The sequence below is a fragment of the Archocentrus centrarchus genome, unplaced genomic scaffold, assembly GCF_007364275.1.
Source record: "Archocentrus centrarchus isolate MPI-CPG fArcCen1 unplaced genomic scaffold, fArcCen1 scaffold_24_ctg1, whole genome shotgun sequence".
Taxonomy (NCBI): domain Eukaryota; kingdom Metazoa; phylum Chordata; class Actinopteri; order Cichliformes; family Cichlidae; genus Archocentrus; species Archocentrus centrarchus.
The window spans coordinates 928,312-1,000,400 of record NW_022060254.1 but is presented as its reverse complement, the minus strand read 5'-3'; the positions used below and the strand labels follow the sequence as shown (position 1 = coordinate 1,000,400).

The following is a 72,089-nucleotide window of genomic DNA, read 5'->3' as shown; positions in this document are numbered from 1 at the left end:
ACAATACTGTCCCAAAAAACACACACAGACATTGCATGTTCCGTTTCAAGATTTCCTAAGACCATCATTTTCCTCGATTTGACCGACAGCTCTAAAAATCCATCTGACCAGACACAGGTCAAATTTGACCCAGAACAGCTTCAGTGTACAAGAACTTGTAGCACCTGTACAACAGTATACATTTTAGAATATTTTCATTTTTGTGCGTTTTGGGATACAATGCAAATTCCAGGTTAAAAGAATGACATTTGGGGTAGTTTTGCTGCTGTCAAATGTCAAAACAGGTCAAATTTGACCCAAACAGTAAGTAAGAATTAAATGTCCTGACCTTTAAGGGCATAAAAACGTGGGTATTTGAAGGGTAGGTGATATTATTAGTGATATTCTTCTGGCCACACTGCTTGCTGTTTGATAAACCGTAAGTACAGAGGACGCTGTGTACCTTTTATCATGTATAGATTATGTTTAAAATGCAAAGCTTGAGAAGTGCACGGGCAAACCTGCATGTAGCAGGTTAATAATACAGGAGTGAAAGAGTAACACCGACTCTCCTGTTAAATAAACCCCACTACGATCGTACAGCGCTTGTGTGGCTCACCTCGGGAGGTCACTCCTCCACACATATAAGCTGCCAACATAAGAACAAGCCAGCATCAGACAGGATAACACTGACACCCAGCACAGCCCGTCCGGAGGCACCAGCTCTCCGCTGCCGCGCTTCATCTTCTCTGTCAAAAAGTTGGCTGGTAAATCCTCGTCCTCTGTCATAACGACGGCCAGCCCGGACTAAACCAAACAATCGCTGGACACCGGAGTTGCTGTTGGATCATCTAACAAAATAAATCATTCGCCGACACGAGCTGCCAAATCTCCTTTCAAATCGCGAGCTAACGGAGCTAACTGGTGTGCTAGCGTCTCCGGCGCTTTCTAATTGCGTCATCGTGTCTTTCTTCTTCTTCCCGATATTTACTGCCGCTACCTTGAGCAGCTTCTTTTTCTTCTTCTTCTTCTCAATATGAGTACTGAGGTGCGTTCCAATAGTAAAGGAGATTCCTAAGAGAAGTGGCCTTACCATACTAAGAGCTGTACCAATTCTCCAGAAACTAAGGAAAGGAGCTTCAGTGCTTCCTTTATTACTTCCTTTAGCATAGGATACACAGGGACCATCCTTTATGCAAAGGGAAGAGAAAATGCGACCCCATAATTCATAACAATGGACCATCTGACTATTCATGAAAACAAAAATGGCAAAGTGGCGCATATCATGTAAATGTTAACTAAATATGCATTACTATTACGATTGGCGCCTTTAGGATTATCATGATTCACTGATGTATTTGTTTTCAGCTGGGATAAGTAATGGACAGAGGGAATTTTTATTCAGTCACAGTCATCCTAAACAAGGAGCTGGAGAGTCGTTACACTGGATCATATTTGCAGCAGAAACATAAAAAATATAAGATGTATTTAATTTTATATGCTATAGTGTAGAATTAGTAAGAGGTGGAAACAAATTGCGATGCTGCAGTCACAGAGTGATCTGCTAGAAGTGTGATATAATTTATATACAAACACCAAGTCAGTTAACTTCAGTAATAACCAGCATTCAATTAGCAGCTCAAAAAACAGCACATATTTCTTTGCTTGTCAGACATGTAAGACTTACAGTAAAATGGGCTGATTGAATTTTGACTGATATCTGGCTGCTTTATATATATATATATATATATATATATATATATATATATATATATATATATATATATATATATATATATATATATATATATATATATATATGAAAATCTTTCTGTTATGTTAGAGTTTCCTGCATACAAAAGATACACTATACTGCCACAAGCATTCGCTCATCTGCCTTTGCACACATATGAACTTGAGTAAAATCCCATTCTTAATTCATAGGGTTTAATATGATGTGGGCCCACTCTTTGCAGCTATAACAGCTTCAACCCTTCTGGAAAGGCTTTCCACAGGTTAAGGAATGTTTATGGGAATTTCTGACCATTCTTCCAGAAGCACATCTGTGAGGTCAGACACTGATGTTGGATAAGGCCCGCCTCACAGCCTCCACTCTAATTCATCCCAAAGGTGTTCTATCAGGTTGAGGTCAGGACTCTGTGCAGGCCAGTCAAGTTCTTCCACACCAAACTCACTCATCCATGTCCTTATGGAGCTGCTTTGTGCACTGGTGTGCAGTCATGTTGGAACAGGAAGGGGCCATCCCCAAACTGTTCCCACAAAGTTGGGAGTATGAAATTGTCCAAAATGTCTTGGTATGCTGAAGCATTAAGAGTTCCTTTCACTGGAACTAAGGGGCCAAAAAACACCCCCACATCATAATCCCCCCTCCACCAAACTTTACACTTGGCACAGTACAGTCAGACAAGTACCATTCACTGAGCTCCTGAGAGTGACCCATTCTTTCAGAAATGTTTGTAGAAGCAGTCTGCATGCCTTGGTGCTTGATTGATGATTGAACACTTGCTCAATGATTTGGATGGGGATTGAATATTTTTTGCACTGTAGTGTATCTCTATAAACACAGACCTATAACTATAGACAGACCAATGATGCTTCGGTCATGCAGGAAAAACCATGTGTGACTTGAGGCTGATTAGTTAGCAAACCAGCAAGAACACCTCTAAACTTAAAAGATTAATTCAAAAAAGAGAAGGTGAACCCTGTAGCTCAAACAAACCTGCTATTAAACCTCATCTTCCTTTTTCCTTCTGGCTCTTCCATGCTCATCCACCTGCATGTGCACAATATCAAAATCTCTTAAGTTATGACTTAGTTAAGTCATAATTCATATTTTGCAAGTGGAAAAAGAGACCCAGTGCTGAAGAAAGAAAACCTAACTGGTGGTGTTGTAGTTGATTAATCACTGAGATGGGCTCAAGATTCCAAATGTTATGCAGTGTCATGATTGGCAGTATGTTAGGCAGGTTGTGGCCCATAACATAAACTTAAAAAGCTTTATTACTGGAACTTGTGAAGCTAATCAAACTAATGAGGCAGAGGGGAAGCAAAACTAAGCATGATACACATGAGACAATACTGTCATAGTCCAGCTCAAGGGCCGTGACAAATGATGGGAGAGACACCAGTTAAATTCAAGAACAGCAGTTTATTTTTGTCACAAACAATAAGGTAACCCACTATAAACCCAAATGAACAGAAAAATATGTTAAAGAGAAGTAAGGAAAGAAAAAAAAAACCCTCCAAAGCTCTTAAATGCTCCAGGGAGACTGGCCAGGTGCACTGATTAACTCCGCCCACCAGGAACCTGCAAGACAGATAAACAAGCAACAGCAGGAACAGCAGGCCTTGGCCAAGGCAGAGGGCAGAGCACCGACCCCAGAAATATCAAAGGATTGTGATCTGTGTAGACCACCACAGGGGCCACACCAGAACTCAGATAAATGTCAAAATACCTTAGGGCCCATAACAGGGCCACTGCTTCTTTTTCAATGATCGAATAATTTAACTGGTAAGAGTTAAAAATTTTTTAAGAAGCATACCGGTCTACTGCTAGCATCCACCTGAAGTGAGAAAGGCCGGTCAAAGTTTGGGGCTGCCAACGCTGGAGCACTGCACAACAATGTTTTCACACTTTCAAAAGCTTGGTGACAGACAGGAAACCAAACAAAGGTCACTTTTCCTTTCAGCAAGTCAGTCAGTGGGGCTACCACAGCAGAAAAGTTCCTGCAGAAACTCCTGTAGTATCCTACTAACACCAGAAAACGCATCAGCTCCTTTTTCGTGGTGGGCGTAGGATACTGTTCCACAGCTTTCACCTTGTCTCGCACTGGGTGAATTGTACCTTGTCCAACCACCCTCCCCAGGTAAGTCACGGTCGCCTTAGCAAACTCACATTTGACTAGGTTGATTGTGAGATCGGCATCTACCAAACGGTAGAAGAGAGCCCGGTATCATCTAGGTAGATCGTACATCCTTCCAGATCCCCCAATACTTTAGTCATGAGTCTCTGAAACGCCGCTGGGGCATTATGCAGTCCGAAAGGTATGACTTTGTATAAATAAGCCATTTGGCTTAATGAATACAGAGATTTCCTGTGCATGTGCAGACAATGGGACCTGCCAATCAATACCCCTTCAGTAAATCAGATTTACTAACATACTTGGCATGGCCTACCTGGTCAATACAATCTTCCATACGTGGCAATGGGAAGGAATCTGGCTTAGTAACTGCATTCACCTTGTGGAAGTCAGTACAAAACCTAGGGGTACTGTCTGACTTTGGGACTAAAAGGCAAGGTGACGCCCAGCTTGACGATGGCTCAGCAATTCTATTGCTTAACATGTACATCACCTCAGCCTCCAGATGTTTGTTTCAGGACTGACACGGTAGAACCTTTGTCTAATTGGCTGTGTTTCACTAATGTCAATGACATGCTCTATAATATGGGTGTGAGTGGGAGTATCACCAAAGCGTGGGAATTCCTTAATCAGTTTGGACAAATCCGCCTGCTTTGACTCAGGCAGATGTCCCAACAAAACCTGTAACTTACAAAGTGGCTCTGAATTCCTCAAACGTCCCTCCACCACAGCAGAGTCAGGGCACGGTAAACTGTCCTCCAGCTCGGGTGCCACAGTCTGAGGAACCGAGACTACCGACACCCTCCCCCTGAACATGCTGGAACCACACAACCTGACTGATCTTCAGCATCAGAAGAACCAGGCAGCTGGGAATAATAAGGTTTTATCAAGTTCACATGGCATAACTGGGTTGATTTCCTACGCTTAGGGGTGACTATGATGTAATTTTGTTCAGATACATGTTCAAGAACCTCATGGGGAGCCGTAAACTTTGCCTGCAAGGGCAAGCTTTCCAAAGGCAACAGGCCCAAGACCTGGTCCCCAGCCATGAATTGTCAGTGCTCAGCACCTTAATCAAACAGCCTCTTCATTTTACTTTGAGCCAAGGCCCAGATTTTCCTTTGCCACCTCCCCCTGCTGCAAACAGTCTATTCCTAAAACCATTGACATAGTCAATAACACAGTTGAGACAGCCAGCTCTTAAAATGCTCCAGGGAGAGTGGCCAGGTGCTCCCAGTTGCACTGATTAACTCCGCACACCAGGAACCTGCAAGACAAACAGACAGACAGACAAACAAGCAACAGCAGGCCCTGGCCAAGGCAGAGGGCTGTCACAATACTATCAAAATAAAACAGGAAATGACTAAACACAATAGACAGAAACACAGACTTTACACACAGGGAGGCAGGCACACTGAGGTTAAACCCCAAACACTGCAATAGAAAACTAAATACTTAAAATTGAAACCACTAAGGGAAAATACCAAACTGCAAAACCTTCAAAAGGCCCAGGACCACGATGGAGCTGGGTGGAACATCCTTAGAAACTGCTCCAGGATGATCAGTTCAGAAATGTCTTCCCCAGTGGATTTTTTAGCTTTCACCTACTTTTAAAACAGATCGTTTAGTCATGCATAAACTTCTCTCACAGTCTCACCTGGATGAATATACAAAGCTTGAAATCTTCCTTTGTAAGTGTTGGCAGTTATCTCATACTTGGCAGGAATGCTTGCCAAGTGCTTGCTCATAGGGGGTCATCTGATTATTGGAGTTTTCTCTGTATTACTGTACAGTCTTTTCCTCACAATATAGGTGACTGTTGTGATTTGGCACTATATAAATTGAACTGAACTGTGTCTTTTACTTTGCTGATTCTGAAGTGTATGCCGATGGTTAAGAGCACATAAGCACTGCTCGCTCCTCTCTAGGCCAACACCAGTCTTGAATCATCCTCTCAAATGTGATGAGGAAATGTCTTCATCTGGACTGAGCGGGTTCTCTGTGAGTAGATGGTTCATGTCTCAGCAGAGACCACATCTGACCCAGACCAGCCAAACTGGGTCCCTCATCAGATTCACCTCCATCCTCACTTTGCCTGTCATTATCCCTCCAGAAATCCTCTTGGTCCTGTTGCTCATCTCTCGTTTCTTTCACTTGAGTTTGAATCTGCTGAAACTGGTGTTGCATGCTTCTCCATCTTTGTTCTTGCTGGGTTCATTCCATTCTCGCTGCTTTGAGACAAAATCTACGAGTTCATCCAATCTAGAAAGAGAGAGCATATTTCTCCCATATTGGCTTCTCTTCATTGGCTCCCTGTTAAATCCAGAATTAAATTTAAAATCCTTCTTCTCACATACAAGGTCTTGAATAATCAGGCAACACTTTATCTCAAAGACCTTATAGTACCGTATCACCCCAATAGAGCACTTTGCTCTCAGACTGCTGGCTTACTTGTGGTTCCTCGGATACTTAAGAGCAGAATGGGAGGCAGAGCCTTCAGCTCTCAGGCGCCTCTTCTGTGGAACCAGCTCCCAGCTTGGATTCAGGAGGCAGACACCCTCTCTATTTTTAAGATTAGACCTAAAACTCAGAACTTTTGATAAAGCTTATAGTTAGAACTTGATCAGGTGACCCTGAACCCTCCCTTAGTTATCCCTTTTCCTTTGTTACATCATTATCATTGGTTTTCCTTGCACTGTGTGCTCTCTTGTCTGCCTATTAGCTAGTTAGTTAAAGTGAGTTTCCTATTTATTGTATGCTGCTGGACCTGTCCAGCTCTGCTTATCCAGTGTTCCAGCAGTAAAGCTGAAGTAAAATTAAGTTCTGTCCACCTTGCCCTCCTTCCAGCAAGGACAGAAAGCATGGAAACAAGGTGGTGTGTCAGGAACATTTGAAAGCTATGCTTCTCTGCTGGTTGTCACTGGAACCCACTTATCAGTGGATCATGCATGTGGCTCCACAACTCACTGCCCAGCTTCCACGGCATCCCTCGCCCCGTCTATGCAGAGGTGGAATGAAAGGTGGTCATGCATCTCACCTGTAGTGACTCTGTTTTAGCCAGGCTGGCTCTGCTTAATGCTAGCTCACTAGCAAATAAGACTTTGATTCTGAAACCATAAAAACAGTTAACAGCTGATGTTTCCTCCAGCTCTGAAATGCAGTTGTTTGAAATCAAGCTGTCCACTCCAGTGCTGTGCGCACTAGTTTACCGAGCACCGAAATACAACAAGGACTTTATTCAAGACTTATGTGAATTCTTGGCAGGAATTATGCTGAGATAAGACCGTGTTTAAATCCTAGGGGATTTTAATATTCACATTTGCTGCTTAAATACACAGCTGACTAATGAGTTTTTAAATCGTATTGATTCTTTTAATCTTGTTCAGTCAGTTAAAGCCCAACACACGAGCGTGGACATACTTTGGATCTTGTGCTGTCTGGCGGTCGACCTCGTGAAATCTGTGAATGTTCATTTTTCCGATCACATGCCTGCAACATTTGAGATTTCACTTTCATGTCAGTCTGATGTGTCTGAACACCGATCTCACATGGTCACCTCAGTTACTGCTGATCATTTTGCTTGCTCTTATCCAAACAGTAATCGTGCCTTATTTTTTATATTTGAGCACAGATCACTGCTGCCTGCTCAGAAATCCTTGATTCCACTGCTCCTCTCAGAGCTACGAGTCTAAAACCTAAAACCTTAGTTTGAATCGTGCCAGAGAACTCAGACAGGTCAGACAGATTGCATCTAATAACTGTCACAGACCTCATATTTTATTCAGTATCATAGACTGTTCTTAATCCGCCCAGTGCTGCTCCTCTTGTAGCATCTAAACCCATGTGTGAGAGTGTACTGAAATTCATTGTTGATAAGATTTCTAATCTCATGTCTCATATTATCCCTCCCATCACTGACTCGTCTGCTCACACATCAACCTCTGTTGCTTTTGACCACTTTGAGTCACCCACTTAAAACCAATGAGCTCTCCCTTGGATATTATCCCATCTCACCTACTGAAAGATGTTTTTCATACTGTGGGAATGAGTGTGCTGTCTATTATCAAGAGCAGTCTTACAATAATTCTGGGTGTGTCCCTGCTGGTTTTAATAATGCTGTGGTGGAGCCTATTCTTATAAAACAAAACTATGATCCAACAGTTTCATCCACCTTCATCTCCAGACCTTATTAGATCATAATGGCATTACTGAAGTATCTCAGTCTGGATTTAAAGCACACCGTAGCACTGAAAGTGCACTTTTAAGTTTTAAATGACCTTTTAACTATTACTGACTTGGGTGATTCTGCCATTTTAGTATTATTAGACCTTAGTATTGCCTTTGATACCCTAGCTCATGGTATCCTTATCTGGAGCTGGAGCACTTTGTTGGACTCAAAGGGGCCGCACTGGAATGCTTTAAATCTTATTTATCCAACAGAAGTTTCACAGTTTGTCTGGTGGATATGTCTTATTCAAAAAGTCTGCTCTCATGTGAGTTCCCCTAGGGGTCCATTCTTGGCCCAGTTCTTTTTTCAATTTATTTACTCCCCCTAGGCTCAATTTTAAAAAACAAAAAAACTTGTTTCATTGTTATGCAGATGACTCACCTGTCACTGAAACGTAAATCAGTGAGTCCTCTGAAGGCCTTATTGGACTGTTTGGAGGACATTAAGACATGGTTGGCTTTAAATTTTCTTAACTTAAATGAACAGAAAACAGAGGTCATTGTGTTTGGAGCTCCTGACCTCTACATTCTCTGACCTTTAAAGACTTATAAAAAAAACCTTTGCGAGGAACTTGGGAGCTATCTTTGGCAGTAGTCTAACTTTCTGACAAACACATTAATACTGTCATTAAAACTAGCTTCTTCTTTTTTTTATTAATCTGTGGCTACTCAGAAAAGTGAAGCCATTCCTCTGTTTCAGAGACTTTGAGACAGCCGTCCATGCCTTCATTTCATCTCGATCTGACTATTGTAATAGTTTTTATTCAGTCGTCAGTCTGTCACTACTTAGCCAACTGCAGCTGATCCAAAAGGCAGCAGCGAGACCACATAGCTCCCACATTAGCTTGCCCACACTGGCTGCCAGTCAGTTTTTGAACTGACCTCAAGGTTTATTTGTTTTAAAGGCACTGCATGTGTTGGTGCCTTCTTACCTCTGTGATCTTTAAAAGATCCCTCTGGACTGAGGTCTGCTGAGCAAACGTTCCTAACTGTCCCGAGGTCCAGATTAAAGCACAGAGGGCATCAGATCTTTGGAGTTGTTACTCCAAAGCTGTGGAACAAACTGCTCCTTCACATCAGGAATTCTCCAACATTAGACACTCCTCTGGCTTGTTTTTACTCAGGTTCTCTTATTTTAGCTTTCCTTTCTTATCTTTGCCATTTTATCTTATCTATTATGTTATTTGGTTATTTTAGATGTACAGCACTTTGACTTGACTTGTGAAATACTGAAACTTTTAAAGCGTTGTGTGAGAATTGTATCAAGGTTTCGAAACAATCTGACACCCTTCTCCTCAGTAACAGCTATTGGCCACTTTAACTATCATCGCATCTTGATGATGATATTCTGTGAAACAATGACACAGACAGGCCCTAAACAAGGCTACTTGTTATACCAGACCATCAATAATTATAATATTACAATAATTAACAAATGCTCTGGAGAAATACCCGTACAAACAAGGGCAGAAAAAATGAGACGGTTACAAACAGTAAGCTGTGACTAAAGAACAGCGTGCTTCAAAAAATATTATTTTCTCCCTCTGTTATTAGAGTCTGAGTCTGTTTCAGTTGCTTATTAATTCATTGCAATGCATTGCAATTCTTGGTTTTTAAACTTTTTTTTTAAACAACACGACTTCTCCTTCAGTTTCTGGCTGCACAGAATGCCGATAACGCCAGCATCATTTTGAAGCTGCCAACTGGCTGCTTATTCAGAGCCCTCAGCGTCATGATCCTGGGTCTGCTGACCCAGCATTTTTGGTTGGACCTCTTGAACTGTAGATTTGAGTTTGGTTTTACTTTGAGAGATTCCTTTGTTGTTACTTTCTCTGGGTTTTCTTGTGTTGTGGGTTATGCTCTTGGGTTTTATGCTCAGGCCTCCTTAGTTTAGCTATCTGAGTTTTATCTGAGTTAGTTATGTTTTGTTTGCTTCAGTGTCCTTGTTTCCCATTTTATTTTCCTAGTCTCCTGTTCCCTGTGCATTGTCTTCAGTTTTGCTTCCCCTTGTCTCGTTAGTATCATATGTATAGTATCGTTACCCATCTGTATTGCCTGCAGTTTGCTTTTGTCCCTCGTCGTGTCGTCAGTCTCATCCCACTGTTCACCTTTACCTTCAGTTGGGTTCAAGTGTGTTTGGTTTTGTTGTGCTCAAGCTAATAAAGCTGAAGACCAAGTTTAGTCTCTGCCTCTGGAGTCCTGCTTTGGGGTCCACTGCTTGCCTGCCACAGTGGTTACATGATACTGAGCACTTTTTTAGAGTATTTGCTGCCATGTTGAAGTTTCCTGAAGCTATCATGGTTATACCAAGTTAGATATGGCTCATACTGTGTTCAGTGACCTGGTTATTTATAGTGAACTGGTATTGAGATCTGGGGCATTTTTGAGAAATTATGATATCAGGTTTTGTTTTTTTTAAATTTCCACATGTTCTGCCACTGCCCAGTTTGGACAGTACTATGCCCAGCTGTTGCTGTAGTCTCTTTGGTAGGATGCAGTAGAACAACTTCATCAGCATTAAACAGAGATTTCACCTCACTATCTAGGAGACAGGAGCAGCACATTGATCAAGCTGAACAGCAAGTTTATTTATATACATATACAAACAGATTGAATTCTTCAATCTGTTTGAAATCGAAGACAGACCTGCTCCATACACCTTAAAGACCTGCTCAGGAAAAGCACAGACAGCAGGAAGGAGAGCTGTCAACTTCTTTATAGAGTCCATGGATGGCAAACTGAACATCCAGCTACCTCCCTTGATTGAATGTGACTCTGTGCCAGATGACAGAACAGAGATACCCTCTCCTGACATTGTTCACCATCATCCGCATCTCCTCCCACTGGCAGACAAAATCCAACCTGTAGACATCACGCTCCTATCCTTTTATTCCTGGGAAGGGACATCCTCAGGGTGCATAAGGTACGTGAGCAAATTAACGGGCCAAACAATGCACCTGCAAACAATGAGAACAGCTGGGTTGCACCACTACCTTTTCGTTCCCCAAGAAAAGGACTTCCGAACAATAGACAGCAAGCCCTGAAACGCCTCTGCTCACTCAGAAAGAATCTGGAGAAGAAACCAGAAATGAAAGATCATTACATCCAGTTCATGCAGAAAATGCTGGATAACGATCAAGCTGAGCTCGCTCCACCTCTACCCGAAGGTAAAGAACACTGGTATTTGCCAACCTTTGGTGTATATCATCCACAGAAGCCGGACCAAATACGGGTCGTGTTTGATTCTAGTGCAGAGTGTGATGGAATGTCCAAGTGCTCCTTAGCGGACCTGACCTCAACAACTCGTTGCTAGGGGTACTGTTAAGGTTTCGAAAAGAGCCCATAGCCGTAACAGCTGACATACAGCAAATGTTTTATTGCTTCCTTGTATGCGAAGACCACAGGGACTATCTTCGCTATCTCTGGTATGAGAGCAATGACATCACAAAAAATGTGGTCGAGTATAGAATGAAAGTTCATGTTTTTGGGAACAGCCCGTCACCTGCTGTAGCCATTTACTACATGAGACGAGCTGCTCAAGAGGGTGAACAAGAACATGGCTCAGATGTAAGACAGTTTGTAGAGCGACAGTTTTATGTTGATGATGGGCTCACATCAGTCGCCACACCAGAGGAGGCCATTGACCTGCTTGTGAGAACCAAGAATATGTTGGCAGAGTCCAATCTGCATCTCCACAAGGTGGCATCAAACTGCAGTCAGGTGATGGAAGCTTTCCCTGTTGAGGACCACGCAAAGGATTTCAAAGACTTGGACCTCAGAGTAGATCCCCTCCCTGTTCAGAGGAGCCTAGGATTGTGTTGGAACCTGCAGAATGACAGCTTCACTTTCTCTGTATCCAATGAAGTCAAACCATTCACACGAAGGGGAGTATTGTCTACAGTCAACAGTCTTTATGACCCTTTGGGCTTCGTGGCTCCCATAATAATGCAGGGTAAAGCGCTGCTTAGAGAGTTGTCGTCTGATGAGAGAGACTGGGATGCACCCCTACCCGCAGAAAAGGAAGGGATGTGGCTCTCATGGAGAAGCTCTTTGAAAGCTCTAGAACACCTCCAGGTACCAAGGTGCTACAGTCCAGGTTCATTGAGTTCAATGATAAAGAAAGAGCTGTGTATTTTTTCTGATGCCTCTACTGTAGCAATAGGAGCTGTGGCTTACCTGTGTACTGTTGACAGTGAAGGACAGAACAACGTGGGTTTTGTTATGGGGAAGTCAAATCTTGCACCCCGCCCTGCACACACAGTACCACGCCTTGAGCTTTGTGCTGCCGTGCTTGCTGTTGACATGTTTGAGCTGATCAGAGACGAGTTGGACATAAAAGTGGACAATGTGAAATTCTTCACTGACAGCAGGATTGTGCTAGGGTATATACACAACTCCTCAAGAAGGTTCTACATGTATGTTGCCAACAGGGTCACGCGCATTAGAGCATCCACACACCCTAGCCAATGGCATTATGTCCCAACTGCTCTAAATCCAGCTGACCAAGCCACGAGGTCTATTCCAGCAGCTGAGCTGCAACACAGCAACTGGTTCCCAGGCCCAGCTTTTCTGTATTCAGACAAATCTGCAGAGTTACATGAGACCAACCCTTTCCCACTCATTGAACCCAAAACTGATAAAGAGATACGACCAGAAGTCAAGGCATTGATAACTGTAACATCAGAGTCATGCCTAGGCTCTCAACGCTTTGAGAGATACTCAAGCTGGACCACACTCTGTAAAAGCATAGCTAGGCTTATTCATGTTGTTTCATTCTTCAAACAGAAGACGAATGAACAAACAAGCAGAAGCTGTTGTCATCAGAGCTGTCCAACATGACGCTTTCAAAAGGACACTGAAAAACACCAAGGAAGGAAAACAGACAAACACAAAACATGACAGTCTTAAAAAGCTCAATCCAGTGGTGGACAAAGATGGCCTCTTACGTGTTGGTGGCCGTCTCTCCTCTGCTGAACTTGAGGAAAATGAAAAGCATCCTGTGATTATTCCATCTGCCAGTCACATTGCTACACTACTTGTGAGACACTTCCACAAACAAGTGGCTCATCAGGGACGACACATTACCGAAGGAGCTGTCCGTGGTGCTGGCTACTGGATAGTTGGAGGTAAGCGTCTTGTGTCTTCAGTCATTCATAGGTGCATCACATGCCGTAAACTGAGAGGTAAGATGGAGGCCCAGAAAATGGCGGACCTACCTGCAGACCGGGTAACCCCCGAACCTCCCTTCACCACTGTAGGCTTAGATGTTTTCGGGCCATGGACAGTTGTAACACGACGCACAAGAGGTGGTAGTGCCCAGAGCAAACGATGGGCGGTGCTCTTCACGTGCATGTCAACTAGGGCTGTACACATCGAACTCATTGAGACCATGTCTACAGACAGTCTCATAAATGCCTTAAGAAGGTTCTTTTCTATTCGTGGACCAGCCAAACTTCTGCGCTCAGACAGAGGCACCAATTTTGTAGGAGCATGTAAGGAATTGGGCTTAGACACAGACAACACAGCAGTGGGAAACTACCTCCAGGCAAGAGGATGCTCCTGGGTTTTCAACCCGCCTCATGCGTCGCATATGGGAGGATCCTGGGAACGGCTTATCGGGGTTGCAAGGCGCATTCTGGATGCAATGCTGTTACAGAAAGGACCAACAAGTCTCAATCATGAAGTCTTGAGTACCTTTATGGCAGAGGTGATGGCGATTATTAATGCAAGACCTCTTGTCCCAATATCCACTGACCCAGACTGTCCTGCAATACTCACCCCAGCGATGCTACTCACACAGAAGATGGATACGGTTTCTGCCCCTTCTGGGAACTCCTCTTCAGGACAATTGTATGGGAAGCAATGGAAACGGGTGCAACACCTTGCCGACACTTTTTGGAAAAGGTGGAAAGGAGAATATTTGTCCACCTTACAGAGTCGTGCAAAATGGACTGAAAACAGGCCAAATGTGAAAGAAGGAGACGTAGTCCTGTTAAAGGATGCCCAAGTTAACAGGAACGAATGGCCTATGGGACTAGTTACAAAAGCCTTTCACAGCAACGACATGAAGGTCCGCAAAGTAGAAGTACGGATTGTGAAAGAAGGGACTCCCAAGGTTTACCTAAGACCAATCTCAGAGATTGTGGTTCTGCTTTCAGAGACTCAATGAGTATGCTTGAAGCAAGAGCAAAAAAGTGTTTAAATATGTTGTATTGATGTTTGTTGTGATATAATGTGATTATATCAAGCGGGGAGTGTGATGTCTTTAATGTAAAGACATTATTAAGTTAAGAAATCAGTTCATAGTTAATTAATAAATAGGTTTAATTCATTGTAAATCAGTTTTAAGAAGTGTTCTGAGAAATTATCAGAGTGAGATATCTGTATGTTGCTTTTTCTTTGTGGTGACTGTTGGAGTAGGAGTGGTGCTCTCATTACAATAGTACATCTTAAACGTCTTTTCTCCAACGGTAAAAAGTCACGCCAGCTTTCTTGGCTGAGAAACAGCAAATCTCCGACTTTGTGTTAAATGTGCTCTTTACGCTTGTTCCTTGGAAAACGTTTGTCTTTGTGAGTATTCGTGAATGTTCTAGCACATCAATTTAAGTTTATATGCAGAAATAATTATAAAATAGAATTTATATATGTGTGTTTTTAGTTTCCAAAGTGTTTCCGAATGTAGCACAGTATATATTTCTAACAGTTTGTAATTCATTGTTCTTCTTATTTCTGTATTTTTAGTTACAAAACATGAAGAAAGAAAGAAAAAAGAAAGATATTAAAAGAGAACCTCCATTAGTTACAAGAAAAGCAAGCCTTGTGTGGAGCTATCTTCATTTTGTTCGCTGGCTGTCTAGCAGCATACTGGCTCACATGTTGTGAGGACAGCACATATATATTAAATAAATTCAGACTTAAATTGCAGCTATGATGAAGTCCTTGTTTCTGAGTGAAGAAATCAGTTTTAACAGCACAGCAGTTTTCCAAATACACCTATTTCATCACACCATATTGTTTCCCTCCAAACCACATCGTATCATTCTGTAATAGAGACCTTTGTGTCAAATGGAGTTTATTTTTAAATCAATTAATCATGCAATTAAAACATTCAGTAGTATTATAAACAAAATACTAGATTTTCTTGATGAACACTCCATCACTACTGACTATATATTTATATACAGCAATCAAACATAAGATTATGGCCACCTGCCTAATATTGTACTGGTCCTCTGTTGGCTGCCAAAACAGCCCTGACCCATCAGGCGTCGACTCCCCTAGATCCCTGAAGGTGTGCTGTGGCATGTGACACCAAGATATTAGCGACAGATCCTTGCAGTCCTGTAAGTTGTGAGGTGAAGACTCCATGGATCGGACTTGTTTGTCCAGCACATTTCGTGCTCAATTGATTTGAGATTTGGGGGATTTGGAGGCCAAGTCAACACCCCAAAGTCATTGCTGTGCTCTTGAAACCTTTTTTGCTTTGTGGCGGGGCGCATTATCCTCCTGAAAGAGGCCACAGCCATCAGGAAATACTGTTTCCATGAAAGGGTGCACATGGTCTGAACAATTCTTAGGCAGGTGATACATGTCATCCACAGGGATGGCAGGACCCATGGTTTCCCAGCAGAACATTACCCAAAGCATCACTCTGCCTCTGCTGGCTTCTGGCTTGCCTTCTTCCTATACTGCATCCTGCTGCCAGGTAAGCAAAGCTCACACACCTGGTTGTCCATGTGATTTAAAAGAAAACCAGGCCACCTTCTTCCATTGCTCCGTGGTCTAGTTCTGATTGCTCACGTGCCCATTGTTGGTGCTTTTGGCAGTGGACAGGGGTCACCATGGGCACCTGACTGGTCTGTGGCTACCCAACACATTCTGAAGTCTTTCTGTCAGACCCAGCATGAACCTTTTCAGCTATTTGAGCTACAGTAGCTCATCTGTTGGATCAGACTACTACACGGGCCAGCCTTTGTCGTATGCATCAGCCGCCCATCACCCTGCAGCTGCTTCCTTGGACCACTTTTGATAGATACTGGCCGCTGCAGACTGGGAACACCCCACAAGAGCTGCAGTTTTGGAGATGCTCTGACCCAGTCATCTATCCATCACAATTCGGCCCTCGTCAAACTCTCAGATCCTTATGCTGCCCATTCTTCCTGCTTCTAACATCAACTTTGAGGACAAAACATTTGCTTGCTTCCTGATAAATCCCATCCACTAACAGGTGCCACGATGAAGAGGCAATCAGTGTTATCCACTCCACCAGTCAGTCATCATAATATTATGCTTGATCATTGTACCCTTCATAATTTAATTAACAAACACATACACCATATAAAAAAAATAGTAAGATATTGTGTAGGGAGATACCAACTCATAATTAACATGAAAAAGAGAGCACTCAAACTTTTTAATTCAGTTCAGTTCAGTTGTATTTATATAGCACCAAATCACAACAACAGCCACCTCAAGGTGCTTTATATTGTAAGGTAAAGACCCTACAAACCCTTCCAAAAACCCCAACAATCAGATGACCCCCCCTACGAGCAACCACTTGGTGACCGTGGGAAGGAAAAAAAAACCTCAGGCAGAATCAGGCTCAGGGAGGGGCAGCCATCTGCTGTGTCTGGTTGGGGCTGAGGGGAAGTAGACAGGAGAAAAGACACACTGTGGAAATCACCTTAAATCTCTGCATTCCAAAGACATCCAAACCCAAGAGATGAGCCCAGAAAGGCGCCCCCTGGTGATGAGATTAACTGCCCCCCCCCCCCCCCCCCCCCCCCCATCAAACACTGCTTTCCAAACACCATTCAGGATAAAAATCGAATAAAATTACAACATGATGCAAAGAAGCCTATCTTAAAGACTGGGGGTGCTAAAAGCCAAACCAGATCAAAATGTTATGATTATAAACTGGCACAATATCTCCTAACTGTCAAAGACAGATCCTAACCAAATACAGGCTCTAGCAACTGAACAAGGGAGACTTAAAAAAATCATGGCAGCTGACAGAAAAAAAGAACATGGATATGTTTCCACCTAAAATGGAAATCGTTCAGTAAACTTTAACCCGTTCAGTTCTGTTCATTCTAAATTTCAATGAGCTACATGACATCTCAAAATGAAAAAATAACCCAGGGAGACAGGACACATATGTCAACACATAAGTCAAGACACACACACACACACACACACACACACACACAAAGTAGAGTTTTAAAATGAGCATGCTGGAATTGAGCTGAAATTAATATTGAATGCTGAAATGAATTTAATTGAAAAACTGACATGTATCGACCTTTGTGTTATTATATTCTTTTTTTCTATTATCGTTCTTTCATTCTATTATAAATGATATTTTGGTGCTTTGGCAGAAACTGCCATGCCAACTGAACTGAGAGAGAGAGAGACAGAGAGAGAGAGACGTAGGCGTGACAGCTGGCTGTTTACTGCTATATCTGGGAGGAATCGACGTGACTCAGGCTCCGGTGTAACGTGAACGGAAGAGAGGCGATGCTGCCGCTCTCGATGCTCTGCGCTTCCTGTTCTTCTCCTTCACACCTCTTTACGCTTCCCAGGCCGTGCGGCGACTGACAAAGCCCGCGCGAAGACTCCCATCAACAGGAGGAATTACGCACAGATCCGAGCCGGTACCGGACCTCCGTTGGCAAACATCAGCGGGTACGGGCCTGTTTATCCCAATGTTCCCATCACCTGTCCTTCTTACAGCTTTCTTCTTACAGCAGCTTCCTCTACAAAGGAGCAGATGGCAGGAGACGCCAGCTGGCCTCTTTTATGCTTTATTGCTCTTCTGGGGAGGTGATGGAGATTGAAGTCACCTTTTAATTCGTGGATTGTTGACTTTATCGCCCTTTTTAAGCCTGACGTGAGTCTCTATGAGGTAAATAGATTTATGTGATGTCCGACTAACGGGAGTGATTCAGAGCGGGTTTTAGTTTGGCTGTTATTATATAGGCTACCTCTACATCCCCGCTGCTGCTGTGTATGTGTGTGTGTAGTAGGTAATGTGTGCTTCTGCGTAAGGAGGGTGTGAGCTCGCAGTATGTAGCTTGTGTTGTGCGGAGGAATCCCCTGTGTGCAGACGCTTGCGCTTGTGTGTCAGAAATTGCACGATAGGTTGTTAAGCCCCGAGAGGGAGAGATGATGCATTCTGCGTGGATGTCTTATTTTCTTGCGTGGGGCCTGTTTATATGGTCATATTCGATCAGGTTACAACCATGATGTCTTGACAGAAGTCCTGCACATCCATCCACAGAGCAGCGTGGCCTGAAAAAGATGCAAACCACTGCAATCCGCACAAACACAGAAGGCATCAGAAGAGGAGATAGAGGCCATGTTTGAATCATCTTGTAGCGCAAATCAAGCCTTTCTGGCGCATTAACAGTTCCATGTGACACTTCCCAGCTTCCAGACGTTTCCAGGGTGCTTGCAGGAGGAGAGGATTTGGTGGGATGGTTCAAAATGGCCCGCAGCTTTAAAAGTAGCAGTGCTTCCATGTTATTCATGATGCAACATTATTACATTTGCTGAGTAATGAGTAATTTGTAGCTTGCTGGGAAGTGACAGTACACACACACACACACACACACACAGGTCTGTGTATTCCCAGTCCTGGTGAGCCTGAGTGCTGTGATTAGGAGGAGGCTGCTGGTGGTTGCAGATGTGAAGCCAAACTATTTCAAAGCACATCTTACTGGCACTGACATCCACTACTGCACGAAAGCACATGATGTAGTCATGAAAGTTATTTATTCTAAAAAGTACAATTATGTAGAAATGACAGAAATTTAGTCTCACTTTAAAGAACGATGGGTTAAAGTGGGATTTGGAATGTGGGGGAACCTTGAGATCGGATGTAGGTAGTGTACTGTGGGGGGGAAAGAATCACTTAGACAAGAGTCACATAATAATTTGCATTGTGAGCGCCACTAGATTTTTCTCAGTGTTTAGGCTATGATTAGCTGATTTGTGCTGCTGCTCTGAGACTTACTGCTCTTCGTTGATCTTTGTGACCAGCTGGATTCCACGGGATGTAAGCAGATGCTATATGAGCTCTCATGGCTGATTTCCAGCTTCTAAAAGATGTAAACCAGTATAAACAGTACAATTAAGTGAGTGAATCTAATAATATTAAATTTATCGGTGACTACGATTCTTGATGCAACCATTAAAATGACAAAGAGCACCAGAGTCTGCTCGGCACCAGCCCACTTTACCATAGTACTGTAAACTAACCAGTTTGGCCTGCTCTAAACTGTATCAGACATTTCACACAAAGATAACTTCAACAACACATGTATGATGCATTGATCCGGTCATAATTTAGAATAGTAAATGTAAGAATCAGATTTCCAGTTTGTCAGGTGACTCTAGCTGAGCAGTCTTTACCTTTTGAAGATAACCTCTCATATTTTATTCCTGTCTTCTTATATTTTACTTGCTTTCTCAGAGTAAACTCATAACACATTAATTTATTTCTCTCTGGGAACACACAGCAGCTGTACGTTTAGGTAGAAAGACACATCGTGGTTCAAACTATATAGAAACAGTTTATATTTAGTAATATTTGTTACATTGTTTGAAAAATTTCATTTGGAATTACCGTACCACTTTAAAAAAAAATGCTTGTAGCGCTAGCTAGACGCTGACGTACCGTGACCACAACTTTATTGACTTCTGTAACATGAATCCTGTTCGGAAGCTTATTTTAAATCTTTGCTACAGGTGCCGGATAATACAAGAGACATTGCCATCATATTACAAATAAGTTAGATTTATTTGCAATAAAACACACTTCTGTTTAGTTTAATACACTCATGGGTTACATTTCTGCTTTTACTGCCGTTAGAGCAGAAAATCTGCTGTACTGAAACTAAAGGGGGCACCGGCCGCTATGTTAATGCTATTAGCAGTACAGCATTACGTTTCTGAGACTGACACTGGGTTTGATTCCTATGCGGGATATTTATTTATTTTGCATAGAGTTTTCTAATGTTTAATTTAGTTTGCAGTTTTCACTGGTTTTGTTTTTGCGTTGTTCACAGGATAGGTCTAGATGGCAAAACTGCCTAAATCTATTTAGCTTTAGAACTTTTCATGACTTTTATCACATTAGAAGCTTCTGAATTTTCTGGGTTACCCATGTGAAAAGTCCTGCTTTGTCTAACATGTGACTGGTTACCTGAAAAATCCCTGGCTGCTCCAGATGCATGCCAAAGTATCCTTGGGCAAAGATGCCGAACCCCAAGCTGCTCTCCGATGCAACGTCACAGTATGAATGTGTGTGAGTGTTAGATAGCTCTTAACTGTAGAAAGAAGTGCTTGTGTGAATGGGTGAATGAGGCAGGTTGTATAAAGCGCTTTGAGTGCTCAACGTAGAGGAGAAAGGTGCTAAATAAGAACCAGTCCATTTACCATATTTTGGAAGTGGTTTTGAATTCTTCTCAGGAGCTTGAAAAAAGGCGACTGGACTTCTTTTTTTTTATTTTCTTGAAGATATTTCACCTCTCATCCGAAAGACTTCTTCAGTTCTCAACCAAATGGTGGAGAGACCCCTGTGGGTGTAGTCCCCTGGAGGTGGATGTGACCCTCTATTGTTCATGTGTTTGTTTTATTCACTGGATGAACAATAGAGGGTCACATCCACCTCCAGGGGACTACACCCACAGGGGTTTAAATACCTGGGTCTCTCCACCTTTTGGTTTGAGAACTCAAGAAGCGTTTTGGATGAGAGGTGAAACGTCTTCAAGAAACAAAAAGAAGTCCAGTCGCCTTTTTTCAAGCCCCATAGACTACTATGACCTGGATGACTGAGAACCTACAGAGATTTTGAATTCTTGCTTAATCTCAGCAGCTAGAATGCGTTTGTTAGTCAAAACTGCATTTTTAGAAACAATTTTTAACTATTACTGTTTGATTAATAGTTAAAATGCAGAACCAGTGTCTGCATTGCCTCAAAACTGTCATCTTTTAATATTGATAAAACATTGATGACCCTGATTGATTGGGCCTTTATTGAATTGTTTTATCCTTTTTGCTTGGTGGCCTGGTTTGATAATCTGTCTCTTTAAAAATAAGAATTACCTGAACCGAATAGTGAAGTGGTCCAGTAAGCAGTTAAATCCAGAGTCTCTGTACTCCAGACAGGTACAGAGGATATCTGGATCAATCTTTAAAGGACACTACAGGACTCAGGACACAAATGCCCACGTGTAAAACCAACGTTATAAAAGCAGTTTTGTTCCTATCATGTAACATTTTTATGAGCTGGCTCCCTGCACTGCAAAACAAATTTACTCTCGGGTACAAATAAAGTTACTTGCCAACAGTACCCTGACTGCTGTTAGGGACCAGAATGAAATCCTCAGACCTAATGTGAGGTCTTAAGCTGGTGCAGTGGGCCCTGGGTTCTTCTTGGTGCAGAACAATTCTAGGTTTTATGTGGCTAGAGTGTTTAGGCAGTTCCTGGATGACAAAGAGATTGATGACATTGACTGGCCCTCACATTTCCTCAGCCTGAATCCAACTGACAGCCACTGGAACATTATGTACTGGTGCATCCAGTGCACCAGTACATAGTGGCTCACAGCTTTATCCAAATCTGGGAGATCCTCAGGATGCAGTCCACCATCTCATCAGGAGCATGCCTTGGCCTTGAAAACATGGGAAGCTTTTTGAAAGGGAAACTGATCACATTTGTGAAGTTGAACTTAAAAATTTGTGCGTAAAACAAGCAAAATAAAAAGCAGTCTAAGTGGTGACTTTTGTACTTCCCCATGCTGCAGCACTCACTTTTATGGTTAAAAAAAAAACAAGGTCATACTGTCCACTTTTATTCTGGGTCTTAAGCAATAAGTGGTTCTTCTCTGATGGCTAGCTGCATTGAAATGGGAAAATCCACCTGCTAGCCATAATGTTTGGGTTTGTAGAGCACCTTATAAATAGAGACTGTGTGGAGGAGAGCCTGTTTGAGTCAGGTGCACTGGTTCACTGGACCGACAAGCTGAAGTCAGACGCTAATTCTTCCTTGTAGGGTCGGGTGTACCAAGCGGTGCAATCAGCCGGTAAAGCAGATGTCCACAAGTTGTGATCAGCTCTATTTTAAGCAATAAAATAGTCTGTTTCTCAAGCACATCCAACCAGCTTGTAACATAACAGGTCACTACATGTGCATCACAAACACAACTTTTCTCACCGAAGCTGATATCCATCAGCATGTTCATAGGAAAAAAAAAATCTTGTATCCATAATAATCACGCTCATTCACTTGCATTCGCTTTTCCTCACTACTGCTATGAAGTAATTCACTCAGTGAGATAATGTGAGATAAGATTTTGACCAATCAGTTCTCATTGAATGGTCAGTAGGCGTCACCATACCCGGAAAACCCCTCAGAACTCTGCAGGAGAGTAGGAAGGTGTGACGTTTTTCAATAGCATCTAAAGCAGGGGTGCCCACACTTGCGGCCCGCGGGCCGCTTCCGGCCCCACCCCCTTCTGGTCCGCAAATTGATTTGGCCCTTTAAGTTACTTTTTTGACATTTTGCTTAACCCTCTTAATTGGAGGGAACTGTCAAAATGTCAAAAAAGTAACTTAAAGGGACAAATTGTATGTTATGTTATTTTTGACATCAATTCGCAGATCAGGAGTTTGGGCACCCCTGATCTAAAGTCTGTGTTTCTGAGATGCAACTTTCTATTTCTACAAAAAAAAATTGTTACATTTATTTATTTATTGGCTGCAGACTATTCGACAACAGTTTTATTGTTCAATAAGCATTAATATATGATCCTAAACAGCTTGTTAAGCTGAACCTTACTAAAACCACTGAACTAAGCTTACAATGTATGCTGCAATTGTCATAGGAATGCCCATATATTAATATGATGATTTATGAAATGTATAAAATGTTATTAAACTTGATCCTAATCTGCTGGTAAGTCTCTTACACTGCTGGAATTGCAGCTATTAGAACACAGAACACAAAGAATACCTGTTCAATCAATCAGATTGATTTCACGTTGATCTGCTGAGAAGCTATAACCATTTCCTCATCTCCTTTATCAGGCTGTGGGACAGTAACCTTAAATATTTAAATATATCCAGTTTAACATTTCTGAGCTCTAATATGCAACCATCAACTTAGAAATGAACAGCAGCACTGAGAACACACTCAGCAATAAAATAATTAACTGGAATTAAAATTTTACCGCTCTGTGCGATAAATCTGCAGGATAACTTTTTGCTGCAGCATTCATCTTTTGTCCTTTTTGCAAGTGTTGCATTTTACCCGTATTTTTTTAATGTTTTTTTTTATAGACTTTAAACCAAATTCCAACCAAACAAGCTACACCTACACTCACAGCTCTATCCATTGCTGAGAAAACTATAGTTGTTAACTGCAAAGCTAAATAATCACTTAATAATAACCATTGGCTGATTCTCCTGATTGAACACACGCATATAAAGGGAAAGCGTATCTGACTGAAAAACAGAAGGACTTGCTTTATTGAAATGTGGTCTTCATTCATTAACTCATTAAATATAACTCTAGAATCCTGATTTTTGCTTGTCAGCGAATATGATGCTATTATAAAATGCTATTAATTTTGCTATCTAAGCATATTATTACTATTGATTTGATTTACATGTGCGATCAACATTATCGCCACTGCTATTATGAATACAAATTGAGTGCTCTGTATGAACTCTTCTAATCTTTGTTGCAGGTTCACTCAGCGTTTTTCTTTGCAGGTAGCAACTGGTCACTCCAGGAGCTCCAGCATGACTTAATTGGGGTTTCTATTCCTTTTGATCCTGGAGGGACCTCTATGCTTCAATGGGGGCTATATGGCCATGGTGGATGCATATTGGCGGTGGATTCATTTGCACTGTGGCAGGTCCTGGGGCCTTGTTCCTGTCAGGGTGTTGTTGGGCGGCCCTAGGGCTGTGCTGCTTGGTCTCACATGTGGAGGTTTAGGGGAGATTGGGATGGGTTGAACATGGATGCTTTTTGCCTGACAGAGGCTGGCATCTGTGCAGTTTGCATGCATGGGGCCAAGTTGTGGTGTCTGGCATGCTTGATTCCACCCCCTCCCTTGTTCGTCTGGTCTTTTGCATTCATCACACTCTGGTGACTGGACCTGATTGTGGATGTTTTAGTGACCTGTCACCATGGTTTCTGCCTCTCGGTGGATCTTTGGGTTGGTCCTCTGAGCCTGCTGTGGGCTATGACCTCCTTGGGGTGTGGGGGTGGGATGGTGTTGTGTGGGGGGTTGGGGAGGTTGTTGGCTTTTTTCCCTTGCCCACCTGGTCTCCCGTAGAGTGGAACTGTACCTCACCTGTCTCGCTTCTTTCAATGCACAGCACTTGCCTGGCACACATTTACACATAGGATTTATAATGACTATATTTACATAGAGCAACACAGGACTCACTATAGGTTCTGGGGGTGGTCTGGGTTGGTGTTGGGGAGTCATATCCCAGGTTGGGCTACCTGGAAATAGCATCATTGCCCACGGTGTGAACCACTACATTTTCTGTTGTTGTTTCTGCTTGTTGCTCTGTCCTTGCTTGAGTGCTTGAATTCTGGATTTCATTGTGGTGCATTTTGCCCACTTTGAATAGGTGGTAGTTGGTGGTGGGACGTTGGTGAGAATCACATATTAACGGGAGGAGGTGGGATGGAGGAGGGGAGGGCCAGTAATGTATAGAAGAATACAAAGTGACAGATGTCTCAATCATATATGCTTTGATTGCTTAAGTAGAGTAGAAAAGTTCTATATGAGGACCAGTCCATTTACCATATGACTTTTAGTTCACACAGTTTTTTGTTTTGTTTTTTTAACCCACTGAGAGGCAGGGCTTCATGTCCATATTCCATTGTCACTTTGTGCTGGACTGGTTTAAAGACGCTCACTCTTAACTAGCTTATTAGTTGCATACACATTTGATTTAGAGCTGCAAGGGCAGCAGGAGGAAATGTTAAGTTAAGCTAAGTCATGTTTGCTAGTTGACTTTCCTGCGATGCTCTTACGCCCCCTCCCCCATTAGTCACTGCTGCTGCACAAGGCTTCATAAGCATGCTGACGCGAAATATTCAGCAGCCAGACATCACAGGACACCAAAGTCCAAATTCATGACCCAAGCATTGTTTTAGCTCACAGCAAAGAGGAGAGATTCCCCACACATAATGGTGAGCCATATAACTTGATAACAGATTATGCTGTATATAAATATGAAGCACATCTGACCTAGTTTGTCTCAGTGGCAGCTTATAGAGCTGACTCAGTGTGAAGTTTGTTCAGGTTCCTTCATTCTCTAGATTGGGGTCTGTTCTCATTAGCCATTTGTAACCAATTTAAATTAAAAATAGCATCATTGACTTAATTCATTCAGATTTTAGTATATTTGTTATTATGTAAAGTATTTTATTCACATAAACTGTGAAAGATGGGCACAGATAATTGTGAATTATGTAAGTAATAATGTGCAATATGTTGCTGCTTATAAGCACATTTGACTGGGGGAGCAGTTAATGGAGGGAATGCTCAGATAAGAATGAATTCATTTACAATCTGATCTGAAAAGTTTTTATGAGTGTTGGTATATTGTCCTGTTGAATTTCCAGCTTTGTCGTGTATATGGTGGAATTCAAAGACTGATAACACCAGCACACTCTGCTGGAGCTTTTTGAAATGCTTTCTGAATAATCACCAATTTCACATAATCCTAAACAAAACGAAGACTTTGCCTGGAATTGGTGTCCTAAACTCATGAATCCTCAGCCCTGCAACGGGACAAACGTCTTCCTCATTTAGAATAATGTAAACAAATATATCCAAAGAAAGATAAGTGAAGAAATTGCTCACATTTGCAATTTTTTTAATAAATGGGTAGAAATGCACCTTATTTTTTTTATTTTTCTAATAATTTACAAGCATAATGTTTTTTGTTCTGGTTGCCATAATGAAATCATTTAAAAACCATCAAATGCAACATAAGGCGCAAAAGAAATTAAACCCCAAACCCATTGTGCTACATGAGCTACAGTAACAACAGCTGATGTTACTGGTCTGATTTTATTTTACAGCACATGTAGTGCATGCAGTAAACTCTGTGCGTTATAGATGAAAGAATCTTTGGCTAATCAAAACTGCTCACACTGACGAGGAGATACTTGTTTTTATAAACTTATTAAGAAAACACGAACGTCTCCTCTCTGTGACAAAGGTTGAATTGTGTAAGACAGTAAAAGCTAATTTTCTTTACACATATAACTGATTATGAGACATTGCAATGTCTGTAACTATCAGATAACTAATCCACATCACCTGAAACACCTTTTTCAGTTATTTCAGCTACCAACCAGACAGCGTGTTGTGCTGATATGTTTATGAGTGGATTGTTGCGTAGTTAGCCTCACCTCTTTAAAGGGCTCTGTGATTGCTCTGAGTGGGAGTCAGAGGATTGACAGCTTCCTTCAGCCAGGCATTAGCATATGGCTCCAGTGGGCAGTAGTACCCCGGCCACTCAAGATGTCATGATCTTGCATGTCCTGGAAACAGCATCGAATTCTGTTTTTCAAACTTTCACTGAACAATGAATATAAAGTTGTACTGTTATTTGTTTCTTCCTGATTTATTTCATAAATACAATCTTTGTAAATCTAGCATTCATTTTATAATGCTTTTTATGATTTAACGGACTAAAGAAGGAAACATGAAAAGCAGAGCTGCAACACTCTCAGTCAAAGGTGCATAAAAGGAGCAGCATATTGCACATTTTTCTTATTTAATGACACAGTTATCTGTGCTGCATATTTATATATTGTAGATTTGAGCAAGATAAAAGAAAAGTCTTTTTTTTTTATTGTATCAAAAAACAAACAAAGAAAAATTGCCAGCAAATGAGTATAACAGATGTATATTTTTAGGTCTTTTAAATCTCCAACACTTGTGCCCTCTATGGCAGAGTGTTGCCTTCAAGAAACAAACAACTACTTTGTCCCTTAACAATTTTTTTTAAGTAAATCTGAAGTTTACAAAGTCTGAGAAGTGTGGCCAATGAATTTTAGGTGAACAGTCCTTTTTGGACACTGCTAGCAGGCTTGAATACATGCATGAATATGTAAAGAAGCATATTTGATTGAGTACACATGCTTTTTGTCCTTACTTGTATATTAAAATGGTAGTTTTTCATTCATTGCCACAGGCCAGCATTGTGCATTTAACCCACATTTGTTTGAGCAATAACATTCTTATGGATGGGGATGTGCAAGGATGCAGAGTTATTATTAATATAACTTTTTTCCTGTACTATCCACTATGGAAATGGATGCACAAACATTTTATGGGTGTAAAGAACATGATTGAGCAGTTAGGCTCACTCCTCCCCACAGTAAGGACAGTGAACTTGAGGAGAGTGACAGTGAGGAAAAGTGGACCAAGGATTCAGGTTTGAGGGGGAGTTAAGAGACCAGGGCCCAGTCTGTAGAGAAACATACTGTATGTAACGGATGTGTGCGTATGAGGTATATGACCTAATTTTATGCTTCCTGGTTTCTTTTGAAAACCGCCTGTCTGATGACAGTGAGTCTTTGGAGATGCAGATGGCTGCCCCTCCCTGAGCCTGGTTCTGCTGGAGGTTTCTTCCTGTTAAAAGGGAGTTTTTCCTTCTCACTGTCATCAAGTGCTGCTCATAGGGGGGTCGTCTAATTTTTGGGTTTTTTCTGTATTATTGTAGGGTCTTAACCTTACAAAATAAAGTGCCTTGAGATGACTGTTGTTGTGATTTGGCGCTGTATACTGTAAATAAATTGAATTGAACTGGATGAAGGTGAAGATGGAGGTCAAGGTTTCTGGTGGTTAGCTGGCGGGCCACTGGCCCGGGGCAGGGTGTAGGTCCCCAGGACCTGCTGGAGGTCAGGTGGAGCCAACTTCGCAAAGTGACAGTGAGCCAGAATCTCGAGCCAGGGCCACAGTATGGTCCGTTTTCACCCCATCAGTGCAGCCCATTAAGGGGTTAGGCCAGACCAATTCGTGGCCTCCAGCTTCTTTGGGAGACTGCTGTCTGGAAAGATGGGCCTCGGAACTCGGTAGACACCCATTGCAGGCCTTAGACAACACATGTAAGGAGAGGCTACGGCCTCCTCTCTGGCCTGACTGCCTTCACTCTTCAGCCGACAAACATGGTCTGCCATCGGAGGACCGCCACCGGGACTGGCCCCCGTCTCAGCAATTTCAGGAGGCCTGCAGGCTTGCCTCTGGCCTCTTGCTTTTCCAGACTTTCATTGCCCCATTCCAACTTTTTTTAATATGTATTCCTGCCATCAAATTTAAAATGAGCTAAAAATGAAAGTCATGAAATGAAATAAAATCTCATTTTAAACATATGATATATTTTTTGTTCTATTGTGAATAAAATGTGGCTTTGTGACATTTGCAAGTCACTGCATTCTGTTTTCATTAATAATTTGCTCTTGCACACTGCAATACACAAACACAGAGTGCACAACGCCACAGTCAAATTATCTGTGATATCTTTGACTACATTGACATGACATGAGCTCTTACAGGCTCACCCGGTAATACTGTTCGCTCCCAATCTTCCCTTTGCTTCAAAACTAAAAATATTTACTATCATCTGCCGTTATGTCAGGCGCCTCGTTTCTCACCATCAACTTAATTTGTCACATCTCTTGGTTTAATTACATCAAGTGGAAGGTGGTTGCAATCTCAAGTAGATCAAATTAAGCCCTGTGCAAATGCTGCAGTGTCTTCTTCCAGGTTTCTGTGGCAACAATGTCTCTGTCTCCCTTATTTCTTTTGGGAGTAATGCAAGGCTTGTCATCAGATGCTAAATGAAATCTTAACGCTGGAAATCACTCCTTTTAGGCAGGTTAAGTGGTTTGACTGTTAAATTTCCACTGAGAAGTAACTAATTGTGTGTGTGTGAGAGAGAGAGAATGTGAGACGGGGACAGCAACTTTTAGCATCACTGGCTAGTGAACGAGGCATGTATCTTTTTCTATCTTGTGATATTTCTGAAGATACCATAAGTAAATGTTTCAGGATAGCATCATGTCATCAATACAAATCAACACTCTACTATCAAAACAAAGCCTTACCAAGCCTTCAGCCTGTGCTTATACATTTCCTGCTAATGTACTTATGCACTGCACTTTCCTCTTAAACTGCATGGTCATACTGACACTTAAATCAATGCATTCCTTAAAGGGATTCTTAAAGCAGTAATCTACTGCTGCTCACTGCCCCACTTCACCTGCTTAACGCTCCCAAAACTGCTAACTTTGTTGTTTAGCAATGTTGTTTAGCAGCCCAGGAAGGGATAGGACACCTGACTGTGTTGTGGTTGGACCTGGCAAAAGCATGTGGTTCCATCCCTCACGAGCTTGTCGAGCTCGCCTTGCAACGACATCATGTTCCAGGCAAAACATAGTATAATAACTTAATATGAATACAATCTTACAGACATGTGATCAAGGCTACATATCAGGGAGGAGAACAATCAAGCAACACACTCTGCTTTCTGTTCGTGCTGAGGCATTCCCGCCTTGCATGCTAGATGGTCAACATGAGATTTGTGTGTGTTAGTATACATATAAATTATTTCTCAATCATTTAGATTAAGTCCAGGTTATATTTGCTGCTGTATTAACGAAAAGCTAATATAAAAATAAAAAATAAATGATAGCCAATGCAAGCAGAAAGAGACAAGTGAAAAAATGCAGAGTGGAGGCTGGATTTGTTAGCGGGGGAGGGTAATCGTTCATAACACTGGCTTGTAGGATTTGTACAGTATAAGCTGTTACATAATGCACAGTAGACATGCTCTGTGGCTCCCTGCCGCGCTCTCAGAAAACAAAACCTTACATGTTTGAATTGATGTTTAATACAGGTACATGATTAAAATTATATCTGCTCTTATTTTGACAGCTTAATTGGATTTAAGGTGACAATAACGGATCTATTAGCCTCAACTCTGGTGACTAAGAACGCGTGCGAGGACGCAGGTAGAATATCTTTATTAAATGGATTTGAGAGGAGAAATTATGAGATGAGTTTTGTCATGAGGCCATAATTCAATGCAGAGTTCATTTGTCACTGGAGTATATTTAGCTCTCTGTTCATTTGTTTCTGGAAGAGCCAAATTTGGCTCTTCCTTTTCTGTCTCTAGTTACTTTTTTTTCCCTCTCCCACACACACACACTCGCCCTGCCTCTGCAGTGAGGAGTCACAGAAAGCGATTGCTTGGAGTGGAGAATAAAACAAGAAACGAGGACCACAGACATCCAAGAAAAACACAAGTCAGCGTCTATATTCTTAACTTGATAGTTTTTTAATTGTGTTTTCTTAATCATTTATAATATTTAAATGAAGTGAAAAATGGCCTTGAAATGTGTCCATCTTGATATTGCCTATTTGTTAAGCTGTCAAAAAGCCTAAATATAATCAATATTTAGTGATGTTGTAGAGAAACAGTGGTAACTTGTACATGGATGAATTGATGGAATACTTGCCTGTGAAGAGAACAAGCTGGAAGAAATTTTTGCCTTACAAAATATGCTTTCCCATATTTCATAAGACTGTTACACAACTGAAAAAATGTACTGTGGCCTTTAAGGACGAAGCACAAGCACAAACGTTAAGGGGAATGCAGAGCTTATCAATCTGGAAATGCTGTAAATATAAAATCATATAACAAAGGTCCTCAAGAGTTCAAAAAAATCTTTCAGAGTAGTTTATGTTAATTATTCTCACCTTAGGAGGAGAAACTGATCATTTGTATCTACTTTTTTGTGCAATCATGAACTATAGATTTAAACAAAACAAACCTTTCAATTATAAAATATATATAATTCAAAACATAAAAATCAATGCTCAGTGTTTTCTTACACACCTCCCCTTTTGTAACTTTTGCTACAATTTTGTTGTTGACAGTTTGGCAGTAAAGTTACTGTGACTGAGCACTGCTAGTTACAGTAGTTTACCAAGTAGCATCATCAGCTTTTTAATGTCTTTTAACATATTCCTGTGTCTTGCACATCATGCACCGCTGCTTTGTACCAGAGCATCCGTGAATCCCCGAGTTGCAGCTTCAGATTTTGCTGTCCTCTTTCATTTGCAGCTATGACCTTTCATTGGCCAGCTCCGGTTTCCTGTATGTGAGGATGTTTCAGCTCTCATCCAGCTGGCGTCTTCTTCAGTTCTTCTTAGGTTTTGAAGCGCTCTGCGTTCTCCAGCTGGTACGCTGCCGAATATTTCTTTAAACTCTGGTTTTCTTGTCGTAGCTCAACAAACATTTAGGTTCTCAAAGGTCACCGTGACCTCGCATCACAAATCAAAGAGGATAAAATTTTTCTTTATATTATTTTTTTCAGTTTTCTTGCTATTTTTTTTTTTTTTTTTACCTCTTATCTTTTAATGGGTGGAGTTTTCATTATTGATGAGTTACATAGTAACTTGATGACAATAATGAAGCAGAAAACAATGAACCTGAATTATTCTTTGAGATGTGGATGTATGTTATGTTATGTGCAGATGATTTTGGATGCTTTATTCATTGCTTTATGTACTACATTAAGAATTGTATAGTTAGATATTTGTTGTGGGCACAGTGCTGCTATGTCAAAATACTGTCATAAAGAGTATTATACGTCTGCAGTATGCAGTTTTTATTTTGTAAAACTGTGTTTGCACCCATTTCTACCTGAGACCCTCCAGACGCTGCACTCTGCTCTGGACTGCATCCCCTTTCTCTATTAATTTCTCCTTCCTTTGTCTTCCTTTGTCTTCCTTTGTCAGACCTTTTCTTTGTTTCTTCTTGTGCGCTCTCTTCACCCACAGGATGTGACTGTGGGTTGATTAGAAAATGTGTGGCACAGAACAGGCAATCAATCATCCTGCCAAAGCCTGACACTTCTGCGCATGCACTCGCTCACACATGTAACCCCCCCCCACACACACACACACACACACACCCTGCTCCTCTCTCTCCTCCCTGTATCATCCACAGAGCATCATTTAAGGTTTGTTGTGTCTTTGTTTTCACTCCCTTCGTTTCCCACGCCTCTCCCTGTTCTTCTCCTCCTCCTCTATTTCCTCCTCTGAATTACCACCTCCCACACTCCATCTCCTCCTCCTTATAGTCTACATTCATTCATCCGGCCATGCCAGTCATTTCTCTTTTACATTTATAGATTATCTTCCTGGTAATTCTGCTCACTTAGATCATTTACAGTGCAGGGAGTGAGAGAATTACAAAGGACCTTTGATGCTTTTAAACACATTAAACTATCTTTAAATTAAAAGGCCCTCCCTCTTCTACTTTTAATTATTTCATACATCTTGGTTCAACAGTTTTGTTACACATACACAGACAGAATATTCTTACCTGATATTGTGAATGGCTGTCTCATGCTACTGAAACACCTCTGACCTGTCAAGGCATGAATACTGGACTCTGAGACTTTGGCAGTAGATCCTTTGGGTGCAGCGCAGCATTGTAATGTAACAGTCATCTAAGGACGAGGCAGCCCTGACACCGTTTTTCCACACTGTCTTTTTGAGCTCATCCGTAGGAAATATAAGTCTTTCCCCTTGCGTTAAATTAACGTGGTGTAATTCGCACTTACGCTGTCCAATTCAGCGCAAACGTCTTATGTTTGATAAAGTCTGAACCCATCTGCATGACAGTTTTTAACAACAGTTATAACGCCACCTTGTGGCAACAGGAAATGGCATTTTATACTTGGATTAACCATTCCAAGCTGCTTTGTGTTGCTTTGTTTGAAAACTGAGTTTTCCCCGTGGTACTCTGGTATGTCAGTTTTCTATGTGTTGCACACAATTGCGGTATCTCAAATATGATGCCCAGGCTGGCCCAAACTTCACATCTGATGCATACCTGTATGTCAGTATTCTGTGCCAGCTAGTGGGAATTATAATGTCCTGTTTTATAGCTTGATGTACAGTCATGTGTAAACAAAACAAAAAAAAAAAGTTCAAATTCAAATTTTTGATGTATCAGGACATGTTAAAGAGGTCTGAAAAGTCTGATCTTTAGGGGGAAGCAGTTTGTGGAAAAACTAAAACACCCTTACTGCTTTCATGAGCATTAAGAGGTGAGTAGAAGCCAGGTGCTGGTCTGTAGCGTTCAGAGGAAGGACTGTAAGGTTTCCAAATGCTTTGAAGTCTCTCGTGCTACAGTGAGAGAGATTATTTACAACCGTGTGGCAGCTGACAAGATTTAAGGAGGTGTTTGGTGATACTGCACAGTGGCATGTTTATCAAAAACCAAATATCTCAGACTAATTGTCAAGCATGCTGGTGGAGGCCTGACAATTTAAGCTTTGCTTTGCAGCCATGGGGACCTACAGACATTGAGTCTACCATGAAACTCCTCTGTGAACCAAAGTATTCTAGTGTTGAAGGTGAGACCATCGGTCTATTAGCTAAACCTTTGCTGAAACTGGGTAATGCAACAGAACGGCTGAAAATAAAAGAATCGAGGTGCTGCAGTGGCCCAGCCAGAGTCTAGACCTCAGCCGAGAGCTGTGCGTGAATGAATGCTTGCAAACCTCAAAGAAATGAAGCAATGTTGTAAGGAAAAGTGGACCAAAATTCCTCCACGATGATTTGAGAAAACGAAAAGGTCACACAGAAAATGATTACTTCAAGTTATTTGTGCTAAAGGTGGTTCTACAAGCCACCCAATCGTGGGGTTACACCTTGTCAGGAAAATTAAAAATACTGTTAGCGGATCAGGAGAAACTTGCAGACTGAAAACTGAAATGGTTTTGGGATGATCAGATTAGGTGGTTAAACTATATATAAACACACAAAAAAACAATATTGCTCACAAATTTCAATCTGAAGGCCGAGAGTCTCTTGGAAATGCCCCATAGCCAAGACAGCATTTCAACAACCCGGATGAAGGCCTCCATTTCTTCTTCTTCCTTTTTCTCACTCTGGAAACAAATGAGGGAGCAGAGTGAGAGAGGGCTCAATATCCAGCCAGGTCTGCCTGGGTAATGAAATGCCCACTGACTGCCTAAATCTGCCTGGTGCCATCATTCATCTGATTATGATGAGGTATTCTCCTCACTGGGCACATCACATGCACAAGATTCAATCAAACCTAATAACGACCATGCAGTTCACTCCCTGATGGAGTGGTCCGTGTGGGTTAGTTGATGTGAATGATTATTTTCAAGGGCATTCCTCAATGCTGACACAGAATATTCAAACAGGAAGAGGAGAGTGTCCAAACATGGGTTAGGTTTTTTTTTTTTTTTTTTATTATTATTATTTTTAGTAACATTACGTTCCCAGAGTGATTATCTAATCTGCTCAAAGAGAGAACAAAGCTTGTGGGTTGCTCTCGCACTACTCACATTTCACCGTGTAGGTGGTCCTGCCCACTTTTGATTAACAATAGGATTCAGCATTAAGAGCTGCTTTTGAACCTTTTTTGCAGAAACAGGGACTGAACTTTGACTTCTTCAAAGCAAAAATGATCCCACTCTTTTTAGCACATTTTCATACATCTTGGAATTACTTGCCAGTTAATTAAATAGTTGTCACTGGACATTTTGTTGGCATATTGTGGACTTTTGTCATGGGAAAATTGCGTGTTTGTATTAGTCCAATATGTTTTAATGCCAGTTAAAAGCTTTGGAATGCCACTGTAATACAGAGCTCATGGAGGTAGTAATGTTGAACAGTTGGGTGGCTTCAGCACAAAGAAAGGTTACGTGCCCTAGCATAACATGCATGTAATTCCCCCCCAGTGACTGTGCCTTGCTCTCTCCTGCCTTGGGTGCCACCCTTTCTACTCAGCGAGTAGGCCAGAGTACTTAAGGTAGAGGGGAGCTTCAGTGCCAGAGAGCCTTTGCTTTGCAGCTGGTCAGCTGTGTGTGTACATGCTCCTATTCAGTGGAAGGGAGGGGGGGGACTTAAGGTTTTTTTTTTTTTTTTAGTCACTTAAGCTTTGTTTTGACCAACTTCCTGGTTCTGTTGTGTTTTTCTTCTTTTAGTGGTGATGGCAGCTTGTCCGTCTCTTTTAGTTTAATTATTCAAATTATTCATAAAAGCCTCCTTTAAAAAAAAAAAATGGATACAATGTTTCAACTTGTGTTCAAAGTGCGGACTTCAAACTGCGCTCCAGTTTTTAAATTGTTGATAGGCCAAGTGTAGCCAGAGTTATGATCAGTAATTTAAGCCATGCTTTTTCCGGTATGTTGTCGTCATGTTTGATGCAGGAAGAAACAGTAAAAACAGAATATTCACTAGCAGGTTGTGCTCAGTGGAAGAAGACCAACCAATCAAAAAAATTATATGGCAATGCGTGGCATTCGGTGGTTGAGGGACAGGTGACAGTTGGTGGCGATATAGACAGACAGCGATATAGATGGTGAATTTTGAAATTTGAGAGATTTGTGACATTTAGCATGTTTGGAGTGTGTAGTTGGTGTGTTGTGTAGTCGTGGATGAGGCAGATGCTGACAAAAAGCCACCAAAGACAGACTCAAATGTAAACGCTGTCTCTGTAAACTGTTAACAGTTTTTTTTTGTAGCAACACAAATAATTTGTGTGGAATCTTATTGTGACACCTCATTGTTCTGTAAATAATTGTACAAAAAAATGCCTGAGGCACGGCCTGCATTTTAGAGTTTTATTATTATAGTTTATAAATAGTTGTGTGTAACTTTGTTTGCTAAATTTGTCTGTAAGTTTTTGAAATTTACAACTTATATTTGTATTGTAAGTTTTTTGGATGTATTTAACTTTGATACAAAGGAGCTAGCACTGCTGTTGCATCATATTTACAATGTAAGAATATGATCATGAGCACATGATGCATAAATAAAATTGAGGAAAGAATAAATGTAGTACTATAGGTACTAGTATGGTTAGCTGACTCAGTATTTTAAATGCTGAAAACAACAATGGAGGTCTGTGTGTCAGTACACAGTAGCTTGCATACCTGCTCGGGTTCGAGGACGTGAGCGTTGAGTCCTATTTAACTCAGTGTTTGAGTATCAATTATTAGCAATAAACACAACCTGAGGCTTAAGAAGGTCTGGCCATTAAATTGTTTTTCCACATTTATAGTCTGTAATTATGCACAGATTTTTTTTTTTTTAGATTGGTTACTTAGTCCTCTGCTCAGGGGACATAAGTGCATCAGCACAATATCTCAGGAAGTAATTGTTAATTGTTTCATTTCAGGTAATTTTCAAAATAATAAGTTTTTGATTACCTTCTTTTTTTGTCTTTCTTTTAAAAACAGACCTCTAATTTAAACCCTGTATCTGGGTGCAGCTGAATATACTGGGCTGATGATGAGCCCAGGAGAGAGTGCTTTCATACTTGTTTGTATTTAATACAATTTCAGTGACTGTACTGAACATGCTTTTAAATGTTCTTGTTTCTATCACTGTGTGTCACTGTTATGTACTGCTGTTGTTTTTCAACCAGACCTTACTTTGAGATAATTCCTTTAAATCTGGCAAACAAAAATTTGGGCATAAAACTCGAGGATTATTTGATTAGAATTAGGGCTGCAACCATTCACTGAGTAACTCGAATTACTTGATTATTAAAAAAAATCCTTTGTGCAAATTTTTTTGCTTCAATGCTGTGTTTAAACTCTGCAGCACTCAGGCGTCACCATGTAAAGCCCGAGCGTTTCACCCATATTTGTGACTAAAAATAGACCTGCAACAGAAATGCATAAAGGAGCACGCGTGTGAATAAAAAGTATCACAACATTAAGCATGTGGATGAAAGAAAATGTTTTCTAGCATCCAAAACAGCAGCGCTTGCTCTTGTAATCACCATTAAAACCTTTACTGTCGGGAGCTCATCATCAAACCACCTGATCAACAACGTGAAGCAAAGAGAACTTTGTAGCTGCTCCATCCACCGCCGTCTGTTTCACACAGAGAAAATCTGCAGTAAAGATACAGAACTTAAATAAAATGTGCAGATGAAATGTGAACTTGATTGCTGAAAGCATACATTGAGCGAATCAGAACCAATTAACAAACCCATACAAATGTGATAATAATGTTGGATGATGATGAGCATGTCCTCACAATTAGCATGTGAGAGATGGGACAGGATGGGGACGCTGTGGCTCAGTAGGTAGAGCAGGCCATCAACTAATCAGAAGGTTGTTGGTTTGATCCTTGTCCCCTCCAGGCTGCATGTCAAAGAGTCTGTGGGAAAGATCCTGAGCCCCATTGAAAAAATAGGGAGAGACGGTTATCTGAGAACGAGGTTAGCAATATTTATCATAGGCACCAGCCCACGATGGTTTAGGCAATTTGCTTTTGTAGTCTTATTGACCACTCAAACACTCGACACTACGAGCCCCATTTAACCACACAATGAAAAAAAGGCAATCAGATATATACTTTATATATCCAGGATGACTAATTAAAATTTCTCATTTAAACATAATTTAGTCTTGTACTTGTCACATTCTTTAAGGATATTTGATCTCTTAGATCGGGTGGATGCTGAAATGACAGAGATGTTATTTCCTGAAGCTCCGCCCCCTGGAAAGGTGCTCTGAAGGGGAAGAGGACAGTGCATTTTCTTTTTTTTTCTCCCCTTTGGAAACTTTACTGTAGGTCTGGAGTTCTACACTTTAAAGGGAAATAAAAAATTAAAACTAAAACAGCAGTGACACAGATTGTAGACCGTTCATAAATCAGAATTTTTACTGGTTTTTTTGCTTTCTTTTTTGGGTCAGTATGTAGGCTGGTTATCGAGTAACATGAAGGGCAAACATAAGGCTCCAGTTAACATTAACTGCTATCAGATGTGATAATCAAACCAACAGTAATCAAATATGATCTGGATTGAGATATTTTTGTTTTTAGCATTTTTTCTGCGTATGCTAACAAACTCACAAATTAGCATCCGAGTCTTGTAGTAGGCGGTGGTACCATTACGCCGTTTCCCCATTAAACCTCCTAATGCAGAGTGGGGGATTCAGCTGGCTTCTTGAAACATTTCTGCTGCCACAAAATGAGGAAATTCACTCTCAACTAAAACCATATTTTTAAGATGTTTGCTTTTAGGTTTAGACTTTTCTACTAAAGACTCTTTACTGTTAATATGGCTGCTCTGTTGGAAGTGTGGGAGTGGTATTATTACCAGCACATATCCATAGTTACTGTAAAAGTACCTGCTGACAAGGTGATGTAGCTGCTGTAGTCAGTAACTTGGGCCACCTAGATGGAGATTCATTGTAACAGTTATCCAGATGCTGTGTATCATGTTTGCTCTCCCAGAAAAAGAAATGAGAGCTTTGAGCTCCTGGCCCTTTCATGGCTAGCTCCAGGCTAAATATTTCTAGAAAATTATACTTAAGTATAAATTGTAAATAATTGTAATTATAAATAATATTCTAAAGCCTAATATAGCCTATATGCAATAATGCATTTATGTCTTTGCTTTTGAGGGCTGCTTTGATCGATCTGCTCAGCAGTATTTGGTGAGTGTTACCCAAAAGCCTTCTTCAGGCTTCCCTCATTCGTGTAAAAAAATTACCATTTGTTTCATGTTTCAGCAACAGATTGGATCTTCATTTATTTTGACAGGACTGAATTGTGCTGAATGCGATACCTCTCTGCGGTGAAAATGAAATGGCTTTAATAAAACCGATGCATAATTGTGATATTTTACAGATATCTGATTGAAATGCAGTAATTGGTTTCCATTTTGCTTTGTCATTGCAAAGGCTCTTTAGTATTGGTTAGTGTTCAAACTGGGTTTACTTTAGATGTTTATACAACTTTTTGTTACTTTAAAAATGCTCTGTATCATTTTTTTATAATTTTTCTTTCCCCCCTCTTCTGTAAGTGTAGATGAAAATACAGTAAAAAAGAAAATCGCTGTGCTAAAGCAATATGATGTATATGCATTAGTCTTTTTAAGACTAATCTTTTTCATTCTTCTAAACAGACTGAGACATGCACTGATGTGTACACAAATCCTGGGCGGCATTAGCTCTCAAAGGTTGGCTGTATACTTCCTGGATCCCAGGAAGCCTGTGCAGCCTTAACACAAACTTCTAGCTTCGGAGTGTGAATGCAGTTTGGAAACTACTGAACCTCTCTGCCATGGATGAAGTACAGGACGAAGGGACACCGGCTCAACCCCACAGTGTGCTGGGATCACTTCCACTTCAGCTACTGCTGTGTGCGGTCGTTTGCTGGATGACTCCAGTGTTGATGCTGACATGCAGAGTATCCTAGACTCTGAGAGATTCAGCTCATCCAGCTAAATGACATTTAAAATGACAGCCAAATGAAACAGATCCTGGTTACAAACCAGAGGACATCAGGACTGTCCTTCAGCCTCGTGGAGTCAGATAACTCTTTGTACTTCTGGATACTCTCCTGAGTTTCAGTATACCTCTGAGGAACTACAGCTGCCATCTAGTTTGTCTCAGGGCTTGAAAGAAGATTCTTTCAAATAAAACAGTAAAGAATCTGATTGGGCCAAGTCCTGCATTGGGTATTAGACAATTTTACTTCCTGTTGCCACAGCGCCTTATTTTGCTAATAGCTCTTAAAATCACAAAAATTCAGTTTCTGTTTCTGCTTTGTTTTGTTTTTTGAAACAACCTCAAGGACTCCAGAGGTGTCTGTCACATGGTTATTATGTTAAACTGAAGTCCAGTTTTGTAATGTGAAATACTGACAAAAATACAGATACTTGGTTAAAGAAGCATGTTGTTCTTGTTGCCTTACTGTTTTTAGTGTTTAGAATTAATGCTGTAGGAGGTATCAATTAATCAGTTTTTTTTATATTAAGTTTAGGTTGATGTCAATAACACTAATTCATATATTGTAAATAAGTTCCATATTGGTTTATAATAGGGTTAATAATTATTAAAATGAAATCTGTGGGTTGTGATGGCAGGTCTGCTTCTTTGTTGAAATGCTGTGCAGATGAATTCGCTGATGCTTGGTGCCCTATTTTCCAAAAGACCCACTACAGTTTGCATAAAGGGAGGGGCGCAGCACTGATGATACTGTGATAAGTGTCACTCATTTAATTAGAAAGCACTTAGAAGATCCAAAAGCCTGTTTGCTGATTTTAGTTCTGCATTTGATACGGCTTGTCCACATCTGCTGGATCAGAAGCTTTTAAATTTCAAAATGAATCCCTTAATTATTAAATGGTTTTTATCTCTTTTGACAAACAGACAGACACACTCTCTATTTTTAAGATTAGGCTTAAAACTTTCCTTTATGATTAAGCTTATAGTTAGGGCTGGATCAGGTGACCCTGAACCATCCCTTAGTTATGCTGCTATAGGCCTAGGCTGCTGGGGGCTTCTTTTTCATTCATCTCTTTTTACTCTGTTTATACTTCACTCTGCATTTAATCATTAGTTATTATTAATCTCTGGCTCTCTTCCACAGCATGTCTTTTGTCCTGTCTCTCTCCCCTCACCCCCAACTGATCACAGCAGATGACTGCCCCTCCCTGAGCCTGGTTCTGCTGGAGGTTTCTTCCTGTTAAAAGGGAGTTTTTCCTTCCCACTGTCGCCAAGTGCTGCTCATAGGGGGTCATTTTTACTGTTGGGTTTTCTCTGTATTATTGTAGGGTCTTTACCCACAATACAAAGCGCCTTGAGGTGACTGTTGTGATTTGGCACTGTACAAATAAAATTGAATTCGATGTGATGGTAGCCTTGTCTTGCTCGCTTACAGTAAAGTCAAAATCGAGTGTCGGGAAACTAGTAAAAAATAGTCATGAAAATCATAGGAAACAGAGTACCAGTTGTTCCAATCAAAATATGAGACAATTGTTCCACATCAGGCTCATAAATTTGTTAAGGATCCATCCTTTTTCCAGAGTACGAGTTATCTTCTGGGAGACGTTATCGAGCAAGTAGCTGCAAAACAAACCACTACAAGCTCTTATTTCTCCCAATATCTATTGCACTATTAATTAAGGACTCAGTGCAGTTTAAAATGGCCGGAGCCACGATGCCGTGCATTTGAATATTTGCCGGAGATGAATGTTTATTGGAGTGTATGTGGGAAACTATTTTATTTTATTTTATTTCGCTTTGTGTGGGTCGATTTTTATTATGTGAATGTAGCTTTGTAGCAGTGTTTATCCAGGACAAATTTCCCATGTGGGACAATAAAGTTAATTTCCCATGTGGGACAATAAAGTTAATTCAATTTAATTAAAAATATATTTGTTTTAACATAAAGTAACCAAATAAACCTAACATAAAAAAGTTTAAACGTAAGCGTAACAATTTAAAATTAACATGAGATAACTATAAAGACTTGACATAAATGAAAAACTATATATATATATATATATATATATATATATATATATATATATATATATATATATATATATATATATATATATATATATATATATATATATATATATATATATATATATATATATATCATGGTGATCTAATAAAATAAAATTGTGCAATAGTAATAAAATACTTATGATGACTAAACACAGACACAGGGAAAACATGCAAACTCCATTCAAACAGGGCCACTGCCATCCAGAAGATTTGAACCAGAAATCTTCTTTCTGCGAGGCAAACACTGCACCACTGTGCTGAGAAGGCTGTAGAGCTGGAGGAAGATTTATGAATGCTTTCATGCTGCAGCTTCTGTGCTCATGTTGACCTACAAATCATGCATCAAATTGTTTGCCAACTCACATATAGGCTGCTGACAAATTATAGGAAAAGTGACATAGTGTCCCAGTAAGGTTTTAACTCACCAGAGCAGTTTCAGTGTGACTTCACTTTCATTCTTAGTTTCTGGAATGCTACTTGAGTACCATTCTTTCCAGAGATATTCATGATGGCAGTGATGAAGACCACTGTCTAACATGCTGGGCCAAACAAAGTAATTATTTTGAGCAGACATCCAGAGGCTATAGCTTATTATAGATCATTTCCATCCTCATCAGACCATTACCATGCACAGCAAAACAGAGTTAACACTGTAGAGATCAAGGCTTTCATATTTTCTTATTTGTCACTCAATTGTATGTGATACCTTCACATATTAAAAACATGGTATACTACCTCTTAATGGATCCTGTCTTATCTTTTAATGTATCCTATCCTATCTCATTCAAAGAAAGCTTTTTCACAAGTAGCATTTTTAATGTTTTTATCTTCTTTATTAAGCACACTGAGGTTACATGTAATAAAATATGCTATATAAATTAAATTACCAGTGCCATTGCCATAAGAAATATGACTCTTTCTTTCTCTGATCCTCTGACCTCTTCTCCCCAGCAGTGAGCCCCAGCTGTGGCCGGTGGGCATGGTTTTGGAGGGTAGCTCAGAGGCGCTGTGTCCCCCCCCATCTCTGGAGCTGCGCCCATCCTGCAACAAGAGCCAGCCCTCGCCTCTTCTTGGCTCAAGCTCACAACCCCATGACGGAGTCTTTCCTGAGGACAAGGATCCCGTAAAGTATGGCGAGCTCATCGTCTTGGGGTATGATACTGAAGTGACGTCTCTCCTAATGTACACTGTCTTCATAAATCTGCTTATGGTTAGGTATAATGGTGCTGTTTAAAGTCGGAATTCCGAATTTCCAAGTTCCCAGTTATCAACTGGAATGGTCAATCAAGTTGGACTTTCAACTCGGAAAGTCAGAGCAGCCCCACCAACCTCAAGTTAACAACCCAAGATGGTATTAATGCACATAAACATTAGGAAAACTATAAAACTTTAAATCTGTACTTCCACTGTTGAATACCTGACTTTCTACATCAGCCATACACAGAGCAATGACTAGGTTCTGTCTGAACATGCTCAACTTCGGAATGACGTCACTCCCAGCTCTGATTTCCGAGGTAAATGGAACACAGCATTAGATATGAGTACATCCATTAAACTGATCAGCATAGCTCAAAGTAGCATGAAGGTTTCTGCTAAACCAAAGCAACCAACTCAACTCAGCTCAGCTCAACTTTTACTGTCAATTGCTGCCGAGTGTACAAGACAGGCGGAGAACCAAAATTACGTTTCCCACGACCCACAGTGTGCAAAGAAGGTGTTCAATATAAAATAGGAAATATACAATATATACTCAAAATGTACACAATATATACACAGTAGCACACTATATACACAGTAACTCTACACAGTAATAGTAACTGACAGCAGCAACACATTGGCTGTAAAATAAATAAAAATAAGTAACAATGAGTAATAAAGTAAGGTGGCTGGTGCTGGAGGATATGTTGAAAGTGTCTGTGTGTGTGTGTGTGTGTGTGTGTGTGTGTGTGTGTGTGTGTGTGTGTGTGTGTGTGTGTGTGTGTGTGTGTGTGTGTGTTCGTGTTTGTGCAGCAGATTACAATCTAGTGTCCTGGGTAGCAGAGGGCAGAGAGTTCAGTTCAGCCTGGTGGGAGAAGCTGTTGCTCAGTCTAGTGGAGGAGGCCCGGAGGCTCCTGAACCTCCTCCCTGATGCAAGGAGACTGAAGAGGCTGCGTGAGGGGTGGGTGGGGTCGCCCACAATGCTGGCTGCCCTGTGGGAAGAGCGGGTGTTGTATATGTCTTGGAGGGAGCAGAGTGGGGCACCAATGATCTTTCTAGCAGCCTTCACTATGCGCTGCAGGGTCTTCCGTTCGGAGGCTGTGCAGCTTCCGAACCACACAGTAATGCAGCTGGTTAGGACGCTCTCAGCAATGTCCCTGTAAAAAGTGACCATGATGGATGCTGGAGTTCTCATTCTCCTCAGTTTGCAGAGGAAGTAGAGGCGTTGTTGGCCAGCGCAGTAAAGTTGGTGGTCCAGGAGAGATCATCTGAGATGTGCACACCCAAAAATTTGGTGCTGCTCACCCTCGCTACTGTAGAGCCATTGATAGTTAGAGGGGCTGCTGGGTGTGTGATCTTCTAAAATCAATGACCATCTCCTTTGTGTTACCCACATTTAGGGATAGGTTCTTGTCTCTGCACCATATGGCCAGTCTGCTCACCTCGCTCCTGTACTGGGTCTTGTCGTTGTTGTTGGTGAGACCCACAGCTATTGTATCAGCCGCAAACTTGATGAAGAGGTTGGTATTGTGGATGGGAGTGCAGTCATGAGTCAGCAAAGTAGAAAGCAGGGGGCTGAGCACATATCCCTGAGGGGCTCCTGTGCTCAGCAAGATGGTGCTTGAGGTGTTGCTGCCTGTGGTCTCCCAGTGAGAAAGTCCAGCAGCCTTTTGCATAGTGAAGCGCTGAGGCCAGACAGTCCAGTTTGTGAACAAGTTGCTGAGGGATGATGGTGAGCTGAAATCTATGAACAGCATTCTGACATGGGAATCTTTTCTGTCCAGGTGCTGTAAAGATGTTGATGCACCATGTGTTTTATTGATAATCAAGAAAACACATGATGATGATGATGATGCATGTCTGGAGAAGCAATGATTTCAAAAGTTCAGGGAACAGGCCCATAACAATCAAAAAACATATCTGATTCAAGTTTGGCATTGAGGACAAGGATATCTTCTTGTGTGCTTCTGAACCTCTTTCTGTCATGTAACACTGTGAACACAAACATGGCGAAACCAGAGAGAAAATTCCAACAAGGAAATAAACTCAAAATACTGTAACCCCACAAAACTCAAAACTCTGGGTCCAAGCCCCCGGGGACCGTGACACTTTCAGTGTGGCTATGGTTTTTTAGCGTGCTCTTAAAAGTCCAGTTGTCCACTTAAAATGACCACTTGCATTTGCACATCTGGAAATTTGTCAGTCAGGCAAAATTAGAATTGCCTGACCGGGTTCCAGTGATTGGTGGAGGTTGATGGCAGTTGCTGGGAAAATGATTGCTAAAGCTCCAGTCAGCAACCCTCTGGAAAAACGTGTATTTCCCAAACGGTTGGCAAAAACCTCTTTGTTATTGCTTTGTATTATTAATGACCAAATTGCTTTGGTCGCTGGCATATTTCTGTGGTCATAGTTTCAATAGAAGTGGCAGTCTTGTCTACAAACATTGTCCAGCTACTTTGAGCTGTAGTGAAACTGTGAGAAGTACAACACAAACTGGAAACTGAGAACTTTCACCTTCCATGTAAAAGTTGGGCTTTTGAAAACATGCTGGCTACAGTACTGAGATTTAGCTTTTAAGGCAGACTTACTCCACTTCCTGTTGCAGCCATGGCTATCTGCTAGCAACCAATATAATCACTAAGAGGTTTTTGGTGCAGTACCTTCTTTTCAATTGATGTCACCCAGCAAGAGCCAGCAACTTCCAGGAGCCACTGCCAACCTAGTAGCCGGTGGTCGTATCATGTCTAACATAGTTGACAACTCTGATCCAAAGACATTTTTAGAAACCTGGGCATTATCTGTTATCTTTGATCAACATCTGTTTCTCAACCGGCTTGTCAGAAGTCTTGAAATTGTCTTCTAACCACGGCAATATGTCCATAGATTAGAAATATTTCCGAGGTCAGACCAGAGACAAGAGATTAAGGGAGCCTGAGCAACTGTGACCTCACAAAAAGCAGAGGTGACCAAAACTAGTGTCCGCCATATTTGTTTGTCTGTTCAGAGCTGTCAAGTGCTGGTGTTTATAATTATTGCAAGCATACACACATGAGAGATCGCACTCTCAACAACGTAAATGATTCTTTCGGGTCATATTTATTCTGCTCTATGGTGAATTTAAATAAAGGGAGGATCATAACATTGTGAATTACATGTTGAGTTTTTTGTCCTTGTTTAATTCTGCTCCCCGCTTGCTTTTTTTTCTTTTTAATTGTCCTGTTAAATCCCTTCACATGGTGGAAAATTTTAATGTTTGCATAAAATGTCAAAAACACATGAATGAGCTTGTTCTCATGGATGCCACATGGCAAGAGATCTACAACACAGGATTTCAAGAATGCAGATAAAATGCGGCAGTCCTAGGTTGAGGGGTGACAAATTGAATCTGACACTTTCAAAGTTCTTGCCAAGGGTGACATGAAGAAGAGCTCCAGGCTGAAACTCTTTCAGGACTGTAAACAGGGCCTGTGGGGAATCTCTACTGGTGAGGGATGTGATGCACATCTCACACAGCTTGTATCTCTGAGGACTGGATAAACTCTTCCGAATGACAGCTCCAGCAATTTATGTACATGCTTGGGTCTTCATACTGTTCATGGATGAGCACAGGGTCTCCTCCCAGGTGGGGTTCTCTCTCTCAGGTGCACTAGATCCCTCCAGGTTTTCTTGTGAAAGAGCTTTTGTTGCAACGGGAGCAGGGACATATGATGCTACAGTATGAGTTTGGGATTTTCTTCAATCTCCCAGGATGATGCTTCACAGTTTACTCTGGGTGAAATGGAATCCAGCAGCTCTGATGTTGATGCTGCCGATGCCAGTCATCTCAGGGCTACCAAGTAGCCATGCAGGGTAGGATGATCATTAAAACTATTCTCAAATGATGCAATGCAGGTTCTCTAATGGATAAATGTGTAAAGCTTTCAAAGGCACAGGAAGGACATGACCTTTTGCCAAACCAGCTCCTCACGCAGGTAACAGAAACCACTCAGACACAAGTGCCAGCCCTCGTGCAAAGAGAGACTCCTGCAGATCCTCTGTTTTTCAGTTGGATGAAAATTTCCAGGATGCCACAAAGTCAGAAAAGGATGAGAATATTGCCACTGCATCTACAAAGTTTCTCCTGGTCACTGCATGCTTGGGAGGATGACAACTGACTGCACTGGAAGTAGCAAAGTCCCAAATAGCATCAGCAGTTTCCAGGAAGATAGCCATGTCCCTGACTTCAGCCATGTACCAAGAATTCATTGGTGCAGCCACCGAGTGAGAGAACACTTGTGCAGCAAGCAAAACCTTCTTCTTTCCTTTGGAAGGGTGGTAATGTTCTGAGGTCCACTTGGGGAGCAGGAGCGTTGTGTTTTGGCTGTCCAGTGCCCACACATGGAGTAAATGAGACCATTTGGCCGTCCGAGCCACACCATCCAGAGTGAACTGAATGTCTTTCGTCATGAAATGGTTCATCAAGTTTTTGAGGAGGTGGGGAGGGTTGGGGATGATGTAACAGTTTTGGCCACTGATGGAAGCAGAGGGTGAATCAGGACTCACCCCCAGGCTGTCCACATACTTCCACTGGGAGCTCTGCTGGTCCATCACTATGGCAAAAACAGTTAGTCCAGCAGAGGACAGGAGATGGACAGCTTCACAGATAATCTTGTGGATCTCAGATCCCCCAGCACCTGCTTACAACACAGGGTAACTCCTTGCACCATCAGGACAACAGCTTCAGCAATCGTCATACTCTGCACAAAAGGACCCAGATCTTCAAAGCCAGAGATGACATCCTGCTTCTTGTAGCTGCGATGGACTCAGTTTCATCCCATTAAGGAACAGGCTGACATACTTTTCATGCTTGTCCAGAGCTTGAGCACGGAGGTGAAGCATCTCCAGCAGTCATGGGCAGAATCCCACAGAACGAATCATGTCACAATACCACAATACTATCGTACTGTCCCCCAAAAAGGAGAAAGCTTGCTCGTGGACTACATGTAAGCCAGGGGATTTGGACATATTAAATCAACTTGTCGCTATTCACACTCACTGACCCACTGACTCACAGCATTGGGCACTTATTTATCTTTGTCATTTGGAAATCAATGGAGTCTGTACTTCTGATCCATCCTGGGGTCAATGGAAGTTTCGCTGTTATTGCTGCAGTTGATGGTACAGCAAAATCAGTTACCTTTGGTGTTCATTCCTGCAGAAATTCAGAAATCTTGTAGACAAATAAAATTTCAGATGCAAAACACACTGAGCAAGAATTCACTTAAATAGAACGTGTTTGACAAACTAGGTTAAAAGATCTTAAAAAGCACCACATCATGCCATGATCTCAAGAACAGATGAGAAATAAAGTCTTTGACATCTAAGGCTTTTAAGGCTTTGGGACTCCAGTAAATCATGGTGAGAGTCATTATTGACAAACGAAGAAAAACTCATCCAGGAGTTCACAAATGAACCCAGAAAAACATTTAAAGAACTGCAGGCCTCACCTGTCTCAGTTAAGGTCAGTGTTTGTGATTCAACAGTAAGAGAGAGACTGGGCAATAGTGGCAGAGCTCCAAGGCAAAAGCCACTGCTGACCAAAGTGAACACAAAGGCTCATCTCACATTTGCCACAAAACGACTCAATGATCCCGAAGACATTATCGCTTTTACAACAGTTATCGCAAACACTTGATTGCAGGTCTTGGTGCCAAGGGTGGCACAACCAGTTAGCAGCTGCCTTCCTTGCTTTGTCACCTGAATTTCATACATACCATATCAAAAGGATTGGTGTCACACTCCAATGAACACATCGGGAGCACGTCGGTGTCTTGCCCAAGGATACTTTGGCATGCAAACTGGAGCAGCACTTCGTCAGGAAGTAGACAAAAATAGGTGTCGCTTCAGCAGCCATGCAGGGCATTTCCAGCTTCTCTCATCAACAAATGGATTGCTGGTTAGTGTTAACCTATTCTTCAAACCTGAATGCCAACATCATCCTCTCAGTTCAAAAACCCATCACTGATAAAGAGCTGGTAAGATGACATATAGCTTGTGGTGGTATCCTTGTGTTTTCCCTCACTATTGAGGTTTCTTTCCCCTGTTATTTCAGCTGTTGCTCTTCCTAAGTTCCTAAGTTTTCTGCCCTTTGAGAGCCCTCAAGCCTTTATTGCAGGCTTTCTCTTCTCTCTCCTGGCCTTCAAGCCTTTATCACAAACTTCTTCTTCTCGCTCCTGGTCCTCAATGGCCCTCGAGCCTTTATTGTAGGCTTTCTCTTCTATCTCCTGGCCTATGTAGCCCTGAAGCCTTTTCACAAACCTCCTGTCCTTCCTCCTGGCTTTCACTGACCCTCAAGAATTATCACAGGCTTATTTCTCTGTTCTGCTTTTATTTATTTGACCATTTGAATCCAAAGCCTTCTCTCAGTTGCCTTTCTTCACCATACTTATTTAAGCCAGTGTTATGGCAATAATCTGTGCCTTTAAAATTATGTTGCAGCTAACCTATGATATGATTTATTTTCCCTAGAACTTCCCTGCCATTCTAAAACTACTCTAATGTCTTTTCTGGGGCACTTCCTGCCATTGTTGGACTCTGCTTCAGAGTCTGATCAATCATCCTCTGTTCCACGTGCTTTAAATCTCAGTGCTCTTCTGTCATTCTGCCTTTCAGACTGTCATTCGTGTGACCCCCCCCATCCTCGCCATCTCCACCTCATCCTGGCCTGTTAGAGATTCTCATCCAAGGGTCCACCTGCTTCATCTCTGCCACCGCCAGTGTCTAGACTCCTCGGGTCGGTCCTGTCCTGCTTCCTACCATTACTGGACTCCACTTTGCTATGTAGCTTCATCAGAGTCTAGTGGCCAAACAATTTATTCTTCAATAAATCATGTTCAATTTTTTTCAAATCATCTCTCCTTGTTGAGTTTATAAATCACTACACCATATACTTCTACATCAGTCTTGTGGAATATTTTCTTTCTGCCAAACAGATTTGAACAGATCTGTCAATATTCTGGTTGTTGTGTCTAAGTCAAGTTCAGGGAGCTCGTCAGTGCCTATTGCCTTGCTGTTCTCCAGACTTTTAACCTCCTGAGATCCTGCGTCCACATATGGGGACATTACATTTTGGCTTTACTGCACCTAATACTTCATTGTGCTCAATAGTATTTTATACTTTGTTAAGTCATGTTGTTTTTGTTGTGTTATGCTATAAAATAACCCCAGTGTCCACATCTGAGGACATCTTTTTTTTTCTTACAAAAGTATGAAACAACCATGTAACAAAATACAACTTCCTGTTCAAAGAGGAAGCTTAGTATATATACATTTCAGGTCCATCTAATCACAAATATCTAGGTGAAATTGAAAATGCATCGCAAACAGGAGCTCGGGTCTCAGGAGGTTAATGTTGTTTCTTTTTTCATTTTCTGTTGGCAGGATGATTACTAGGTCTTCAGGGCTGGATCAGAGTGGTTCAGTACCTTCTGACAGTATTTTGTCCATCTTTTGGATGTTCCCTGCTTTATTGATATTCTTTTACACTCTCTGTCCTTTATTGGAGTTGATCTGTTTGGATTTTCTCCACTCAGTTGTGTGATCTTGTACACTGTGCTTCGTTACTACTGCTTCTCCTGCATTTCTGACATAATCATGCTTACAGTATCTTGCATTTTTCTTTATAACCTTTCTTTCTGTGTACAAGATTTACACAGAAAGAAAGGTTATACACATTGAGTTTGAGTATAATGAAATGTGCTATATAAATAAAATTGCCATTATGATAGCATATGAGGGTAGGTCCCTGTGAGAGGACAGGTCTCCCAGATCCCATCTGAGGATGTCCAGGTCAGCACTGAATTAGACGGCTCTTGGTGTCTCATACATGGCGTTCCATGTTTCTTCACAGACTTTGTTTATTTTTCAGAAAACTTTCCATCACTCTTCTGGTGTGCTGGAGTGGAGTTTGTTCAGAAGACATCATCTTGCTATTATTGCTAAGGTTTCTTGAGGATCCCTAGTAGGTTTTATGGTCATTAGAGGTTATGTAAAATAGTGTTGTTTTACTGCACCAGGCTTGTTCAACCCCAAGTCTGGTGGACCAGGGTCTGCCTTCTTGACTTCGACCTGTCCAGCATAGCTAAACCTGTCAGGAGCTGAATCCCTGGCAGATGTAGCTCTTAGGATCATCAAAGCACACAAGTGAGCCTGTCATGGCAAGGTGACAGGCCATGGTCTGTTTGTGGTGGCAGTGGTGCAATAAGGTTACACATATGTTTTCTTAATTTTCAACCACAATGGCTCCTGTAACAGCTGCTTATATATTTTAGAGGATGGTTGGCTAAATCCACAGAGCACTGAACTAAATAACCAGAACCAGCATGGTTCAGATGACCATAGCCTGTCCACAAAGAAAATAAATCTACTAAATCTCACAGCAGAAATGTGACTTAGTTGCTCCACCTGCCAGATCCCACTTTAACCCCTATGCCCAAGTAGTACACATGTGGAATATATAGTGTATAATATGGGGTTTCAGAGACAGCAATTTTCTCCTCATCCCAGGCTGACAATGTTAAGTTTGTAAATGCTGCCTCTTTTTGATTCTGATTCTTTGGTAGAACACTGACCAACCCAGCACTCATGCTGTTTTCAACTGAGAGCACTATTAATTCAGCCAAAAAAAAAAAAAAGTTATAGCTAAAGGCTTTTTTTTTTTATTGTTGAGGAATTTTTTAATCTAGTTTCTATAACCATTACAGTGAAGTACATTTTGTGTTTATGCTTCACAGGCACAACGGGTCACTGGCCAATGGGGACAAAGGTCGCAGAAGAAGTCGTCTGGCCCTTTACAAGAGACCCAAAGCCAATGGGGTCAAACCTGATGTTATCCACAATGTCTCAACTCCTTTGGTCTCAAAGGTAAGAAGTCAGTGTGTTATAGTTTTAAAGACGTCTTTTGTTTTCCTCTTACTTCCTAAAGCACTAAAATGACAGAGATCTTAGCAAAAGGTGATGTTACATCAAAACATTATTTTAAAAATTATAAAGATATTAATTTTACACTTGGTTTGAAAATTAATAACTTCGCAGTATAAATGTTGTGCATGTATCTAAAAATTCCAAACTCACCCTGCAGGCAGTCTTTGTCCTCCAAGCACGGGTCCTCTAACAGAGGCCTGGGAGCTTGAGGGTCCTGCGCAGTATCTTAGCTGTTCCTAGGACTGCGCTCTTCTGGACAGAGATCTCTGATGTCGTTCCTGGAATCTGCTGGAGCCACTATCCCAGTTGGGAGTCACTGCCCCATTTACCATGGGGACCACTGTTACCTTCTCCTTTCACATGCTCTCTAGTTCTTCTTTCAGCCCTTTGTATTTATCGAACTGGGAAGAACAAGATCCAGACATTCAGCACCTATGCCCTGTCAGTTGTCAGATCCCTTGCTGGGATAATAAGCTGGCGAAAGAAGCCACTGACATCAAGTCAAGAAACCTCCTTATCATCCATGGATGGTTTTACCCCAGATCCAGCACCCTGAGACTGTACGCTAAGTGGCAGGAAGGAGGCCAAGTGATTATCAGAACCACAAGCCTTGATGAAACAACAAAGATCCATGAGTACATCAGGAAGATGGCCACAAACGATCATGTGCTTAGTGAGTACCTCAGGCAGCAGAAACCTGAGAAAGAAGAGGAAGAAGAACAGGAACCATCATAGAAGGACAGGCCTCTGGACCGCTTGTATCCAGCACGTAACAGCAGGGTGCAAGATGCTAGCAGGTAGGGCATACATGGAATGCCACAACCAAGTGACTGACATAGTATACAGGAACATCTGTGCCAAGCATGGCCTGGAAGCCCCAAGGTCAAAATTGATATGCCCCCAAGCGTGGTTGAGAATGAGCTAAGATCCTGTGGGACTTCCAGATACAGACAGACAAACTGGTGATGGCTAACCGACCGGATATAGTAGTGGACAAGCAGCGCAGGAAGGCCGTAGTGATAGACGTTGCAATACCAAGTGATGGCAGCATCAGGAAGAAGGAACACAAGAAGCTCGATAAATACCAAGGAGTGAGAAAAGAGCTGTAGAGAGGATGTGTGAGGTGAAGGTAACAGTGGTAACAGTAATTGGAACACTCGGGGCAGTGACCCCCAAACTGGGAGAGTGGCTCCAGCAGAATGGTATGCAACTTCATAATAACCCTTATGTATTTTCTCAGTCAAGTCTTGTCTACAAGGTATAATCAAAAGGTTCTGTGAGCATTTTCATAAAAAAATCAAAGCCTAAAATGCTTTAAATTGGGCTATATTAGGGAGCAAGTGAGCAATGACTTTAACAAAGGCCAAATTATGATATCTACATGGTGGGGTAAGAACATCTTTAAACTAGCAGGTCTTGTAGGGTGGTCCTGGTAAGCAATAGTTAGTACCTTCTAATCACAGTAGGTACAACAAACAACCAGTGAACAACAAATTGAGCATTTGGGATGTGCTGCAAATGAAAGTCTGATTTATTGAGCCTGTAACTTTCAGGACTCACAGGATCTGCTGCCAATGTCTTGGTACCTGACATGGAGTGCACTGGGTCAGAACAGTTTTGGTTGTATAATAGGGACCTACACAATAGTAGACAGGGAGTTTTAATGATGAGGCAGAATTGAGTTCTGAATGAGCAATAAGCCACAGTCATGCTCTGCTCATGCAAACTATGACATCAACACAGACTCAGAACTATATATCCTGGTGCTTTACATGTGCTTGACTACTATATCACAAAAATAAAATTAAGGGGACAAGAGAGCTTATTTTTTGCTTTAACTTTTTATTATAAAATCTGTTGTTTTTGTTTTTTTACAACCAGTAAACATGAAAATACTATATTACAACAAACAGTCACCTCAAAGTACTTTATATCGTAAGGTGAAGACCCTAAAATAATTATAGAGAAAACCCAACAGTCAAAACGACCCCCTATGAGCAGCACTTGGTGACAGTGGGAAGGAAAAACTCCCTTTTAACAGGAAGAAACCTCCAGCAGAACCAGGCTCAGGGAGGGGCAGTCATCTGCCACGACCAGTTGGGGCTGAGGGGAGAGAGACAGGACAAAAGACATGCTGTGGAAGAGAGCCAGAGATTAATAACAATTAATGATTAAATGCAGAGTGGAGTATAAACAAAGTAAATAAGGTGAATGAAAAGAAAACACTCAGTGCATCACAGGAACCCCCCAGCAGCCTAGGCCTATAGCAGCATAACTAAGGGATGGTTCAGGGTCACCTGATCCAGCCCTAACTATAAGCTTGATCATAAAGGAAAGTTTTAAGCCTAATCTTAAAACTAGAGAGGGGCCTGAAAACCATCCACAATAAGTGTCTGGTTAGACATTGTGTTTATAAGGTCTGTGGGGCTGAGCACAATAACTTCAGTCTATCTGAATTTTGAAGCAATAATAATATCATGGTTTATCCAAAGCTCCCCAGATGTAAGGTAAACAAATGAAAATTTACTATAAATAATCAAATCCATGACCTGAACACACAGGGCCCACATGTAGGTATGTGAAAACAGAAAAAATACTAATGAACTTGACCTCAAAGCCAGTAAAAAATATGCATGGGCCAGTAACACTCTGAGCCACGGACCCAGTAGTGTTTGGCTGGACACTGAATTCTTATTAACATTAATTATTAACATCTACACCATCAGAACATCTGTTTTCTGCAGCAGGGACTGTTACGTCAAAGCACAGGCAAGGCTCAATTCTGAGAATGGTGAGAGCGGCTTTCTTCAACCACACGCTCCTCTAAAGGCTTACAGTCATACTCATTCACTCATTTATTAGTACATTTAAAGACACACACGTAAAACACACGATCACACAAAAATCTCCCGCATGTAGGATACTGAAAAGCCTTCCAGGAAGACAGAGTAAAGGCTATTTTATTTTTTGCCTTAGTTTGTTTAGTGGGAGCAAGACAGTTGGGGGTGAAGCCATACTGTGACTGAGGACAAACCAGCCAATAGAATCTCTTCTCTCAGCCTTCGGTATTTAACCCGTTAGACAAAATTTCCAAGTCTGTGATCAAAACCAATTAAACTGTAAAGGATAATTTACTTGCAATCCAAATAATTTGCAGTTAATGCAGTTAATGAAATACACTTTTAAAATGTTTTTTAATGGTTGAATTAAAAATATACCGAAATTTATACTAAAATACCTTTAATATTGCTGTGGTATTGTCACATTGTACCTTAAGAATAGATGCTCTCCCTTCCTTGTAATTAATAAGTCAGCTAATAAAAATGTCAATAAATATATGTCAATAAAAATATAGGTATTGTTTCTTTAAAACAGGAAATGCTCCCCAAGTAGATTTTCCTGGAGGCCAGACTTGCTCTACTTGCCATGTGATGTGGTATAATTTATATGTTTTCCATTGACAGGCACTCAGCAACAAAAGCCAGCACAGCATCTCCTACACACTGTCACGGAGCCACTCTGTAATTGTGGAGTACACCCATGACACCAACACAGACATGTTTCAGGTCAGTGTCTGCAAACACACTCACAAACCTGCCTGTGTGCTTACCCACTCAGCATTTTTAGCGGTGTCATCTGTTGTAGAAGCAAGACATTGGCAGGTAAAAGAAGATCATGTAAAACATGGTGACAATATACCACAAACAGACGCAAGAACCACACCACTGAACACTGGTTTGGGTGAAATCGGTGATCGGGAAGATAACGATCGCTTTTTTCCAGTTATTCGACTTCCTTGAGCTCAAGGAAAGCGTGGAAAGGAAAACAGTAAAGTGGTGACACTAAAAAGCTGGAATTTGATGGTATTCATTGAAACTTGCACCTTTCAGACTAAGTAATGAAAATGAAAAAAAAATCACAGGTGAAGTCACATGATTTAATAATGGTTACAAGCCTTCAACCCAGCTCCAATGTTCATTCTCCTATTTTAACCTAATTATTTTATTTATATAGTTATACAAATAATCGTTCTTATTTTATCAATATTTTAGATTGATAACACACACTGCCCTATCTCTATGCCCTACTTCCACGCTAAACATGGAGCTACAGTCAGCGTCACGCTAGCGTAGCACAGACAAAGTTTGTTTTTTGAGTCTGCACTCTACATTTACACACTGTTTTGACTTTTGTGCAACTCCTTATTTTCCTGAATCTCTGCAGTTAGAGAGCATGACCCATAGAAACAAAGCTAGTTTGAAACTGACAGATATGTATTTGTTAGTGTGAACATCACAAGAACGTGCAGCAAACAGAGCATTAACAGCCAGAAGGAAGAAAGTCTGAGGAGGAAAATATACAAAAGAAGATGAGTCAGACCTGTCTGCCCTCAGCAGCATGCACTTATTTTCCATCCACCTTCTCTCAGCATGAAGGAGAGCCACACAAAGGCAGCACACAGACACCAGGGCTCAACTCTATTCAATCCATGGTTCTCTGTTTAGGGGCCAGCTCACTTTACAAAGCTCTTTTTTTTGTTTTGTTTTTTTACGCCAGGAGTTTGGTCTGTTCATTATATTAGAAACCTGCCTCTGACAGTTTACCCTGTACCTTATTACATGGAAGGTGAGTGGAATTTAGCTTGTGCTCCTCTAAATACTACACAAATTCTGCAGGTTTTACAGGAACCTTGTGTTTGGTACAGCCTAGTTCCAGTGGCAATTAAAAATATACAATATATTGCCAAAAGTATTCACTCATTTGCCTTCACATGCATACGAATTGTGAGCGTCCTGTTCTTAATCCATAGGGTTTAGTTTGATGTTGGCCCACCCTTTGCAGCTATAACAGTTTTAACTCTTCTGGGAAGGCTTTCCACAGGTTTAGGAGTGTTTCATGGGGATTTTTGGCCATCCTTCCAGAAGCAAATTTGTGAGGTCACACACTGATGTTGGATGACAAAGTCCGCCTCACAGTCTCCGCTCTGATTCATCCCAGAGATGTTGTCTGTGCAGGCCAGTCAAGTTCTTCCACGCCAAACTGGCTCATCCATGTCTTTATGGAGCTGCTTTGTGCACTGGTTCTTGTGCAGTCATGTTGGAACAGGAAGGGGCAATCCACAAACTGTTCCCACAAAGTTGGGAGCATCAAATTATCTAAAATGTCTTGGTATGCTGAAGCATTAAGAGTTCCTTTCCCTGGAACTAAGAGGCTGAGCTCGACTCCTGAAAACAACCCCACCATCAAATTTTACACTTATGCTTTATACTTAGCACAGTGCAGTCAGACAAGTACTGCTCTCCTGGCAACCGCCAAACCCAGACTCATCCATTGGATTGTTCTAACTCCACAAAACACGTCTCCACTGCTCTGGAGTTCAGTGGTAACGTGCTTCACACCACTGCATCTGACACTTTGCATTGTGCTTGATGACGTAAGGCTTGGATGCAGCTGCTTCACCATGGAAACCCATTCCATGAAGCTCTCTACACACTGTTCTTGAGCTAATCTGAAGGCCACTTGAAGTTTGGAGGTCTGTAGAGACTGACTGCAGAAAGTTGGTGACCTCTGTGCACTATGATCCTCAGCATCCTCTGACCCCACTCTGTGATTTTATGTGGCCTACCACTTCATGGCTGAGCTGCTGTCATTTCAGATCCATCCCTTCCACTTTGACTAACAGTTGACTGTTAGTCGTGAGGAAATTTCACGACTGGACTTGTTGCACAGGTATCATCCAATCACGGTATTACGCTGGAATTCTCTGAGCTCCTGAGAGCGACCCATTCGTTCATTAATGTTTGTAGAAGCAGTCTGCATGCCTGGGTGCTTGGTTTATACACCTGTGGCCACGGAAAGGGCTGGAACACCTGAATACAGTGATTTGGCTGATGAGTGAATACTTTTGGCAACAAAATGTTTCACTCTACTGATTTTTTCACAAGGTAGATTGTTCCTTTTATGATTAAAATAAACACAAGCCAAGCTCAAAAGCATTTTGTTAGTTGGAAATAATCCTAATCTGGTGTTACACTTTCCACATCTACAAGTATGCGAATATCTGAGAAAAAAATTTATTAATTCAGTTTTATATGGTCAGATTGTCAGACATTTTCCCCCTCTACATAGTAAGATCAATACAATATTAGAGAGAAACCACAATTCGGGTTGTGTGGACACTTGGCTCACAGACTCAACAAATGCTTATATACACACCATCCCGTTCATCCCTAACACAAGCACAGGGAGATTCCTGCATGCACTGGACTGTCTGTGTGATGGTGATAGTGATCCCTCTCTCTTGGTTCTCTCAGATTGGCCGGTCTACAGAGAGCATGATTGACTTTGTGGTGACGGACACAGCAGGCAGCAGCAGTGGTCAAGGTGGGGGTGCAGTGGGGGAGGGCGGAGGCCAGTCAGTTCAGAGCACCATCTCACGGTACGCCTGCCGCATCATGTGTGAGCGCAGTGCTCCCTACACGGCACGCATCTATGCCGCTGGCTTTGACTCTTCCAAGAACATCTTCCTGGGGGTGAGTGGATGCTAGGCATGACTGGTAACCATGGCAACCATAGTATGCTTGACATCATAGCTGTAATAATGCATCTCAATGCTTGTGATCTGGCTGCAGGTAACACAGAGGAGTGTGTGTGTGTGTGTGTGTGTGTGTGTGTGTGTGTGTGTGTGTGTGTGTGTGTGTGTGTAAGGAACGTGTTGGTTGTTACTCATGCATGTTATGAAAGAAGTCTGGTCATGTGTTATCTTCTAAAGCTATGGGTTCCGTAACTCGTCAGTAAACATACCACATATTAGAACATGTATGATCTAAGTGAGCCTCATATTTCGTGCTGTGTTTGGTGTCTTAGAGCCGAGTCCATCACTCCCTACAAATGCTTGCATATAAAATTGGGGAGTGATGAGATGAATTTAAAATTCTTCTCCTCACATACAAGGTCTTGAATAATCAGGCTCCATCTTATCTCAAAGACCTTATAGTCCCATATCACCCCAACAGAGCACTTCACTCTCAGACTGCTGGCTTACTTGTGGTTCCTCGGATACTTAAGAGTAGAATGGGAGGCAGAGCCTTCAGCTTTCAGGCGCCTCTTCTGTGGAACCAGCTCCCAGCTTGGATTCAGGAGACAGACACCCTCTCTATTTTTAAGATTAGGCTTAAAACTTTCCTTTATGATCAAGCTTATAGTTAGGGCTGGATCAGGTGACCCTAAACCACCTTTAGTTATGCTGCAATAGGCCTAGGCTGCTGCGGGGTTCCCATAATGCACTGTTTCTTTTCATTCACCTTATTTACTTTGTTTATACTCCACTCTGCATTTAATCATTAATTGTTATTAATCTCTGGCTCTCTTCCACAGCGTGTCTTTTTTCTCTCCCCTCAGCCCCAACCAGTCTCAGCAGATGACTGCCCCTCCCTGAGCCTGGTTCTGCTGGAGGTTTCTTCCTGTTAAAAGGGAGTTTTTCCTTCCCACTGTCACCAAGTGCTCATAGGGGGTCGTTTTGACTGTTGGGTTTTCTCTGTATTGTTGTAGGATCTTTACCCACAATACAAAGCGCCTTGAGGCAACTGTTTGTTGTGATTTGGCGCTATATAAATAAAACTGAATTGAATTGAATGAGCACAGTAAATATCCCCTGGAGTCTACAGGTGGATGCTGGGGTTAAAAACAGCAGGTAATGATGCAGGGCAGCAGCATTTATATGTCATGATATGGGGAATGGGAAATTTTGCAGCTTAACATTACAGATCCATGTATTCTTCAATGTTTTTATTGATTATAAATTAAATGTGTGTATATATATATATATATATATATATATATATATATATATATATATATATATATATATATACGATATTGATTTATTATAAATTTAAGAAAATAATGTATGGTGGTCAGAATGACCGCCTATGGGAGGTCTAGTGTTAAATGCCCTAACTATAAGCTTTATGAAAGAGTAAAGTTTTTAATTTTGGAACTTTAAGAACAATAAGCAAGCCTGCACTCTGAGAATGAAGTGAACGAAGTGCCTTCTTGGGTTAACATTTGCTGTCATTATGCTATATTTATATATAGCATAATGTGAAAAATATCGGTCACAGCACAGAACCCTGGAACACCATGATTAACTTTGGTATATCAGAAAGATTCCTTGTTTACAAATTCAAATCTACACAGCACATTTTTCTTTAGTACCAATGCTGTATTCTAGTCTCTGATACGCACAGAGACAAGTCCACTGTCTGATGCCACAAGATCATTAGTAACCTTCACCAGTGCTGTCTCTGCGCTATGATTAACTCTAAATCCTGACTGAGACTGCAAATGATCACATAACCTATTTAACCTGAAAATTGGCTAAAACACCTGGATTAAGTAAAAACTATTTAAGTAATGGTTTAATTACCTATAATTTCCTACCTATTACTTCCAACTACTCTAAGTAACTACAAAGAAATCCCAGTTTTGTCTTCAATAACTTAAAAGCATGGTCTACTGGGTTTAGGTCAGGTGACTGACTTAACCTTTGAAGAATATCCCATTTCTGTGCCTTGAGAAACCCTTGGGTTGCTTTTGCAGTCCACTTTGGGTTATCCAGTTGCAGTGGGAGGTACTGTACACTCCTGCAGCATTTGGCAAACCCAGAGCAGAGTATAGCCCTGTACATTTAAGAAGTCATCCTGCTACTTCAGTCAGCAGTAACATAATCAATAAACTAGTGACCTTGTTCAGCTGGCAGCTGAACATGCCCGTGCTGTCACATTGTCTTCACCAGGAAGTTTTTTTCCAGGCTCTTTCAAATGTTTCTGGGCAAAGTTTAATTTTGCCATCCTGTTTTTGAGGGTAACCACCTGCTTGCACCATATTGTAGACCCTCTATATTTACAATCATGACCATACCTACCTTTTTAAGAGCATTCTCGGCTTAGCTAAAGCTGAAAGAACTCTGCAGTTATATTCTGTGGTCCTCCAGATCTTTTTATTTTGCTGACCTCGCCAGTGCATTTCGCCTTTTTTATTTAAAGAATTTCCCAAATATGGAATAAATCATTTCTCATTCTGTCATTCATTTAACGATTGATTGCAGTTCTTCTGGTAAACCACTTGAGTTAAAGCTGAACGTCAAATTCAGTCACATCAGTTCTAAATTACCAACAAATAAATTATAAACAAATACTATCTGACTTAAAAATAACACCCAAAAAGTTGTACTGATCATGTGTTTACTGAACAAAAAAGCGTAATAAAATTATAGAGCAGGCTGGAAAAGGTAACTCATTGAACCCCCTGTAGCATCAGCAGCTGTTCCCAGCAGCTGCTCATAAGACTTTAGAAACTGTACATCACGACTCAAACCCTGCAAAGGCATCAGTGCTGTTCGTTGTCAAGTCCTTTTGCTGCTTCCCCCATACCAGCCTCTAAGCTTCCACTTCAGGTTGGCCCAGATGCTATTTTCTTACAGCATCTAAGAGAAGACGAGAACGTGTGAAATGTAAAAAGCAATACAAAAAGTGTTGTCTGTGTACAGAGAAATTCAGGAAAAAGCTTCAGTTTATCTGGACCAGCCTGATGCTAATTTCATTTTAGCTTTAATTTCTTAAGGATAGTTTTAGAGGCGTGTACTACAGGTTTGTGAGGTAAATTCAAGCCTTCATAGTCATTCAAGTCATTGCTGGCTCCTCAGTGTTTGAGAAATAATGCCATGTTTTGATTTCTAGGGTAATGAAAGACACCTAATACATAGTATACACTATATATATATATATATATATATTGCATAAAATATTATAAAATTTAAATTTAGTTATAAAGGTTACAGTTAAAAGAAAATGACAGACTGAGGCAGAGAGAAAGAAAGAGAAACAGGCAAAGAGCCACAACACAGAGAGACACACACAAACTTCACTTCAATTCAGAGTCTACCACAACAATGTGAAATAAGTGAAAACTGAAAGCCTAAAACAAGCACTCACAATAGCCAGCTTTCTTGATAAGGAAAGTACTTCTACTTAAGTACTTGGTGTAAGCACTTGATGACAGTGGGAAGGAAAAAACTCCCTTTTAACAGGAAGAAACCTCCAGCAGAACCCGGCTCAGGGAGGGGCAGTCATCTGGTTGGGCTGAGGGAGGGAGAGACAGGACAAAAGACATGCTGTGGAAGAGAGCCAGAGATTAACAATAACTAATGATTAAATGCAGAGTGGTTTAAAAACAGAGAAAGAGTAAAAAGAGGTGAATGAAGAAGAAACACTCATCATGGGAACCCCCCAGCAGCCTCGGCCTATAGCAGCACAACTGAGGGAGGGTTCTTTTTATGTAATGGTTTATGTAAGGCCTGTGGTACATAGCCCATTAATAGAGATAGATTGATCATATTCAAGATCAAAGCATTAATTAATGGTAGGACTTCTTTGAGTAGTCTTGTAGGAATGGGGTCTAATAGACATGTTGATGGCTTGGAAGAAGTAACTACTGAAGGTCAGTCAGAGAGAAAGAGTCTAAATAAATATCAGTAGTATTGAAAGTAGCTGTAAGATGCTTTCTGAATATTTTTTTCCTCTAATGGTTAAAACATTATTTGTGAAGAAATTCATGAAGTCATTACTAGTTGAGGTTACTCGGCTCAACACAGCTTTAACTCTTTGTCAGCCTGGCTACGGTGCTGAAAACAAACCTGGGGTTCTTATTTTCTTCAATCAGTGATAAATAGTAAGATGTGGAAGCTTGATGGAGGGCTTTTTTTTATAGACCAACAAACTCTTTCTCCAGGCTAAATGGAGATCTTCTACATTAGTGAGATGTCATTTTTATCCCCAGCTTACAGGTTATCTGCTTTAAGCTGTGTGTTTGTGAAGGAGTCAAGCACTTCTGGTTTGAGGCTTTCATTTTCAGTATGCAGAGTCATACCCAGTGAGGATGTGAATCTGTTAACGAGATAATCGACCTCTATGGGAGAAGAGTTTAGGTAGCTGCTCTGCACTGTGTTGGCGCATGGTATTGAAAATAACAGGGGGGATTATTTCCTTAAACATAGTTACAGCACTTTCAGAAAGACTTCTACTGTAATGAAATTTATCCCCCACTGTTGCATAACACATTATTAAATATTATTTTAAAATGATTAGATAAAAGAGGGTTTTCAGCCTCCGCTATCATCTCTCTGCACCGCTCCTAACCTTAACGTCTGCGTGCTCTTTGTGTGTGTATCCATGTGGGGTTCTCAAAGGAGCGGGCTGCCAAATGGAGAACATCAGACGGCCTGATGGATGGTCTGACTACCAACGGCGTGCTGGTCATGCACCCAGCGGGCGAGTTTGTGTCTGAACCAGCTCCTGGGGTCTGGAGAGAAATCTCAGTCTGCGGCAATGTCTTTGCCCTGAGGGAGACCCGCTCAGCCCAGCAGAGAGGAAAACTGGTAAGAAGGGGGCTGATGGGAAAATAAGTCCCATGCTGGCTTCATATGGCTCAAAGTTTTGAAGCTACTGAGCTTCACTTGAACCAAGAACTTGAAACTGCAGGGCTTTCTTGTAATGACTGGTTCAGCACAGCAGTGGGCCCTAGCCCATTAGCTGTATTTCAGACAGATTGGATAGTGTGTACCATTCCAAAGTCAGAATAACTCTATTTAAAGAACCTGGCTATCCTGTGATATTTTATCAGTATTTCAAAAGGGGGGAAAGATAACCCTCAGCCTGTTGAATCTGGTCCTTTTTCAGCAGTATGCAGTAGCTCCTGATCCATCTTTGGATGAGATCTGTTCATTTAAAGTTAAATTAGCTTTCTCTAACAAGTAGTGTTTCTGAGCTGCAATTAAACTTTGCCATATTCATTAAAATTGTGTCATTATCAAAACCCCACATAAACACCCGCAGCCAAGAAGACCAAAAAAAAAAGTCAATGTAGTCAATCATACAGCACAGTTTTTTAGAGCTCAGTTAGAAGGTGGTAATTTGATGAGTTTGTTTCTCTGTTATTATAGTAACATTGACTCAAATTTGCCCAAACTCAAATCTAGATGGCATTATTTGTATGTGGTCAAAGTATTGGGTGGATTTGTACAGACAGTTCTTGTCTTGATCTTTGATAAACATACAGTTTTTACCAGTATATCGATGCCGTTAATATCAGTATTATAGATTATCACTTCCTGTTATAGCTTTAGCTGATTTTAAAAAAGGAAACAGTTCTGTATCTATTGAATATTGTGACCATTTATGATCGAGGATGGACTACCATAGTGGCTCTGATTGTTGAAAAAATTCAAGTTGTTGGCTGTCCACCCACCTACAATGAGCCTATTTCTCAGTTCATTTTGGGGATGCTGCACTAATGCAATATCATCTCAAAATGTTTACAAGTTAAGGTAAGTTAAGAAGTCCAAGCCTTTCTGCAACAGAGACTGTTGACTTCAGTTTTCCTCACAAACACCAGCTTTAGAAGCACCATGAAAATAGTAAAAGTAAATATTACGAGAAGTATTTCTTTTTATGCATTGAAGGAAAAATGCAATAAAGAGAAAGACAATGCCCAAACAGAGAATACATCAGAGTGTTCTTCGTCTTCTTGTGTAAATAAATGTTTTTTCTGCCTAAGTTCAGAAATTTGCTGACTGGTCAAGACATAAATAGAAACAAAACTACTGTGTGTTCCTCTTGTACTGTACGTTTGGGATAAGAAATCTAAATCTGATGTGTCAACTCTCTGAACCAAAAGTGGTTGCTCACAGTGCCATCATGTGGTGGTATAGAAGAGGAATCAAAGGTCCCATTAGAGCAGTGGTTCTCAACTCCAGGCCTCGTGGCCCAGTGTCCTGCAGGTTTTAGATGTGTCCCTGATCCAACACACCTGAATCAAGTGGCTGAATTACCTCCTCAGTATGCAGTCAAGTTCTCCAGAGTCCTGCTAATGACTTCTATACTTGACTCAGGTGTGTTGAATCAGGGACACATCTAAAACCTGCAGGACACTGGGCCACGAGGCCTGGATTTGAGAACCACTGCATTAGAGTGTACCAGGAGTGTACTCCTGCAGAGTTGTGTACAGTTTAAGAAAACTCACGTGTAACAAATCATGAATTCCAGAAATATACAAGTTGACAGTGACTGATTCAATTCATCCTCTCTTTGATAATGATGATTTTCTGGCTTCCTGTCTCCTTTCCCTTCTTCTGTTGTCCTCTTAAGGTTGAAAATGAGTCAAACACACTGCAGGACGGTTCTCTGATTGATCTGTGTGGAGCTACTTTGCTATGGAGGACCCCCACTGGATTGCGGCATACTCCTACTCTCAAACAGCTGGAGTCCCTTCGGCAGGAGCTGAACGCCGCCCGGCCTCAGTGTCCTGTGGGCTTCAACACGCTAGCCTTCCCCAGCCTGGCCCAGCGTGAGATTGTCGACAAGAAGCAACCCTGGGTTTATGTCAACTGTGGCCACGTACACGGCTACCACAACTGGGGCTACCGGAAAGAAAAGGGCCCCGTTGGCCCCGGAGGTACAGCACCTCCCAGCACTGGTGAGAGGGAGTGCCCTATGTGTCGAAGAGTAGGCCCCTATGTGCCATTGTGGTTGGGGTGTGAGGGTGGATTGTACCTGGATGCTGGGCCACCAACTCATGCTTTCTGCCCCTGTGGTCATGTTTGCTCAGAAAAGACCGTGGTGGGGTGGAGCCAAATCCCATTACCCCATGGCACTCATGCCTTCCATGCTGCCTGCCCTTTCTGTGGTACCTGGTTGACAGGGGAGCAGGGCCACATCAAACTCATCTTCCAGGGCCCCGTTGACTGAAGCCCAGACAACTCAGAGAAAAGTATTTGGTGGATTGACTGAGGATCTGCTAACTGAAGACTGTGTGCTAAACCAGTACAGGAAGAGGACTGTTAACATGATGAGTTGAAAGCAACTTGCAATAGTACATGCCAAGGCTTCACATGGAATATGAGGTGTATGGAGAATATGTAAAATAAACTGTGTTGAAATTAACATGTCTTTAGTTATCTTTTTTTTCTTTTTTTTTTTCCAGCAAGTGTCATCATTCCAGCAGCTAGACTGCGACTCACATCCAGGATGTAGCTGGTAAAATCTGACCGTACACCACTGCTAAAAAGAAGGGACAACAAGAGAGAATCCAACTCTGAGATTAGTTACACAAAGTAAAATATTGCAGACTTTACAGACAAGTTCATATGCTCAATTCATTTTGTTGTGTTTGCTACACAGAACTTATTTTAGAAACTGAAAAAGGGCATGTACAAAAATATGAACTATCAATGCACCATAGGATAACTAATCAGATCAATATGGTGTGATAGGAGAGCGCCAAAGGGGAAACGCAAAACTAAACCACAATCTGCCATTTTAGTTTGTGAACAGTCACTTGTCACTGTTGTCAAACCTAAAACAGACACTTAGCTGTCAGTAGTTAGGTATGGATAGTTCTCTATTTGAAGAGTGGACCATCAGAAATCAATTCTGGTATTGGCATAGCAGTGCTAACCCCATGATGGCCTACATCATTTATCTTTGAGTGAATTTTTTTTTTTTTTTGCACATTTGTCACACATGTTTCAGATCATTAAACATATTTTAATATTTGACAATGATAACCCAAGTAAAAACAAAAGGCAGTTTTCAATGAAAATTTCATTTATTAAGTGAAAAAAGCCTGGCCCTGTGTGAAAAAGTAATTGCCCTACCTTATTAACTAATCACAATTTATGATAAGAGTTGGGAAATTCATATTATTAAGGGAAACCACGTTAAACTGAAAATTAACCTTTAATTAGAACAAGTCCACAGAGGGAAAACTAAATGGGAAAATCCAAACTTTTTCACAGAACAGGGAGCAGACAAGTGGAAATAGGCTGTAAAAACACACAAGGGAATTAAGCAACATTTACACAACTGTGAAACAAGGTACAGCTGAAACTGTTCATGACAATGACACACAGGATGCAAAACTAAATGCAAGACACGAGACAGAAATGACTACCAAAATAAAACAGGAAGTGAGAAGCAATCATGTGAAACAGGCAGGCGTAGAGACAAGAGCTTTACAGAATAATTAACACTAAAGGAGCAGATGGAAGGAACACCAAGGGAAGGACTTAAAGTCTACAGTCAGGACTGCATCTTTTCATGTGGCTCTGTAAAGGTCTCTGCAAAGTTTCACCTCGTGACACAGAAGATGAAAGCTGACGATGACAGTAAAGAAGACATTTGAAAACACTCATTTTTGATAACCTTTTAGGGTTTTCACAGAAATATCACAGCTATGACAGTGTCATTTCTGATCAGCCTTAAAATACTTTTGGTGCTGACTCACCTTTTCACAATATCCCTATTCATTTCAATTCAATTCAATTTTATTTATATAGCGCCAAATCACAACAAACAGTCGCCTCAAGGCGCTTTGTATTGTGGGTAAAGATCCTACAATAATACAGAGAAAACCAAACAGTCAAAACGACCCCCTATGAGCAGCACTTGGTGACAGTGGGAAGGAAAAAACTCCCTTTTAACAGGAAGAAACCTCCAGCAGAACCAGGCTCAGGGAGGGGCAGTCATCTGCTGTGACTGGGTGGGCTGAGGGGAGAGAAACAGGACACCTAGACACCAATAACCCATACTGTATAATGAATCTGCTGAGAGAAAGAAAAGCAAGTCTGTGTGACTGCAGGGGACACATGAATAGATAAATCTGTCCAAATCCAAAGAGGCAGCTAAAAAGCTAAAACCGCCAACATGACCTCAGTCATTAGCTTTGCTAGCAAACCCACTCTCCTCTCGACATCATGAGATAGAAGAGTTGGATTAATAGTTTAATCGCTGGTTGCAGAATGTTTACTGGTTTAACCTTTCACTTCTTAAATATCATTTTAGCTTACAAAAAATAATTAGAGAAATATTTTGATATTTTTAGACTTAGAGTGTTACTTTATTTTATTTTTTTTAAAGTCATTATATGTAAAATGAAAGTAAGTGATGCTGATTATATATTTAATGATGCAAGCCTATAATATCACAAATATTTAACCTTCATTGTTCATATTAATTATAGTTGTGGATACCTCAAGAAGAATATAGAATATACACTTCTATTTTCATTACTTTTCTGTAATTTACCAATTTTGGTAATATAAAATATCCCATCTGTGAAACGACTAATTATACCTTTTGACAGTTTACTAATACTTGCAGATATTTTATGCTCATAAAAAAATATACAATCTTCCCACCATTTCTGTGGTGAAAACTTCCATAATTACACATCTGTTATTTAATGAACAAATCCGTGTCAAATTACAGAAACTTGTTTGTCATTTTACACTCAATACATCAAATTTTAAATAAAGCATTGAACTAGAATTTAACAGTTTTAAATTTTAAATAAACATGGTGTATTTGTGAAATTATGTTAAACCTGTGAGCGTATTTTAACAGTCTTCTTTTGTGGAAAAAATAAAGATTCCACAAAATGTCTTTTAAAATCATTTATTTACAGGTACAGTTTTTTGTTTTGTTTTTTTTGCATTGTTTTACATTAGAATAGAATAGAATGCCTTTATTTGTCATGTACAACACAATTAACATAGACATGTTACTTCACTGGTCTTTTGTAATTTTGTTGTTATTTGGTGTATTTAAAAATAACAGGAAATTCTGTAAAATTTTACATGAAAAATTCTGTTAAATCACAGATTTTATTACAGTGTGTTACACATTGAGGTATATACAGACCCCAGTGTGTGCGTGTGTACATTCATTGCTGTTGCACATCGTAGAGTCTGACAGCAGCTGTCAGGAAAGTTCTGCAAAATGTCTCCTTCAAACACTGCGGGTGCAGCAGCCCGTTACTGAAGGAGCTGCTCATTGTTGTCAAAGTGATCTGCATGGGGTGGAAGGTGTTCTCTAACAGGGATGACAGCTTAGAAACTGTTGTCCTGTTGCTCACTAGCTCCACTGGGTCAAGAGGGTGTTCCAGGCCAGAGCTGGCCTTCTTGTTCAGCCGGTTCACTTTGTTCCGGTCCCTACCGGAGATACTGCAGCCCCAGCAGACCACACCATAAAAGATGTCATAGAAGGTCTTCAGGAGCTCCCCCTGCACCCTAGAAGACTTAAGTCTCCAAAGCAGATACAGCCTTTTCTATCTTTTCCTGTAGATGGTATTTGCGATGTCAGTCCAGTCCAGTTTATTGGTCAGGTGAACACCCAGGTACTTATAAGCGCTTTGAGTGCTCTGATTGAGTAGAAAAGCGCTATATAAGAACTAGTCCATTTACCATTTACCATTTATGAGTCCACAATCTCAATATCCATTCCCTGGATGTTCACTGGTGTAAGTGGAGGAAATGAAATTTCTCTACAGTGACGGGAAATATTTATTGCCGGTTATGGCAAACGCTTAATTGGAAATCTTGCTGCCAAGGGTGGCATAACCAGTTATTAGGTTTAGAGGGCAAATACATGGGGCCCGGTAGATTTCGATAGCCTTTTCCCTTAAGAAATTAAATTATCGTTTAAAAACTACATTTTGTATTTACTTGAATTATCTTTGTCATATTAAAATTCGATTGATGATCTGAAACATGTTTGAAAAATATGCAACAAAAAACAACAAGGTATATACTTTTTCACAGTATTCTACCTGCTTTATCTCGTTGCTTATCTACCTGTAATAATCACTAAAGAACCTTCATAACTCCAGCACTGTAGTAACAAGGCTGCATATACTTGCACATAGCTGCAGGAAAATTCACAGGCCTCTGCCACTGTGGGTGCAGCCAGCATGTACATTATAGTGTTGCACAGAGTGCCTCTTTCTCCCAGTATGCAGTGGCCCCACTGTGCTAAAAATAACTCAAGGTCACTGGCAGCCCCATGCTTCCCCATCAGGAGGGAAAGAAAGTGAGAGAGAGAGAATAGAACAACAGCGTTGTAGTCAGAAGATCACCTTTCCAACAGCTGACAAATGTCAAACACGCAAAACCTTCAGTTTTTCCAGGTATTCCATAGGCTGCATCTTTACACACATCTGAACTGTAGAACAAAGCACTAAATAGTGACAGGGTGTTTGAGAACGTGGTGAAATAAATTTGATCCACTGCAGTTCTAATTTTCTGCTACTAATGTCTTGCTATCTTCAGAAGAGGAAGAGTATATTAGGCGGGTGTTAATAATCTGGCTCATCTGTAAAACGCTGTATTTGTAATAGGATGACATAGTTACATCTTTAAAGGGGTGGTAAATGAACTGCACTTCTATAGCGCTGCTTTTTCAAGCGTTATTGATCAAAGCATTTTAGGGCTGCAGTTTTGTTTAGATGTGGCACCCACACGAGTGCCAAAAAAGGTTTTTAGTTCCTGAATGTTGTCAGGCTCCAGGAAAAACCTGAAAAACCAGATGGACTTCATGTTTTTAGTAGATACACTTATTAATGAAACATCTTCAGCATTGTTAACATCAGTCAGGCCTGGAAATAGCTCAACCAGAGGCAAATACATTATACATCTGGGTTCAGAGGTTAATGAGTACCGCAAGTAAACCAACCTTTTAGTCACAGTATACTGCAAGTATTAGTAAACTGTGAAAAGGTATAATTACGCTCCCTTCACAGATGGGGTATTTTATATTACCAAAATTGGTAAATTACAGAAAATAATTAAAATAAAAATGTACATACTATATTCTTCTTAAGATATTGACAAATTTAAGTAATGTAAATGATAAATGTTAAATACCTGTGAAATTACAGGCTTGCATCATTAAAAACATAATCAGTATCACTTAATATCATTTTACATATAACTACTTCTTTTAAAAATAAAGTTTGTAACACTAAAAATATCACAATACAAGGGGACAGTATGAAATTTTCAGCTTTGGGAGGGAATCTGAAGACTTTTCTCAAATTGCCAGCAACAAGGGAAAAATTCAGGGGAGTACGACAGACCCTTCATAGCCTGAACAAGGTGAAGGACCTTACAAGACCAGCCAGTGTTTACTGGTAAACACAGCGGATGCAGGAACATTTTAAAATTGTTGCAAAATCAAAAATAGCTAATTTTGCGAGAGGAAACAGAACAGTGCACAATGCAGTGGGGACAAAAGTACAGACCCATGTGTAAGGTACCAAACTCATGAGCATTAGCCTGTTATTATAGCACACAGTCCCTGACGGAACTCTCCCAAGGGATTAATAAAGTTTATATCTGTCTATATCTAGCTATCAGTCTTTACTCCAGCTTGACACTAAATCTCTGTGACCAATCATATTGCATAGTGTCAACAGTGGAGTTAGTTTATGATTAATCTATTAAACCAACTCTTCTATCTCGTGATGTTGAGAGGAGAGTGGGTTTGCTAGCAAAGCTAATGACTGAGGGAATGTTGGCAGTTTTAGCTTTTTCAATTCAATTTTATTTATATAGCGCCAAATCCCAACAAAATCACCTCAAGGTGCTTTATATTGTAAGGCAAAGACCCTACAATAATTACAGTCCAAAACCAACAATCAAAACGACCCCTATTAGTAAGCACTTGGAGACGGTGGAAAATTTAAAAAAAACTTATTTTTAACAGGAAGAAACCTCCGGCAGAACCAGGGAGGAGCAGTCATCTGCTGAGAGCTGAGGGGAGAGAGTCAGGGCAAAAGACACTGTGGAAGAGAGCCAAAGATTAATAATAACTAATGATTAAATGCAGAGTAAAAGAGCTGAATGAAAAGGAAATGCTCAGTGCATCATGGTAACCCCCCAGCAGCCTAGGCCTATAGCAGCATAACTAAGGGGTGGTTCAGGGTCACCTGATCCAGCCCTAACTATAAGCTTTATCAAAATGGAAAGTTTGAAGCTTAATCTTAAAAATAGAGAGGGCGTCTGTCTCCTGAATCCAAGCTGGGAGCTGGTTCCACAGAAAAGGGGCCTGAAAGCTGAAGGCTCTGCCTCCTATTCTACTTTTAACTATCCTAGGAACCACAAGTAAGCCAGCAGTCTGACAGCGAAGAGCTCTATTGGGGGGATATGGGACTATGAGGTCTTTAGGATAAGATGCGGCCTGATTATCCAAGACCTTAAATGTGAGGAGAAGGATTTTAAATTCAATTCTAGATTTAACAGCGAGCCAATTTCTCTAATAGTTAAAATTTTATTTTTGAAGAAATCCATGAAGTCACTACTAGTTAAAGTGAAAGGAATACTCGGCTCTACAGAGCTCTGACTCTTTGTCAGCCTGGCTACAGTGCTGAAAACAAATCTGGGGTTGTTCTTATTTTCTTCAATTAATGATGAGTAGTAAGAGATGTCCTAGCTTTACGGAGGGCTTTTTTTTTATAGAGAAACAAACTCTTTTTCCAGGCTAAATGACCATCTTCTAAATTAGTGAGATGCCATTCCCTCTCCAGCTTAC

The 72,089-nt window shown here is 41.0% G+C and overlaps 2 protein-coding genes across 3 annotated transcripts in view; one reads left to right on the top strand and one right to left on the bottom strand.

The window, feature by feature from the left end:
• The window catches only part of rce1a (Ras converting CAAX endopeptidase 1a), a 14,782-nt gene extending 13,878 nt beyond the window's left edge, over positions 1-904 (bottom strand). Inside the window, exon 1 of the mRNA XM_030723181.1 lies at positions 599-904. Within this exon, the coding sequence (XP_030579041.1) occupies positions 599-768 (170 nt within the window). The 5' untranslated portion in view covers positions 769-904. The remainder of the gene's footprint in view (positions 1-598) is intronic.
• Positions 905-17,578: 16,674 nt separating this feature from the next.
• Positions 17,579-65,652, top strand: peli3 (pellino E3 ubiquitin protein ligase family member 3). Of its 2 annotated transcripts, none has more exons than XM_030723271.1 (7): positions 17,579-17,771; positions 42,463-42,660; positions 51,477-51,606; positions 55,131-55,232; positions 57,981-58,199; positions 62,915-63,103; positions 64,872-65,652. In XM_030723271.1, exons 2-7 carry the CDS (start codon positions 42,488-42,490, stop codon positions 65,469-65,471), a joined length of 1,413 nt encoding a protein of 470 aa, XP_030579131.1. In that variant the 5' UTR covers positions 17,579-17,771; positions 42,463-42,487; the 3' UTR covers positions 65,472-65,652. The 2 variants fall into 2 exon arrangements, with proteins under 2 accessions (XP_030579131.1, XP_030579130.1); XM_030723270.1 differs by having other exon boundaries at positions 42,460-42,660.
• Positions 65,653-72,089: the final 6,437 nt, after the last annotated feature.

Coding starts and splice junctions, on each gene's coding strand:
- peli3 (XM_030723271.1), top strand. CDS start 42,488: ATGGTTTTGGAGGGTAGCTCAGAGGCGCTGTGTCCCCCCCCATCTCTG. Junction 51,607..55,130: donor CAACTCCTTTGGTCTCAAAG/GTAAGAAGTCAG, acceptor TTCCATTGACAG/GCACTCAGCAACAAAAGCCA. Junction 63,104..64,871: donor CCCAGCAGAGAGGAAAACTG/GTAAGAAGGGGG, acceptor TGTCCTCTTAAG/GTTGAAAATGAGTCAAACAC.